Source organism: Juglans microcarpa x Juglans regia, chromosome 8D (genome assembly GCF_004785595.1).
Source record: "Juglans microcarpa x Juglans regia isolate MS1-56 chromosome 8D, Jm3101_v1.0, whole genome shotgun sequence".
Taxonomy (NCBI): domain Eukaryota; kingdom Viridiplantae; phylum Streptophyta; class Magnoliopsida; order Fagales; family Juglandaceae; genus Juglans; species Juglans microcarpa x Juglans regia.
Window position 1 is genome coordinate 16,220,170 of NC_054608.1, and position 72,089 is coordinate 16,292,258.

Consider the following 72,089-nt stretch of genomic DNA (forward strand, 5'->3'; position numbering starts at 1 on the left):
TGAGAGTGTTTCATCTTGAGAAATCTTTAAATTGCATTAATCAAGGTTCTTCCTCAATCACAAAATATTTCAGTGCTTTCAAAACACTTTGGGATGAGTATGTGAGTTAATGTCCATTTCCTACTTGCACATGTGGAAAAATGTCATCTTGTACATTTGATCTCTTTACTTTCTTGCTATAAAGACAACAATCTAATTATGTTTTGAAGTTTCTTGTTAGCTTGAATGATTCGTATGCCTTAGTCAGAAGCCAATTACTTCTTGCTGTCCCATTACCAACTATGGCCAAAGTGTTTTCTCCATTGATTCAAGAAGAGTCAAAGACAGCTTAGCAATTCAGTTTCTAGTGAAACTCATGCACTGATGGTAAAGTAGTTGAACCCAGCAACTTCTTATCGATTCTCAAAAGAAAAATCCAAGAAAGCTTCACTTCATTGCACACATTGTTGATACAATGGACATAGCATTGAAAAATGCTATCAACTTCATGGTTATCCTCCTGGGTGGACTAGATCAAAAGGGAAACGAAATTACTCTGCTCATAATGCCATTTCAGTTGAGGTCTGCAATCAAACCAATAATAAGGAACCAAAGTTTTCTTTAACTACTTAAGAAATTAATAAACTCATAGCTCCTGCCAACAATTCTCAGTCTTCTACAACTGTTAAGCCTTCAACTTATAATCTTGTTACATCTTCAAATTTCTCTGGTAATGTCTCTAGGTGTCCTACTTTATTTACTCAAAAATCCAATTATCATCGGATTCTCGACACTGGTGCAACAGATCATATGATATGTTACCCACTTTTATATTGTTTTCCTCCCAAAGATATCAATACTTCAATATACCTACCTAATGGCCAAACAGTCCCAACCACTCATATTGGCACAATTTTTCTTTCCAGTCAAATTTTCTTATCAAATGTAGTATTTGTACCTTCCTTTTCTGTCAATCTCTTATCTATTTCAAAACTCACTAAATGTTCTAACCTTTGCTTATCTTTTTCTCGTTCTCATCGCCTTTTACAAGACCAATCCTGAAGAAGATGATTGGGATTGCATTTGAGAAATAAAAGGGCTCTACATTTTACAACAAGCTGATTCTAAGGCTTCTTCCTACAACATATCTAAGTCTAGCTTAGCCTCTTCTAAGTCTAACTCAGCCCTTTTGCTTCCGTTGTCTCACAAAATTCTCCAGATATCTGGCATTACAGATTAGGTCATGCATCCCATTCTAGATTGCTTTTGCTCAAGAAGTTAGATCCCTCAATTTCTATCAATTGTCAAAGTGTTTGTGATATATGTCCATTAGCAAAACAAAGAAAGCTACCCTTTGTTGTATCTCATACCAATTCTAATGAAATTTTTGATTTGATACATTGTGATATATGGGGTCCATTTGCAACAGTTACTTATTCAGGTTATAAATTCTTCTTAACAATTGTTGGTATTTTACAAGATATACTTGGGTTTATATGCTTAAAACCAAGTCTGAAGTCTCTTTTATACTCAAGAATTTTTGCAACATGATAAAAATTCAGTTTAACACAACTGTTAAAATAGTAAAGTCTGATAATGGACCAAAACTTTTCATCAATGTTTTTTATCATGAAAATGGAATTTTACACCAAAGAAGTTGTGTAGAAACTCTACAACAAAATGGAGTAGTTGAAAGGAAACATCAACAGTTAATTAGCACAGTTAGAGCTTTAATGTTTCAAGCTAATATCCCCTTATCTTTTTGGACTGACTGTGTGTTAGTTGCTGCCCATATAATAAATAGAATTCCCATCCCACTTCTCAATAATAAAACACCTTATGAAATGTTGTTTAACAAAATACCAAAATTTTCTCATTCAAAGGTTTTTGGCTGCCCTTGTTTTGCATCTACATTGCAACATCACAGACACAAATTCAATCCTAGAGCTACAAAATGTGTCTTCCTTGGATATCCATCTAATATCAAAGATTACAAAGTCATGGATCTCAATAGCAATAAAATTTTCATTTCAAGGAATGTCATATTCCATGAAAATGTTTTCCCATTCAAAGCAGTCCCCACAAATTCTCATATTCATTCTTTTTTGTTTCTTGCTTTAGAGGATTCATATAGTGCAGATTACTCTTCTAAAATCCCAATTGTTAATTCTAACCAGAGTAAATTACCAAATCTGTCCATTGATGACTCTATGCCAAACATTGATCCAAATATCTCCATGACTCATGAATAGTCTAATAATAGCCCAAACAGAAGAAAATCCTCTCGAGTTAGACATAATTTTCTTGCAGGACTACTATTGCAGCAATGTTTCTTCAAATGCAACTCCTCTCACTTCTTCTAATGATGGTTTTAAAGGTAATTCATATCCTATCTCATCCTTCTTATCTTCTAGTAGACTATCTAATTCCCATAGAGTTTTTCTTGCTTCAATTTCAAACTATCCAAAACCTAAATCCTATAAATAGGCTGCACAATTTCCTGAATGGCAAAAAGCTATGAAAAATGAACTTGAGGCTTTTGAGTTAAACAAAACTTAGAACCTTGTTACTCTACCTAAAGTTAAACAAACCATTGGTTATAAATGGGTATTTAGAGTCAAGTATAAAGCTAATGGAAGCATAGAAACGCGCAAGGCTAGATTAGTGGCAAAGAGCTATAATCAACAAAAGGGTTTGGATTTCTTTGATACTTTTTCTCCTGTGGCAAAAGTGACTTCTATTAGACTATTACTTGTTAAGGCTGCAATTACGAACTGGCATCTTCATCAATTGGATGTAAACAATGCATTCTTGCATGGTAATTTACAAGAAGAAGTTTACATGGAGCTGCCCCCTGGAATGCCTAATGCAAAAAATAAGGTTTGTAGACTTTTGGAAAGCCTTTATGTTCTAAAGCAGGCATCTCGAAAATGGTTTGAAAAACTATCCATTGCCCTCATTAGTTATGGTTTTACTTAAGGGAATTCTAATTGCTCTCTTTTTATAAAGAAATCCACAACATCCTGTATGGCATTACTTATATATGTTGATGATGTGATGCTGGCCAGTGATAGCTTACAGGAAATTCAACTCTTAAAAGAGTTTCTACATGATCAATTTACTATAAAATATTTGGGGCAACTAAAATATTTCCTTGGTTTGGAAATAGCAAGATCCAAAGTAGGTATTTTCCTTTACCAAAGGAAGTATGCATTGGATATTCTTCAAGACACGGGAACAATTGGCGCAAAGCCAGCTGCCTTTCCAATGGAGACCAATTTAAAGCTAACAACCACTGATTCTATTTTGTATGAAGATCCATTAGCTCACAGAAGACTCATTGGGAGACTATTACACTTAACACTTAAAAGACCAGACCTTGAACATTCAGTCCAAGTCCTAAGCCAATTCCTTGCTAAGCCTACTATGAGTCATTATCAAGTAGCAGTTAGAGTGTTAAGGTACTTGAAAGCCACTCCAGGTCAGGGGTTGTTTTTCTCAGCATCCTCAGAATTGTAACTCAAGGCATTCTCAAATAGTGATTGGGCAGGGTGCATTGATACAAGGCGAAGCGTCATAGGGTTTGCAGTGTTTTTGGAAAACTCATTGATCTCATGGAAGTCCAAAAAGCAAGAAACTATAAGTTGATTCTCTGCTGAAGCAGAATATTGAGCCCTTGCAACCACAACATGTGAAGTCCAATGGTTGGCTTATGCACTGTAGGATTTACAAATTCACCATTCTCAGCCAACATTGATGAATACTAATAGCAAGTCTGCAATGTTCATAGCCTCCAATCCAGTTCAGCATGAAAGAACCAAACAAATCCAAACTGACTGTCATTTAGTTCGTGAAAAGCTACAGTAAAACCTCATCAAGTTATTCTACATTCCATCTCGACTACAGTTGGCAAACATCCTTACAAGACCACTTGGTTCTTTACCTTTTCACCATACTCTCTGCAAGATGAACATCCTTAATATTCATGTTCATCTTGAGGGGGGTGTTGGCGTATATCATCAAATATAGAAGATGTGGAATTAAAGTCAAAATATGAAAAGGGTAAATTAGAGAATGAACATTGACAATTATTTCTGTTAAAAGTCATCTTTGTTATTCACTTCTCATATCTGTATAAATACATGTAAAGCAATTGTATCAGAATTCAATTCAATAGTTTTAATGAAATATACGATAGTTTTCATTTTCTTCTCTCTATTTTTCTAGCCTTTGTCAAGTTCTTAACTCTGATCAATAAAAAAGCAAAAATATAACCGTTAAGTTTTTAAAAATATGACCATTGAAAAAGTTTGGAAAACATTGTTAGTAAAACATTCGACCATTGGAAAATTAGTTAAAAAATAGAACAATTAAATAAAAGAACACATCCATTAGATAAAAGAACAAAATATTATGGAAAATTTTGAAAAAATAATATTTTATTACTATAGAGAGAATGATAGCTAATCTTATGTAGGGCAGATTCTTATGACTCGTTTATTTTCACAACCATTCACATCTCATCTCATTTAATTATTACAACTTTGAGAATTTCTATACAAAATAAAATAAACGATTCAAAATTTTCAAATCCCAAAACTTAACGATGTGGAAATATTTTTGCTTGGAGATTTGTAAAAGTTGAATTGTTTATTTTGTTTTCTATATAAATTTGAGAAAGCTGTAATGATTAAATGAAATGAGATGAGAATGATTGTAAAAACAAACGACGCCTAGCCAAAATGGAAAAAGTGACATTTTTAGCTAAACTTTGGCTAAGCTAATACTGATGTTGTAACATGGCAACAATTTGAATACTTTTATGATGAAGTTTAAGCTCGATTGCAATGGTGATATATTTATTTTCTCATTGAAATTATGATAAATACGATAACTTGAACAAAGTTGGATGAGACAGAGGTCACTATCTTAAATGTGACTAATTTTGTTAATTGTTATATGGAAAAACATATTTGAAGAGATGTTCTCACTCCCCACTAGGCTGGGCCTAACTCACCCCCGGGAGGCCCAATAGCAAAAGTGTAATCGGCCCAAGGCTAGCACGGGAAGAGGGGCAATGTGGGAAGATGAGACAACACTCACTCCGACACAAATTTGTACATGTAAGCGATAGCAGAGACACGACGCACTAATGGGTCAGATACAGAATGCAGGTTGGGTCACCAACGGGAGCCTTTGTCCTTAATAGAGCGCATAGATGATGGCCACACTCACCAACTTGCCGCAAAGGACGTGGCCTGACTAGCCACACTACATTAAAGCTGACAGCATGTTATCTAATATGGAGGATGGACACCCCCTTACACAGGAAATGGGGGCCCACCTCGACAGGAAGTATAAAAGCCAGATTTCAGGTTAGAATTGGTTCTCGTGTAGTCTTACATATAAAAATTCCCTCTAAGGATAAGAAAATTGACTTAGGCATCGTATGTGTCTCACCGCCCCCCAATCCCTCACATTTCTTGTGTTGTAAGAGCATTTTTTTTTCTTTTTTTTTTTTTTTTTTTTTATAAAAGAGAAGGTAGTCACATGTCCCAATAGTGATCCCTACCCAAATTTATTAATGAGCCCTCACTTGTGGCGAAGGAAAACCATAGTAACAATCATAGTACTTGGCATTTACAAAAAAATTGAAAAATAAAGACAATAAAACCCCAAGTACTCAAAAGAAAAAATATAAAAAAGACCAAACAACAAAACAAATTACACTACCAAATATTATAGTCTAAATTTACAATTAGCACTTTCAAATCTGAGGTAGACCACATGCATCTGTTCTGATGATCCCTTTCAGCAAATGTGGAAGCTCCATTTGACCTACCCACACATGTGAAACACCACTACTTCCTAGATGTGCCAAAAAATGGACAGCCATATTTCCTTTCCGATATATATGACTGACATAAAAATTAATCTCTCCCAATATTCCAACTATTTCTTCCCAAAAATCCTCTAGATACCAAAGAGTACATCTTCCATTCTTAATCCAATTCACTACTAATAAAGAATCCATCTCAATGACAAGATTATTGAACCCCCATTGCTTACAATGTTTAAGACCTGACCATAGAGTCATAACTTCAGCAAGATTATTACTCCCATGCCCATATGACTCAGAGAAAGCATATACCACATACCCGAATTCATTCTTGACTACTCCTCCTGCACCCAACATTCCTGGATTATTACAGCTACTACCATCCACATTCATTTTAAACCACCCTCTATTTGGCTTTTCCCATCTCACTACCTTCAAAACTTCCTTTTTTCTTGCAATAATAGGTAAATTCAAAGAAGTTAACACTTTAAAATCATTATCCACTAAACGAGAAGCCTTATTGACTTTAATACCAACCCAATGAATCCAATACTTAACCCATCTCCATAAAACATGAACCTTTTCTTTCTTATCTTCCATCCTGGCTTTATATCTCCACCTCCATAAATTCCAAGAAATTATCACCGGAACAAATCCGATTAGTATACCAAGTTGTGATGATTTTGATGCTTTCCGAAACCAAGCCTAAACTATTGCTTTCCAAGACCAATTTGGGACAAATGGAATACCCAACATATTTGAACTGGATTTCCAAATGAAAGTCGCAATGTACCCACTATATAGCACATGATCAATCTCCTCTACGACACCTTGTTGACAACACTCACACATGGACACTAAAGGCACTCTCAAATTCCTTATCCGATCATCCACGCTCAGACTTAAGTTCATGGCCTTCCACATAAACACAGAAAACTTTTTAGGAATAGCAACATATCCAGTCCGTCCATTCATATTTATTGTTACTTTCTAGAACAAGACTCCAGGCACTCCTGGATGTAAATGAAACATTCAAATTACCCATCCAGATGAGCATATCTTCTCCTAACCTTTGACCCTTAATTTCATGAGCAATTTTTGCAGCTTTTCCAGACCCTACTAATTGTTCCAAAGAATTCAAATCCCAGCTATTATTCAACATAACCTAATTCACTTTCAAATTCAAATCACCCACAATCGTGCATCTATCCCTCAAAGGACTAGAATTCATCCACTTATCCTTCCAAAAATAAACATTCCCCTCACGAACTCTCCACTTAGAATGCAAGAGAACAAACGGTAATTCCTTAGCTATAGATTTCCAGAATCGGGTTCCTCTTGTTACGTTAATATCCAACGGATGCACACCATGCATTATTTTGCAGAAAAATACTTTTGCCAAATAGAATCAGAGCATAGGAGATTCTAGGCAAATTTAGAATGTAACGACCTTTGAACATCACTTAACTTCCTCAACCCAAGCCCTCCCTCATCCACCGGACTACAAAGCTTCTCCCATTTAATCCACTTATTCTTAGGATTCCCATTAACCGAACCCCAAAAGAAGGTACTCAATATCTTATTAATCCTGGTATACACAATTTTTGGAACATGCAGTACTGAAAGGAGAAGGATTGGCATACTCAACAATACTTGTTTTAAAAGAATCAATCTCGCCCCAGCAGAAAGGAAATTTATTTTCCAACCTTCAATCCTATTACGAATTCTTTGAACAATATCCTGGAAATGTAATGACTTCAATCTTCTTGATACAATTGGAACCCCTAAATACTTAAAAGGAAACACCCCTTCCGAGAACTGAGTGATAGATAAGATATGCCTCCGTCTAGCACTATTAATATGCTTAGAGAAAAAAAAAATGAGATTTGGCATTGTTTACCTGCTGTCCCGACCATGAAGCATAAGTACTCAAAATACCAACTATATCCAAAATAGAAGATTTCCCACCATTCGAAAAAATTATCATATCATCAGTATATAATAAATGTGAAACTATAGGACTATGTCTTGGATGAGAATAACATTTTACTCTTCCTTCTTCATACTTCTTCTTAATCAAATGGGAAAGTACTTCCTCCACTAAAATGAATAAATACGGGGACAAAGGATCACCTTGTCGTAAACCCCTTCCACCCTTAAAGAACCCCTTTGCAGTGCCATTCATTACAATCGAATACCAAGGTGTTGTAACACATTGCCTCAGGAGCTGTAGAATTTTCAGAGAGAAACCAAAACCTTCCAGTACACAAAATAAGAACTCCCAATCAATCGTATCATAGGCTTTAGCAAAGTCAATTTTCATCAATATATTACCTCCTCGGATTTTTTTATTAATATCATGAATAAGCTCCTGAATGAGACTAATATTTTCAAAAATACTTTTACCTGGAAGAAAAGCTCCTTGTTCCTTTGAAATTATTCTGCTAAAAAGCAATGAAAAGCGGTTCACTAGAATCTTAGAGCATATTTTATAAACCACAGAACAAAGACTGATCGGCCTAAAATTCCCAAATGGCGTTGCATTATGAATTTTCGGAAGTAGAACAATATAAGAGGCAGTGTAAAACCTTGGAAGTTTAGTCCCACTGAAAAAATCCGTAATTGCTTCAAATAAATCATCTGTCACTAAAGACCAACAATGTTGATAGAACCCCGAACCAAAGCCATCCGGACCAGGACTACTCTCCTTAGGAATAGAAAAAAGAGCATTTTTTACTTCCTCCATCAAAGGAGAACCACCAAAAATATTATTCTCCTCTTCCGACACTTCACCTGAAATTAAATCAACCAAATTTGGCAATGAACTCGACTAATTTGCCTTTAGAAAATCCTCAAAATATACACAAGCCTCCTCATGAATGGCTTCCGGAGTACTAAGTACACAACCATCAGTCATTTTCATTTCCATTACCACATTATGATTCCTGGATTGTAAAGCTTTAAAGAAAGAAGATGACGTTTCACCCTGTAAAATTTAATCATGCTTACACTGTTGAGCAAGACGAGCTTCCTCCCTTTTTAACCATACATCCAGCTCCATCTTATTTGCTAAAACATCTATTTCAACATCTTCTGAAAACCTCTCTTGCAAACTAGCTTCACCTTCTTGCACTTTCATTTCTAAGTCTTCAATATGTCGGCCAGTCCAACCAAATATCTCCTTGTTCCACGTTTTGAGTACCTGTTTTTGTCGCTTCAATTTTTCTACTAACTTCCACAAACCAGTTCCATAAACTTGTCCGGCCAAGAACTCGACACACAATGCCAAAAATCCACATGCATAGTCCATATAAAATGAAATTTAAATGAAGTAGGACCATACCTGGTAGAAGAATCCAAAAGACCCAAGAGCATGGGAGAGTGATCTGAAGACCTCCTGGGCAGATAGTGATTATGAACCGAAGGAAAAAGCTCCAGGAATTTGAGATTGCATAAAGCTCTATCCAGCTGTGCCCATGAGCGAGCCATCCTGGATTGCCCATTACACCATGAATATTTGTTCCCTAAAAAGGGCATCTCCACCAATCCACCATTATCAATAAACGAACAGAAGTCCTCCATTGCTGTGAGCAACCTCGGACAACCACCATGTCTTTCACTATCATTCTGCATTATATTATCAATAAACGAATAGAAGTCCTCCATTGTCGTGAGCATGCGGCCGGTGTGCGAATCACGTTGTTAATATATATATTTTGCACAACCAAACTACAATTTTTTTTTTCAATTCTTACTCCAAGCTTCCAAAACTTTCAACTTGCATTCAAAACTAGAACCTTTGTATTTTGTATTCTCGATTTAAATCTAACTTTTAAGATTGATGAAAAATTAGATATGCGGAAAAATCTTGGCAATCAAAACGTGATTGTAGATTCAAATTGTTAAAAAGTGATAATTTTGAACTACCTAATTGATGATTTTGTTAGTTGAACAAAATGATGGTACTTTGCAAGTGCAAGATATATGCAGCCCCCACTATATATTACAAGATCTTAAGTGGCCATGTAAATTTTTGTGACGATCGTGGAAAGTGTTGGAAGGTATGCAACTGGATCTATTTACATGCTCCCCAAGAGCATATTAATCCTATTAATGGCAACTAGCGTAGGTGATAACACTGATTAGCCCTATTAATAAGCCACTACTCTGTTTGACTTATGTTAGGAACTAGGGGTGTTCATCCGGGTTCTGACCTAGGAACCCGGGTTTCAAACTCTGGCCGGAACCCGGACCGGATTGGTCCAAGTCAGACCAAGGCCGGAACCCGAGTGGATCCGAGTTTTTGAAACCCGAAAATCCAGGTTCCAGGTACAGATTTTTTTTTTATTATTTAGTAAAAGCCTTTATTTTATTAAAAATATTTGTGTTCTAAAAGCTCAATTAGCGAAATACAAAAAAATTCAGACCGTAATTATTTTTTATTCAAAAGCAATGCCCTAATAGGAACAATGCCCTAAGAACACAATGTATATATATATATATACCAATTTTGATTGAATATCTTGTTTAATTAAGTAATTTACTGTTAGAGATTAAATTAACACAGGCTATTATTAATAACACGGATGGAGTTCCAAGTTACATTGTATGTGATTTAGGTGTGATAACAAGATTAATACACAAAAGATCTAAATCGCTGTTTTCTAGTAACTTGTAGTTAGATTGTCATTAAACTAAAAGTTATACAAGCACTGGAGAGGAGTATCCAACAAATACTCAAGTGCTTTGCTACTCATCATTCTCACACACCATACACCATATTTATTTTTATTTATTTTATTATTCCTAAACTAATTGAATTCTTCTACTCATCATCCATATACCACATATTTGGTAAGAGAAAAAAAATTAAAAAATTATGTATAGTGTGAAGGGTGAGGATAATGAGTAGAATTTTTCAATATTCAAACTAGTTAATATAAATTAAGGGGATGATTGGGTAATAAGATGAGATGAGAATTCTATAAATAGTAGTGAAATTATTTGATTTAAGATGTTTTATTGGGTTTTGAGAAAGGAAATAGAAAAATTGAATAAAAATTTTATAAAGTTAAAATATTGTTAGAATATAATTTTTTAATATATTTTTTTGAAATTTAAAAAAGTTGTATTATTTTTTGTGTTTTGTTTAGAAGTTTGAAAAAATTGTAATGATTAAGTGATGATTAGATAAAAAAAAAGTCAAAGATTTTTCAAATTGAAAAGTGTTTGTGATTGAGTGATATTTGAAAAAAAAAATTATGAGAAATTTTGAGATGAGATGAAATAATCTCACTCCCCTAACAATCCCTAAGAAATAAATAATAACAACTAGGAAATGGCTATAAAAATAGTCTCATGTTTCTTGACATGGAGCCAAGAAGGTGTCATTGCTTTGTTATTTTTAGCGAAATCCCATGTTGGATTTCCGTGAAGTGCGGTCCATGTATAAGAACTCTACAGGAGCAAATGCTCTTGAACACCAAAGCCACGTTGTTGGAAAGAGAAACATGAAACTTCTAACAAAGTGGGAAGCAATGGCATGAGGAGCACAAGAAGCAAAGGCAGTGATTGTCCGTTAGTCAAAATGAAATATTGCCATTAATGCAGGTGGTGGATTGTGGTTAGGGCTGCAAACGAACCAAGTCGAGTCGAATTCAAACTAGGGATCGCCAGCTCAATTAGCATTATATTTGCTCGAACTCGACTCAAGCTCTAAAAGTATTAGAAATTTCTGATCGAACTCGACTCAAGCTCTAAAAGTATTAAGATCAAGCTCGACTTGAACTCGAATACCAAAATAAACGAGTTGATACGTACTCACTCGAGCTCAAGTAAAATCAGAAATAAACTGACCTAAAAAAAATACATTGAGTCGAATCTGTAGGAAGAAAAAGATTTAAGATAAAAAAGTATATGAGAAAAAAATGAACATCAACTCTGATCTGAAGATTTGTAGATCCGTAGGAAAATTAAAAAAAAAAAAAATTCCACCACTCTGATCTTAGCACAATGTCTTCAAATATATGAAAATTTGTTCAGATCTATAGAGAAAAAAATTCAGAAATAGACCAACTTCAAAAAAAATTAATATTCACTATGATTTGTATGTAGAAAACACAAACACAATGGGAGAAAAAAAGAAATAAAACCATTTTAAAAAAAACAAAACCTAAAGGCTAACGAAAACGAAAAAAAAAAATATGGAGAGACCAACTTCAAAAGAAATTTAAATCAACTCCGATCTGTATGTAGAAAACACAAAGAAAACAGAAAAATCAAAGAAATAAAACCATTTAAAAAAAATACAGACCAACAAAAACATAAAAAAAAATGGAGACGAAAGAAAACGCTTATGTTATAGGCAGAGAGAGAGAGAGAAAGATAGAGATAGATGAAAGAGATGAAGTGAGGAGAGGCAACATGACGAGGTCTTCTTGGAGTTGATCCGGTCGAGAGAAGAAGTAACAATTTGTAGTCTAATGGTGAGGCTACGACACTGAGGAGAGAAAACAAAAAAAGAGAGAGAACAAAGAGGAAGACTCTGGAAGGTTAGGCGAGAGAGTTTTGAAGAAAAAAATGGGGGCTTGTGTTACTGTGTTAGGGACTTTATGATATATTTTAATATATATGAATATTGCTAATACTAATTATACTATGACAATCCACACCATTATCGCCTATTTTATAAATAATATACTATTACTATAATATACTATTAGTCTATTACTATATCTTATAGTATTATCAATAATATTATAGTGATATTAATACTATATATAGTTATAGTGATTAATATAACTATATTAGTATTAGTTATATTCATATGGCAATTAAGCTAGACATGAGTAAGGTATATGATTGTGTTGAATGGGGTTTCTTGAGAGCAGTTATGGTTAAAATGGGCTTTAATCAGAGCTGGACCAGGCTGGTGATGGGTTGTGTGTCATCTGTATCTTACTCAATTCTTCTTAATGGTTCCTCCCAAGGCTTCTTCAAACCATCTAGAGGCATTAGACAAGGGGATCCACTATCCCCTTATCTTTTCCTTTTGGTGGTTGAAGTGCTTAGTAACCTTCCCAATCATTCTGAAAGTGCTAGAAGTATACATGGTTATCCTATGGATAAGGGCTAGGCTATCATTAATCACTTATTTTTTGCAGATGACATCTTACTTTTATGTAGAGCAAACGCAGAGGAATGGGCCACTATCAACTCTTTGCTCAATCTCTATGAGGGGCCTCGAGGCAAAAGTTAAACAAAGATAAAACTGCAATTTACTTCAGTGCCAATACTTGACAAGAAACTAGAGAATACATCTTGAGGATTGCTGGTGCAAGAGCTACTACGTGTTAAGAAAGGTATCTTGGTTTACCTGCTTTGGTGGGGAGATCAAGACACAATGCTTTTAAAAGCATCCTAGACAGAGTGAGGAGCAGGGTGAGTAATTGGAAGACTAAGTTCCTCTCTCAGGCAGGGAAGGAGATTCTACTCAAAGCAGTGATTTAAGCACTTCCTACCTACTACATGGGAGTATTTAAATTGTCAAAGACTTTGTTGAACGAAATTAATAGAGTGATGCACCATTTCTGGTGGGCCAATAGGAAAAGGAGAGTAAAGTGCATTGGGTTTCTTGGAGTCATATGGGAATGGCAAAGGATGCAGGAGGAATGGGTTTTAGAGAGTTTGAGAGTTTTAATTTGGCCTTGTTGGCTAAGCAACGCTAGCGTGTAATTCAATTTCCTGAATCTTTGGCTTCCCAAGTTCTCAGGGCCAAATAATTCAGAAGGTCTAACTTTCTTCAGGCTAAATTGGGAGCAAGACCATCATTCATTTGGAGGAGCATTCTGGCTACTAGAAGTCTCATTGTGAAAGGCTCCATGTGGAGAATAGGGAGTGGTCAGGAGGAGAGAATCTAGAAGGGTAGGTGTTTACCTCAACCTTCCACCTTCATGGTCGTCAAGGGCAGGAGATAGATGAGGAGGCAAAGGTTGCTGAACTTATTCATGAGGACACCAAGCAATGGGATAGAGAGAAGATTTTACATATGCTTGGTCCTGCAAATGCTGCTGTTATTCAGAGGAATCTTGTGAGCTCAACTGGTGCTAAAGACAAGCTTATGTGGTTAGGCACTAAGGATGGGGGATTTACAGTGAAAAGTGTATACCACCTTCAAAAGGAACTAACTACAGAGCATAGGGGTCAGTCATCTCGAGGTGATCAAAACTGGACTTGCTGTTGGAAACTTAAGATTCCCAATGCAGTTAAGGTTTTTGTGTGGGGAGCCTGTTTAGAGTCCTTGCCAACCAAGTTGAATCTATTCAAGAAGAAGATTGTAGACTCTCCTCTATGTCCAATATGTTGCAAAGAAGAAAACATAGCTGCTCATGTTTTGTGGAATTGTGCTTCAACCATGGATGTGTGGAGCCAAGGGCCCATGGTGTTTCAAAAAAGCTCTGTGAGGGTATGGAGGTTTATGGAGATGTTTGAATGTTTAAAGGCCCAATGTGAGTTACAAACCATGGAGTTATTTGCAATGACTGTGAGGGGAATTTGGCAAAGAAGAAATAAGCTAGTGTTTGAAGGCTCCTTCTTGCATCCTACTTTACTAGCCCAGACTGCTGCTCACCAACTTGCAGATTTTAAGGCTGCCCAAATGGCTCCTAAGTCAGCTACTCGAATGCATCCAAATCTTGCTGTGACATGGACTCCACCTCCTGCTGGAGTAATTAAGATAAATTGGGATGCTGCATTGTGGGAAGCTCATGATAGATTGGGAATTGGATTGGCAGCTCGGGATCATGAATGTAGTATTTTAGCTTCTAGGATGGTGGCTAAGGCTGGCTGGGGCAATAGGAGTCTTCCAAGCTGCCATTTTTGCTTCTAAATTGAACTTGGCATCAGTGATCTTTGAAGGTGACTCTCTTCAAATTGTCCAAGGCCTTAATCTTCACAAAGAGAGATAGGATAGTGTGGGACTAGTGCTGTCAGATACAAGAATTTTTTTATCTTGTTTTGAGCATTGGCATATTAATTTTGTTAAGAGAAGTGGCAATGAAAATGCCCACTGTCTTGCTAAGAAAGCCTTAGAGCTTCATGAGGAATCATCTGATTTGGTCATTAGACCCAATTGTAATGTGTTTCCTCCTTTGTCTTAGAGATGAATAAAACAATACGCTTTCAAAAAAAAAAAGTTATATTAGTATTAGTATTAGTATTAGTTTTAGTTATTATTAATACTATATACTATACTAACAGTGATATTAATACTATATATAGTTATAATGATTAGTATAACTATATTAGTATTAGTTATAGTGATTTAACGTAACTATATTAGTATAAGTTATAGGGATTTAGTATAGGTATAAGTTATAACTATACTCTATATTAGTATTAGTATAAATATTAGTATTAGTTATAGATCTAACTATACCAACAATACAAGAAAGCGCTCTCTCTTGAACCTGTCTTTCTCTAAACTCTCGTTACAGATCTGACTCGAGGGGGTGGGAGCTTCGGCTCCTTTCTCCCTCCCTCCCTCTCTCCCCACCCCCATCCCCTCTCTGTAGTGCTCCATTCTTGTGTTTTGTAGGCTAAATAAGGGAGAATTGCAGATCTGGAGCTTCCGGTGACCATAGACCAATACGCGCCTTTTCATGGCATTGCCCAGCCATTGATGTTCAAGACCACCGAAGGCGGCCCCAAACGGAGTGGCGAGTTGCTCGCACGCGAGGCCTAAAGTTATCGGAGATGTTCGGCGAGTGGCTATCTCGAGCCACCGGGAGGCCCTCTGTCGTCGCCACTGGGTTTGTGAGATCGGAACCACCGAGATAGGTCGACGGTTTTCCTCCCAAAGTGGTGCATGTACTGCACGAGCCACAGCGGCCTCTTGGAGCACTATCCTTTTCTATTTTCACAGTGGTTTTTCCGTTGTATTTTATTTCGTGTCCTGTCTTTCCTTTTTAAAAAAAAAAATCCAAAAATTTTGTCCCTTTGGACCTTGGTCCGAATGGTGTGATCTCCCCTCTCCACTTAGGCAGTGTATGGGGTTGGTGCACTCTACTCCGCGTGGTTGGGGTATGGGTTTTATCACCTCGTTATTGTTACTCTATCAAGGACAGAGATGTGCATGACGGATCTCTTAGACTTAGGTCTTTAGAGATCTGTCGTTTGAACTAGACCATATCAGCCACGAAAGTGTGCTGGGAAGCTATTAACGTTTGTAACTAACTTGTTTTAAGTCAAATTTGTATGTCCTCTATTATGAATGAATTGTGATCCCTTATTATAAAAAAAAAAAAAAAAAAAGTTATAGTGATTAGCATAACTATATATTAGTATTTGCTATAATAATTTTAATTTAGTATAACTATATAATATTATTAGTATAAACACTATACTAATACTATTATACTAATACTATTTGCTCAAATTTCAACTAAAGAATGAATGATCCTGTTGGGTGCATTGATAAATGAATAAGGCCAATTGCGCTAGAACAAGTTAAATATACTTTCTGTTAATGCCGTTCCCGAGACAGTAAGTTGAACGGTTTAAATATCTAAGTTTAGACTTATCGTTCTTGTAATCTATACTTTAAAAATATATATATATAGTTGTGACTTGATTCTTATCAATCGTTGTATTATAGTTATAAACATTATACAAATCGTGTATATAATATGTGTTGTAAATAGGAAAAAAACTCTAAAAATGTAGATAAATTTTTGTCTGTGTATAATTACAAATTTGAAACATAGTAAAATTGGTCAACCAGGCAGCCCTTACTAGTATCAGCCAATATGAAAGAGTAAAACCAGAAAAATAAAAAGGAAGATTAAAATATTAAAGATGTGTTGTGCATATAAAGAAACATTACCCAATTAAATCCACAAGTTATAAAATTAAGTATAAATCATGCTATCAACCAATTTAAGCCACAATTTGGACTTATTTCTCCTAACCATTTGTCCATCTAAAACTAATAATAATGTCATGAAATAATTTAAATGTATTGGTTCTAGATGTATAAAATATGCAATAATTCACCTCAATCACTTAATATATTACTATTGTAAAGTAACAAAATATGTTACTTATACATAAAGTAACAAAATATATTACTTATACAAAGTATAAAAAATAATACATATAACATATAAAATATATACAATAAAATAATATATGTAATAATATATATAGAAATATTATGAGTATTGTGACGAGCCCATAACGAATCGAATCAAGTTTATACGAATTTTGTTCATGACCCTACACTGATTCGAGTCGAGATTACACGAGTTTAGCTTGTTTAATATTCGAACCAATATTGGTGATCGCGAATAACTCGTTTATCAAATGAACTGAATCCCTGTTTGTTTGCTGCCCTAGTTGTGATGCCAGGAGGTTGCTAGCAAGGTGCATGAGCTGCGGACAATGGTGAATGGGGGTGCATATCCAAGCTTCATAACTCCTAAAAATAAGGTAAAAAAAAAAAAGGAAAAACATATGGAAAGGTCATATCTAAGAGTAGAGAGGACGGAGAGGTAGTTAGAGGGTTGAAAAAGAAATAGAACTACGCGGAATATGGGTGCATGGGCACTTGGGGACTCAAGCAAATTGGAGAACTACGACGCATTAATGATACTACTAACTGAGCAATACACAACATTAATGGTAACATCACAGAGGCATGACATGTTTGAAGGACTCTAACAAAAGGAACAGTAAAAAGGACATGGGCTCCATAGGGGTAGGCACGATCTGTCCCTCCCAAAACTCCCTGTATAAATAGCAATTTCAGGTATGGAAAAGCAATTTGGTCTCTAGACTCTCTCATTATTTTCAAACTTTCAAAATACTTTATTGACTTTGGCATCGGAGACTCCCGGCCCCAAGGCCGCCCTCCCCCAGCTACTTTCTTCTTCATTTTCGCAGGCCCAATTTTGAAGACCTGAGTTATTGGAACCTGGTCCAAAGACGTACGAAATACAACATTAACTGTGACGCCTCCAAATTCCGCTTGGGATCGGATAGACATTTGAAGCGTCGAGACATGCAACACAAAGTTACTTGTCCCGTTTATGACATATAAGATGCAATGTTTCTAACATGCATATAACATTATATAATATTCATAGTGAATAATTTTTTTTTTAGCAATACTATGCACCAAACTGAAATATCTCAAATACTTAAAGCGTAATCCATTCATACTTAACAAAATCAACATCCATGATTACACTACGAGTCTCAGGAGACTATAATCTCAAAACATGAGAGATCAGACTTCATATTTACATTACCATAATACACTATTGAGCCAGTTCGCCGAGTTACTCGACGAGGCTAGAATATTGTCCAAAAACTAACTATGGCAGCTGCAAGTTCCGCGTCGCGTCTGCGACATCTAGTCAACCTCTTCCAGTCTACAAATATCCACTCCCTACTCTGATCCTGACACATCGCCTACCATTCAAGGGGAATCGTAGTTAAGATTACCACGGTGAGATTTGATTACAAATCTCAGTAAGTTAACAGGAAACTTTCACACAGGTTAATGATGCATGCATGGCAATAAAGGCATGAATGCACAAATCAAATCAATAGTAAACATAACATAACCTGACATATCATGGCATGAAATAATAAGCATAACGTGACTTGACATAATATGGCATGAGCTGATATAATTTGAACTGAAACTGAAACTTAGCTTGACGTGACATAAACTTAAAACTTGACATAAACGTAAACTTGAACATAACATAACATGAAACATGACTTGAACGTGAATTATATGAACTTGAAATCTTATTTAATAAACTTAATTAATAAAGTGACCATACGGATGTTACACGGGTTCCCCTGAGCCATGTGTCCCTGCCGATTACTACATCACAACACAGGTGTCTAAACCAATTGTGAGTTCGTTAATACGTACTCCACAGTTGATGTGGCCCCACGTATTCTACGTGTCGCAATCGCTATGTCTCACGTAGTGTATGCTCCTTAATTATTGTGGCCCCACACTTCATGCTTCACAGTTATTGTGGCCCTATGAATTGTTTGTGCCACACTTGTTGTGGACACACATAACATAAAGTGTGGTTCCATCGGCGTTAGTGCCTGGCACGCTCCGATGACCAGCTAGTTAGGCCCCATTCGCAACCTATTCATTATACTTTGTCAACTTAGAAAATTTCACAACTATTTAGACACTCCAGCGTGAATCCACTGTGATATTATCCTATCCTAGTGCTTAGGATCATGATTGACATGAATAACTTAACAAGATTGTTCTTGAGAAACACAAACTATATTCGAGACGGGATGACATGAATACGAAAAGATAGAAGTCATGACATAGCATAACGTGACATAAATATAAGACAACAGTCATGACATACTTTGGGATATAAATAGAACAGACAATATTTCATAACATGGCATAACATGTAACAGAAAACACTTCATAATATGACATAACATGTGGTAGTAAATATTAAGTGACATGACATACATATAACATACGGCATACATAATGTGACATACTTGAAATAGATAGTAACATGAGACAGAATATATTAAATAACAGATAAGTATTTTGTGATAGAATAATTCGTATAATAGATAAACATGTGATGACGTGGCATGGCACGACATATATGATAATATACGTACATAAACTGTAGTTCCCTTACCCATCACACAAACACAGTAAACTGATAGGAAGTTAAGAGCTAACTTACCTCAATACGTTCTACGAGAATAAAGCGCAAAACATGAGGAAATTTAAGATAGTTTTCTAAAAGTTAGAAATTAATTTACTAACAATTAGAAATGTGAAAATAGATAACTTAGAGTAAAATTACTATTTTACCCTCTACATGTGGAAAAATGACCATTTTATCCCTAAATTAAGAATTTCACATCCTAACTACAAAAAATTACCAAAATCTACATTCCTTATGTAAATTTTGTTCTAGACTCAAATATCAATTCAAAAAAATTTAAAACCATTCACAACTATGAAAAACTCACTATTGCCGAAACATACATAGGTCATGTCTCTTGATTTTGGTTGCAATTCTTTCAAATTTCAAAACTCATGATTAACCCAAAATTTTTCTTCTAATATACTCATAACATATTCCTAAGAATAATAATGTTTTGAATCATGAACAAAAGTCATCAAAATCACTAAAACCATACTTGAACTTTTTGGTTTTTCTTCCAAGTTCAAAACAGATTTTTGTTTCTAACTTGTTTTAATCAACCCCTTGATCCATGACTTATAAAGTATGATCTTCAAACCAAAACATCACATGGTTTAAAAAGGTGTCCTAAAATAGGTCCAAGCTTCAAACTGAAGATCACATGGTTAAACATCAACCAAAACATAAATTTAGCCAAGAACATCATTACTTTGGCCTAATCGAAAATCTCCTTGTATAAAATTGCATATCTTCGAAACTATCATCAAATATCTTCAAAATAAAATTCTAACATGTATATGATAGGCTTAGTATCCTCAAATAAAAATATCAAAGTCATTGGAATAAGATTAAACCATAAAAGATTTAAACTTTCTCAAAATAGAAACTATTTTTCCTCTTCCAGTTTCTAAGTTTCTAGATCTAAGCAAATCTTTCACCAAAACTTTTAATAATGCAACAAATACTCAACCAATAATCATATACACATGTTAAGAGTACTCCATAAAAATTTCGGACCAAGATCTATTAATTAGCTTGGTCAAAAACTCCAAAATTTAACACACTTTCTAGTTTATAGGCTAGAATGACCTTTCTAGGGTTTAAATAACTTCTTATAGATAAAATGATCTCCAAATGGAACAAATATAGTATCCAAATAAACTAGACACAAAAAGGAACAACTTTTATAAAGGAAACTTTGTGATAAAACACTTGAAAAAGCTTCAAATTCAGCATGCAAAAGTGATACTAAAAACTGCCTGAGAGTGTCTTTTGTGTTCTATCAAGGAAAAGTGTAAAGGAGGGTTGCTTTCCATGGGAAGTGAACTGGAGAGCCTCTTACACAAGTTATGTAAAGTGATAGGACTAAAAGAAAGTTTGAGTGTTGGCCTTTTCTTCTCATTACAATAAACAAAAATCAGTCCAAGTTCTTTTCTCAAGGTGGAGTGTAAAAGTGAAAGAGTGAGGTGGCCTTTTAGCTTTGTACTTCAAGAACCTTCTAGGCCCTTCTTTGTAAAGATCTGGCCAGCCAAGTCAATAGAGATTTGTAAAAACTTGTGGGGTTTTCACGAGGTTCCTAAAGTCAATAGAGATTCCACTAGTGAATTTATAGTGAGCTGTTACATTAACAGTGCCGCAGTCTGTGGGATCCTTATAGATCTTGCGTGTACTTTATATGCCTGCGACAATCCATTCTAGACAACTTGAAAGCTCACCAATAGTGCTGACAAACATGGAAGCTCACCAATAAGCTAACAAAACTCCCAGGATTGGAGGAGGAGACGCCACGGAAGAGAGGCAAGAAGATACCCAGGAAGGGGAGCCTTCGAGTGATGGGGTGAACACAGTATGCCCTACGGTTGATGATTGCACTTTACCACTACCACCCGTCTGTGCCCTAACTGAAGGCAAAATTCGAGACGAGCAAAGACTTAGAAAGGTGGAACAAAACCAGCCATTGGAACCAAACTCGAATCGACTAGAAGCCACTGTAAGGATTTGTAGCGAGATGATGCCTGAGGTACGGAGCGCCATGCAGCAACTCCTCACCAAACACCAGGACGTATTCGCTTGGAGCCATGAGGACATGTCTGGAATAGCCCCCGAAGTCATACAACACAACCTTAGCATAGAACCAAAGGCCAAAGGGGTGAGGTAGAAACGTCGAAGTGTTAGTGCAGAAAAGAACGTCACCATAGCTGAGGAAGTGGACTGCATGTTAGTCGCCGGATTCATCTGAGAAGCCCAATGTCCAGAATGGATGTCCAATGTAGTGCTTGTGAAAAAGCCGAGCGGCAAATGGAGAATGTGTGTCGACTTCACTGACCTCGACAAAGCCTATCTGAAGGACAACTTCCCACTTCTCCATATCGATCTGATCTTCGACTCCATAGTGGGCCATTGTATGCTCAACTTCATGGATGCTTACTCTGAGTATAACCAGATTCGCACAAACCCGGAGGTCGAGGAGAATACCTCATTCATCACCGACCGAAGTCTGTATTGTTACACGACAATGTCTTTTGGGTTCAGGAACCCGGGGGCCACCTGCCAACAGCTGGTCAACCGTATGTTAAAAAATTAGGTGGGAAGAAACAAGTCTACTTCGACGACGTGTTGGTTAAGAGTGGGACTCCGAAACAACACTTGAACGATCTGAGGGAGGGTTTCATAATACTAAGGCAATACTAGATGAAGTTGAACCCGATGAAGTGCACCTTTGATATCGAATCATGGAAGTTTCTAGGATTCATGGTGTTAAAACGTGAAGGTGGAAGCCATCCTCAACATGGCCCCACCCTGAAGCATAAACGAGATGCAAAGACTTGTTGGATGAGTGGTGGCTCTCAACAGGTTCATGTCAAAATCCACTGACAAGTGCCTGTCTTTCTTCAAGGTTCTACGAAAGACACAAACATGGGACGACAAGTGCAACCTGGCATTCAAGGCCCTTAAGAAGTACCTCACAAGCCTACCGCTTCTTAGCCAAACCAGGTGTGGGGAAACACTGACCCTGTACTTGTCGATCTCCCCCCAGGCAGTCTCTTTGGCATTGGTGTAAAAAGAGGATGGAGTCCAGAGGCCAGTCTACTACACCAGCCAAGCATATTGTGGGGTTGAAGCCAAGTACCCCCGTATAAAGCAACTCACCTTCGCGCTAGTGGTAACCACACGCAAGCTACGCCTGTATTTCCAAGCTCATCCAGTAAGGGTCCTCACAGAGACCCCTCTGAAAAAGATCCTGCAAAGGCCAGACGCTTCAGGCCGGCTCATGAACTGGGCAATAGAGCTAAGAGACTTTGACATTGACTACACGTGGCAGAATACCATCAAGGGGCAAGTTCTGGCAGACTTCGTGACTTAATTTACTGGTTTCCCAGCGAAGAGTGAATATGCACCTCCCATGAAGACCTGTCAAGTTTTCGTGAATGACTCGTCTTGGTGGGCTGGAGGGGGATTGTGGGTGCATATCGTTACTTTCAAGGGAGAAGAGTACAATTATGCCATAAAGTTGGCATTCAAGACCATGAACAACGAGACAGAGTATGAAGCATTACTTTTAGGATAAGCAGTAGCCCAGTCTCTGGGTGCCACAAAAGTTGAAGTGTGAGCCAACTCGAGGTGGTGGTCAATCAAGTACGAGCTGAGTTCGCTGTGAAGAGCAAAAAATTGAAAAAAAATACTTCGCACTAGTAGAAGTTGTGCTCCCCCACTTCAAGTACTTCTAGATTTAGAAGGTGCCGCAGGCGAAAAACCAAAAAGTGGATAAGCTGGCACGTGCGGCATTTGGGCAAGAAGACTCCCCCTTGCTAGAGCAGGTGGTGATCCGATCAGTCAAAGTACCCAACGTAGGGATCGAGGTGATGGAGATACAGCCTGAAGCCCCAGATTGGGCGAGGGACATCCTCAAGTACTTGGACGCCAATGAGGTGTGACAGGCAAGAAGCCAAAAAGCTTAGGAACTGAGTGGCCACTAGACGGCTCTCTTAAGGTGCATCTCCTCTTAAGAAGCCTAATATGTGTTGGCAAAAATAGATGAAGGGATCTACGACAGTCACTCAGGTGGAAAGGTCCTAGCCGAAAAGGTGATGAGGGCGGGGTATTATTGGCCCTGTGCCTTGTGAGATGTCGAGGAGTATGTGCGGAAATGCCAGAATTGCCAAGAGTACACCAAAGTTCCCCACTGCCCACCTAAAGAATTGATGTCGATCACCTCACATTGGCCTTTTGCCTAGTGGGGAATTTATATGGTCGGCCCACTACCCCTGACAAGAGAGGAGTAAAATTCTTGGAAGTAGCTATGGATTACTTCACCAAGGGTTAAGGATGAGGCCCTAGCAACCATCCCGACGAACAACATCATGCAGTTTCTATGGAAGATGGTGGTTTTCAGGTCTGGCATCTCACGCACTATCATATAGGTCAATGAGAGACAGTTTGATTCCGATCACTAACGTAACTAGTGCCGAGAGCTGGGGATTGAGTTTTGGTACTCGTCTCCTGGCCATCCCTAGTCTGATAGGCAAGTGGAGGCGACTAACAAGACGTTGATGGGAATGCTCAAGGAACAATTGGACGACAGGAATGGCACAGGGCAGAGGAACTTCTCTGTGTCCTGTGGGTTTAGTGGGTCACAGTAAAGGCACCAATAGGGGAAACTCATTTCACCCTCACTTATGGCCATGAGGCGATGCCGCCAGTGAAAATTAGGATCCCTACCTACAGAGTTTAGCACTTCAAGCAAGACTCCAAGAAATAAGAACAACAACGCAAGACGAGGTAAAGCTGGTCCCCTGATGGGAAGGCCCCTACTTGGTCACAACCACCAATTGCCCGAGCTCCTACAGACTCTAGGACTCCCAAGGAAATGAGTTGCCGCACCCCTGGAATGCCGATCATCTACGAAAATTTTATTGCTGAAATTAGCTTAATTATTGTAAATTTATGTTTTCATGCATGCGCTACAAATCCTAATAGGAGAGGTGTTGTGTTTCAATGCCGAGTTTTAGGAACGTAACAAAATCTCCATCAATGTAATTTCCATTAACAAGATCTTCATCGACTGTTTACCTCCCTGCAGGATACCAAAGGGACAAGTCACATCAGAGGCTGCTCTATCCCTCCTGTGGAGAATTGCAGGTCGGCCCTCAGCCACCTAAAGACAAAAATTACTTTCCTCGTGAGCATCAATAGGCGGCAGCGGGAGTGGGTCCAGTTACAGACTGCTTGAACAACGTACCTCCCGCAGGGCCAAAAGGGCTGATTGAGCCAAAGGCCACCTTGTCCCTCCCACAATGGAGAGTGGATCCAACCCTAAGGCTACTCCTCCTCCGTCACAAAAAAGTGTGAGATCAGTGCCAGTTTGACCTAAATATGCCCTTTCCTAGGATGTCAACGATGGGAGTGAGTCTAGTCCCAAACTGCCCTAACAGCCTACCTCCCCATGAAGGATGATAAGTGAGGAAGAGGCTCAACCTCCTCGTTCGGGAGAGCGGGACCTGCCCCTCCAGTAGCTCAAAAAGCTTACCTTGACCCCCATCGTGGTAAAGGAGCAGACCAGCCACATTACTGTCCGAATTACCTCTCCTGCGAGATACCGGAGAGAAAGATGGGCCAAAAGGTTGCCTTATCGCTTCTAATGTGGAATGCGGGTCCAGTTCTCAACTACCTGAAGGGAAAGGCTTACTTTCCTCGTAAGCATTAATAGGTGAACTCCCCGAACAACCTACCACCTCGCGGACCAGAGAGATGGGTCGAGCCAGAGGCCATATTGTCTCCAACGGCAGAGAGCATGACCAACCCAACGGCTACCCGAATAACTTACTCCGACCTCTGCTACAACAAAGAGTGGGTCAGAGCCAGCCTTACTCAAAACTTACCCTTCCTTGATGTCTCAACAAGCGAGAGCAGGTCCAGTAACAGATTGCCCGAACAACCTACCTTCCACGGGGAACAAAAGGATGGGTTGAGCCAAAGGCCACATTGTCCTCCCCAAGATGGAGAGTAGGTATGCTCAAACACTTACCCCTACCCCCATCTCGACGAAGGAGCAGACCAACCAAACCGCTGCCCGAATGACCTCCTCGAGGGAGCAAAGGAGCAGTTTGGCTTAAGGCATTCCGACTTCTCCCCGACAGAGTGCGGGTAGTCCTCAACTACTCTAGGACGAAGACTTACCTTCTTTGTAAGCATCAACAGGTGAAAATGAGTCTAGTTACAGATTGCCCAAACAACCTACCTCCCACGGGGAACAAAAGGATGGGTTGAGCCAAAGGTCACCTTGTCCCTCCCATGACGGAGAGTGGGTCTAGCCCCGAGGTTGCCTTAAAACTTACCCCGGCCCCCATCGAGACAAAGTTGCGAACCAGCCACATCATTGTCCGAATTACCTCCTTGGAGAGGTGCAAGAAACTGTTGGAGGGGGTAAAGACAGGAGGGCGAGATGATGATAGGAGGGCAATCTTGGAGCGTGAGAAAAGGCGTTGCATGCTAGAGTGTGTGAAGATGAGGGCTGGAAGTGAGGTTGAACTTTGGAAGAGGAGGTTTGGAACTGGAACCTCAAACAACAGAGAAGAGCAAGACCCATCAGAGGAGTAAAATGAATTGCAGTCGAGGAGAATCAACCATCAGCAGGTGGGATTACGTCCGGCAGAGTTAACCCCAAGGGCTATCGGAATTAGATCCCACCCAAGGAGAGCAACCTATTCCATGGAAACTTCGTCTGGGGGAAGCTCCCACACAGTTAGAGCCCTCAAATTGCATCTAGGATTCTTGAGGATATGAGTCGTCCTCCTTTCCAAGCCTTCAGTGTAACCAAAATGCCAGGCATCATTCCGAACACCATAGACATACGAAAACTCCTCTCGCAGACCCTAGATGGTAGAGTCACGGGCCTCCAAAGCACACCTTGCTTCAACCTGATCGGTCTCCAAGTCCCTCCTTTGTATCCTCTCGGACTCTATGGCTTTTATCTTGTCCGTCAGAGACTGGGAAAGCTTCTTGAACTCCCCTAATAGCCACTTGTACTACAGAGCATCAGACCCTCGCTGCTTACACAGCTCCAAGTTCTCGGCCGACAGTCGCTCAAGCTCTTGCTAACAGTTGTCGAGTGATCTTTGTAGCCCATCCCTCGCCTCAGATGCAAGCGCCACCTCGGGACAAAGAGGCAAGCCTCATCCTGAGACTTTGACAAGTCAACAAGGGCCTCCTCAACCCCTTCCTTCTTATTTCGCTCCTCCCCTCTACAACATAAAGCTAGCTAGGCGAGCGAGCGAAGTGCTTTATTCTCGCTCGCCACCTCCTCTTAGCCATCCACAATGAATGCTGCCAAACGCTCCAAGCCCTATCATAAAAGTATGGGTCAAAATGAAAGAAGGAAACAAACAAGAGGTGGTGTAGGGAGCTTACAAGCAAAGAACTTACGCCAGTAAAGAGCCTCTTGAGCCTGCTATCTACCTTGCGGATGAGGTCAGTGCGACTCTTCACAGTCGCTGACCGAAAGTCCTTAGGGACCTCATCAACAGCCTCCTCATTCACACCAAGAACCGTAGACACCGTAAATACCTCAGCCACATGAACACCGGCCACCACCTCCTCTGCCTGAACAGCAACCCCTGCCAGTTCATCACCAACTGAAGTGACCTCGACCTCAGGAAAGCAAAGTAGTGGGGGCTGTTAATCTCCATTTTAGTGCATACAAAACTAGATCCTGAAACCCAATATTAAAAAGCCAAAGCTCAAAGAAAGAAAAATATCGAGGAAATATTTATCTAATGAAAAATGCTACTTACGGATGATCATTTTTCCTTCACAATTACAAACGACAGCTCTTCTCATCCTTTCTCAACATACAACGCTTTCTTCTTCTCCTCCAATGCATCCTCCTCCTCCTCCTCCAGCATCTCCTTCTCCCATCTCCAGACCCTACATCCTTCACATTCACAATACGCTTGGGTTTGATTTTCATAAGGGATATTAAGAGGGAATTTAAAGTACAAATAAATATACACAATTTGGGTGTTAGAGAATATAAGTATTGTGCTGGTATGTCCTCTAGACCACTTGTATAGCATACTTGAGGGATTAAGGTGCAAAGAATCATCTAAGAAAAGGGCATGCTTGGAAGGATCATACTTCTCTCCATCACCCCACAATGTGTACACTTCCTTGCCTTGAACAACATTGTCCCCTATGAGTGGTTCTACCTCTAGCATGTGCAGAGGAATCACCAAATTTATCACAATACATATAACTATAGTCACCACGAGGTTCCATCCAATGATGAATAGACCACCCACCATCTGTTTGAGGACTTGCTTTCCTTCGATAATTCCTCCATAGAAGAAATGAGGATGGCAAAGTGTCAGGCAACCAGCTCTACTATAGTGTGTACTTCTATGAAGCTCATAAATCGAATACCACAATCGAAAATCCATTCTATGCAACCGGAGCTATAAAGATCAGAGAGAGAGAGAGAGTTTAGATCTGGCGGATTTTTTTCCCGTGAAAAAGACAATTAGATAAGCATGGGGGAGAGAGAAGCAATGGGGGATGGGTGTTTGGCCTAGCCAAATCGTGACGTGGCTCTCCCAAACAAGGTGTGTGGTGTGCTAACTATGGGTGAACCACTTCCATTTCTCTTATCTAATTTATGAAAAATTTGTTGAGTGTTTTAAATTTATAGGTGGAGCTGTTTATTTATAGAAAATAAAAGGACACTTTAATTCACAAGAACATAAAACCAACACAAATTAAGATGGGTGGACAATAACACATCTTGAAACTAATGATTGGAAAAAAAAAATGAAACTTGAAAATTTTGAGGAGAAGACGGCTGAAAATGATCAAAAGAATAGATCTGCACCGAGTGGCCGCTTCGAAAAGCTAATATAAGGGGGAGAGAGGAGAGAGGGGAAAGAGTCAAGACAGAGAAGCGTTGGCTTCTTCATATGATCCTGTTGTCGTTTTACTTGGGGGTGGAGGAGCTAATTAGGAGAGGGGGAGCAGTCTTAGGGATGTGTATGTGCCGGAAGTGCCCTAGAATGTGTCGCCCCTTCTTCACAAAAGTACAAATATCATTCTAATTTTCTCTCTACATATATGATGATCTGTTCGGTAAAAATGCCGTTTGATATAATATTGTATGTTAAAAATTTCTATTTATGGATGAAACTCAAATCATTCATCAAAAGTGTGCTGTTTTATATATATTATGAACGTACCTTCATGCTGTTGACATGTTATAGTTTCATTTGCTTACAAATCAAACTTTACATGGAATATCAACAGTGTAGATGGCACGTTATTCACACCGGCTTGTAAATATAATTTTCCGTTACTCTATGCTGGCAGCTGGTTGGCTCCCATAATTTTCATCCTATGTATCAAACTGTTTTAGTGCAAAACAAAAAAAAAAGTTTAATTTGGTGCCGAATGGTCACTAGGGATCATAGACTAACGTCAATTAATATGCATCATCTTGCATCGGCCTCCCCAAAACCAATGTAAGTTGATCAAAGAATAGGCTCATGTATAGCTCACTCATAACAAAATCCGCCATAAATGTCGTTTGCGACAGGAAAATAAAAAAGCAGACGAAAAACATCAGACTTCAATTGACATAACCGCTCTTTGCTTCCTCGTGAAAACCATGAAATTTGGAGGCATTTCGAAGCAGAAGAAGGCCACACATGTATCCGGGCCTCCCCAAATATCAGCAGGGAATTCCTTGTCAAAGCAGGGAAAGCTCAACACCACTCACTCAGGTGGCTGCTGTAGGGGTCTTAACGACTGCATGATTATGGGGTCTGCGGTCTCAACTCACCAATCTTCTAGCAAGCACCACCAGTACAGCCAGGAGTCAATTTCCAAATTGGTGCAGCAGGTAATTAATTAGGAGCATAGCAATCAATGAAATTTAGATTTGATAGAGTTTCTACTTGAATCTTAGAATTAGAGATGGACACATGAAATGAACCTTATAATATTAATTAATATTTAATATTTATATTAAATGCCCTTCCCCTCTAGGCTTTAGGAACTCATGTAGGAGATCTGAATAGGTTCTCCCTACTTGTCTATTAGGAGCAAATAATTCATGTAACGTCCCAATGAAAGGTCCAAGGCACATGACCTATATTCTAAACGTACTAGTCAATGATACAATTAGAGTCCCATTGGGACCTTATAAAGAGCAATAATTTCTACTTCCCAAGCAATGTGGGATCACATACACCATATACCCTTATACTTATCATATGGGGTATCGATCACAATTCCAAACTATTCTTGACAATGTACCCCACAAGTAGCTTTACTCCCAGTTTGTATTTCTTAATGTAAATCTTGTTACATATAATTAATGTGCTTTTTGGCATGTAAAGATAGCCGATCTGGAAAGGGAGGTCCAAAACCAGAAAGAGCACAAGCTCTTGTACGCAAAAAGAACGGAAAGAACACAAGAATATTTAAGGTACTGTCTCCAGATAGCACAAGACAATGGATTCCTACACCTCATCATTAACGACAAAGATGATCAACAGCAAGGTATTCTTTCCTCCGATGTTGCTACTAGTCCCTTAGTGCCAGCTCTTGTGCGGCAAAACTCCGACTTGGCATCCATCATTGATAAAGCCAAGTTAAATGGATGCTACATCGATCCACTTGAGGTCAGTTTCTATCATGGATACTTCCAATAAAACACACATTTTAAGTATTTTACAGAAACTGATAAACCAGAAATGGTCACCCAAATGACCGAACTTAATTTTAGGCATTGGGAACAGAACATTAGACCCTTTTTATACGCTAAATACTTTCTTGATTAACAAATAATATGGTAACAGCTTGAGTTGCAAGAAAAGCTAGGCCACGGAAGCACTGCAGATATTTACAGAGGAACATTGCGGGGAGTAGATGTTGCAGTGAAGTGCATATACCCTGATTACTTCCACTCAAATGCGAATGGGGTATCGTTTTTTGCTCAAGAAGTCGACACCTTATCGAGGCAGCGCCATCCATATGTGCTGCATCTAATGGGTGCGTGCCTAGAGCCCCCTAATCATGGGTGGGTAGTGACAGAGTTACTGGGCATGACGCTCAAGGACTGGCTGCATGGACCGGGAAAGAGACAGAAAGAGAGGATGGTGCCACTTCCCCCAATCCAAGAGAGGCTGTCTCGGGCACTGGAGATATCTCAAGCAATGCAGTATCTGCATGAACAAAAGCCTAGGGTTATTCATCGCGATTTGAAGCCTAGCAACATTTTCTTGGATGACTCCAAACACGTGAGGGTGGCGGATTTTGGTCATGCCCGGTTCTTGAGTGATAAAGAGATGGCTCTCACTGGTGAAACAGGCAAGAACTATTATATATGTTTGGCACCTTATTAATTGTACTTGGAAGCCTTGGAAAAATATCATGAATCAGCTTTCACACTATTAACCTGATCTGTAAAAGAAGTTTAAAGATCAATTTTAATTTTTTTGTTAATCTAACATGTCAGATGCATTGGAGAGTATAACCTCCACATTGAGTTATAACTAGAATGCTTTTTTATACGCATTAAAGGATAACATTAACCTACTAGCTTTTGTCTATGGTTATCTTCAGTCTTTATTTTCTCCAAAATTAGGTCAACATTTATATTACATATAACCCTATTCTAGCTAGTAGTATTACACAAGAAAACTGCTTATTTGTGACTAGTTATTTCTAGCAAAAATGATTATTTCTTTCCAAAATGAGTCTGTTTTTATCGCAAATAGTCGTTATCGTCGCAAATAATCTGTCACAAATGCTTATTTTTCTTATTATATATATAAATATATTTATATATATATATATAGTATATATTCTTTCCCTTCTAACTGGCTACCCAAAAAAAATTCTTTTAATTTTCAGGAACACTTGTGTACATGGCACCAGAAGTGATCCGATGCGAGCCCTATGATGAAAAATGTGATGTATACAGCTTTGGTATCATTCTCAATGAGATTATTACTGGAGAGTATCCATACATTGAGACAGATTACAGTCCTGTACAGGTAAACCAACTAATGATTTTCAATCTAGACATGAAAATAATTTATGCCATATTATATAACAAGAGAACTTCATCATGTTATTGTGAAAGAGAGATCAAGAGTTGAAATAGGATTTGACCAAAGTAATCATGTTTCTAATTTAAATTTTTAATTGTTGATTCTGCGTTTTATAGATTGCCATGGAAGTTGGAGAGGGTAGGCTAAGGCCAAAGCTTCCCAAGGAAGATGAGAAACTTGGAGGGCTCATTGATCTCATTTGCCTTTCATCTGATAAGGATGCTAATAATAGACCATCCTTCAGGACAATCACTTGCAAGCTGAGGAACATTCGAAAGGGTAGTATTGGAGAAACTGTTTAATTTGTTATAACTTAATTGTAAGCTTTTCATCAGCTAATTTTAGCATTCTAGGCAATCCTTAATTAGGTGATTTTGAAGGTTGTGAGAACTCAAAAAACATTTCGAGAATTGAAGACTGAGTTGAAAGAACTGATTAAATAAGTTGATTCCTCTTATCTAGTAAGTCAAAATAATAAATACTTTTTTTTCTTAAGTTTTTTTCATGTTTTGCAATTATACTGACTATATGTTAATTAATAATTTAATTATTATTTGCAGACTATCTTTTTTTGCCAACCTAATTGTAAGGGGATTCCCCCCCACCCCCAACCCCCCTAGGCCCGGCCAGTGACGAAAAGCCACAAATCCGGCCCACTAGGAGAATCCTCTGAACATGACCTGTAGGAGGGGCGGTGCAGTAGGGATGTGACTCATTGATCTGACGTCCCTCGGGTAGTGTCCAGTCATCGAGTGTCTGCTCATATGGTAGGCATAACATACAGAGAGCCGTTGATCTACTAATAGAGAAAGCATGAACAAACTAGGAGAAAGGCAGACTAAGAGGAAAAGGTTGGAGAACCACACCGCATTAATGGCTCAGTCACCCAAACGGCACGCCGCATTAATGGCTCAGTCACCCAAACGGCACGCCACATTAATGACACCGTCGTAGACCCACCCCACATTAATGGGGCCATCGCAGAGCCACACCACATTTAAAGGTTCTAACAAAATGAACAGTATGAGGAACCCGAACCTCATAATAGCAGGCATGATCTGCTCTTCAAACCTATAGTATAAATAGCTGATCCCAGGTACGAGGAAACTTTCTCTGATCCCTAGATTTTCTTACTTATTTACTACACTCCAAGAACATTTATTTACTTCGGTATCGGAGGCTCCTCGGCCCCAAGGCCACCATCTCCAAGCAATGTTATATTCTTCTCTGTGTAGGGCCAGTTGTAGAAGATCTGAGTTGTTGGAACTTGGTCCAAGGGTGTGCGAAACATGACGTTAACACTAATAATATTTTGGAGGAGAGAGAAATAACTCAAAATATTCAACAGATGGAGAATAGTAACCCTCCAAATATGTAAATTTACTGTAGCTTGTAAGGAAAAAAAATGCATTTGCTGTGATACCCTATATGATAAGAATAAAAATATTAGAATCTATCACGACAGATCTCTTCTAGTCGCAGTACTATGGACCGCTCTAAACCACCATCACATAGCCCAATCACCCCACTCCCGCCCGACAGTTTCTCCTCCCCATTCGTTCTCCCCCACATCTCCACATCTCCATGTCCAGCAAGCACCCAACAAACATGGCAACACGCCACAACCACAGTTCCAAGGTTTCTCTCCAGCAAGCATTCTCTCCCTCAGCCACAACAAGGCCACCTGCATCCTTCAAAAACCGCTACCACCCCCACACACAACACCATGAATCAGTGTCTGCAGCCACGAGAAGCATCACATGGAAGCACCACCCTTGTGGGAACAACCAAACCATGAGCCCAAACCCTCGCCGTGTGTCGTGGCTTTGCACCCACCACTACCAACTAACCTTGAGTCTGAGCAGTTAATCTCTCCCTCTCACCGTCCCTATTTGAGCCCTCACTCATGCAAGTCTTGAGCGAAGTCCACCCACGCCATGAACCACCATAAAAACTGCCTAAGTGCATGGCTGAACCAATGCACAAAAAACCTATGTTTCCCGACACCGAAATAGAGCACAATCCCTTTCCACCCACATGACTGAGAAGCCAACACCATGGCCACCGTGGGTTGTCCACGATCGTTCACCAGCAACCACACCCAAAGACAGTCACGACACCATTGAAGACCAACGCTGCCCAGTTGCATTCTGAACCCAATCGGTCTCTTTTAACTTTCAACTCTTGCACTTAACATTGTTGCATTAGAGAAGCCAACGAGTTGCCTTCCACATCGTTGCAACCACGCCAACATCCCTAAGGAGGACGACCAGATACCCCTATTTTATATCACTGAAACAGAGGGGCCATGTCAGACCAGTGCAGCTCAAGCATGAGGTTGCATGTAGAAGTGGCCACACGTGGGGCTAACCACCATGCCTAGCCCTCCACCCCTCTCAGTTCCCCTCTCACGTTAGTTCTTTCTCCCTCTCTTTCTCGGTTGTTCTCCCTCTGTCTCCTTTATGTTATCTCTGTCTCTCTCATCGCTATATCCCTCCCTTTTTATAGTGCCCTGCCGCCACTCCTAGCTATGCTGCTGTTGACATCCACCCAGTGCTGCTCTGATCCATTATCACGAGTTTCCCTCACAGTGAGTTTGATTCCATCGCACGATGTTATGGTTTTAATTTTAGAAATAGTTTTTGCAAAGTTCAACTTGCCCATGCATTTTATACTTATTTCCTAAAATGCCCTGCCTTTAGGTGGGTTTTATATTAAGTCTAAATTTTTGTTATTTGAAGGGATTTAGTTTTTAAATTTATAACTTATACAAAAAATAAATAAAGATTTTTGAAGTATATTATTGGTAACAATATATTTTTAAAATATGAATTTTAGAAGCACATAGTAAGTGCAAAATTTTATTTTGAACCCTTTAAAGAGAAACTAATTATGTGATACCACATATGATAAGGATAAGGGTAGGTAGTGAATGGGATCCCACATTGCTTGGGAAGGAAAAAGTTATTGCTCTTTATTAAGTTCCAATGGAGCTACAATTGTATCATTGACTAGTCCTTTTGGAGTATAGGCTATGTGGTTTGGGCCTTTCATTGATGCGTTACAAATGGTATCAAAGCCTATCATAACAAAAAATGCAGGACTTGAGTCATGCCAACTACAATAGACAGGCCCGACAAGGACGTCAGAAATTTAAGGGAGTAGCTTGTGAGATCCTATATGATAAGGATAAGAGTAGGTGGTGTATGGGATCCCACATTGCTTGAGAATGAGAAGTTATTGCTCTTTATAAGGTTTCAATAGTGCTCCAATTGTATCATTGACTAGTCCTTTTAGAGTATAGGCATGTGATTTGGGCCTTCTATTGAGACATTACGAATGAAGTCTATTTTTTATTAAATAAAATTTTACTTTCCTATTGACCCTCCTTGCAAAACAAGGATGGCGCATCTTGCAAGAGAAGTCATCTCTACTGCATAAGTTATATAAGGCAAAATATTTCCCTCATGGCAATTTCCTAGAGGCAGGTTTAGGCCAACAACCTTCTTATGCATGGAGAGGGATATAGGAGGCAAAGGACAAGCTGAAAAATGGGTGTATTTGAAGAGTGGGCAATGGAAGATCCATTAAAAAATGGCATGACTACTAGATACTAGGGTTCAATCCATCCAGTCACTGCCTATTGGAATCTGAACATTGTAATGTGGAAGACAGTTTCCCTCCTCATCAATCAACATATCAAATGGTGGGATTTGGAGAAGCTCAGTAGGCTTTTCCAACCACAAGTTGCAGCTGGTCTGGGGAGGTACAAAGGATGGAAAATTCAATGTGAGGAGTGCATGCAGATTGTTTTAGGAGAAGGGCAAAGGAAATGAGGAAGGGGAGAGCTCCAATGTGAGACAATAGAAAGGAGTGTGGTAGGCAATATGGAGGCCGCAGGTTCCCCTCCGAGTTAAGATCTTTGGTTGGAGAGCCCACCCATGAGGACCAACCTGAAGCAGAGAAGGGTGTTAACTGATGATCTCTACCAGCTCTGCCAGCAGGAACCTAAAGATGCTTCACATGATCTAGTCTTATGTCCTCAATTAGAAGGCTGCTGGGATAAGTCTCCAATGTTTCCCCATGTGAATGTAACAGAGAGAAACAGAAGCTCCAAAGATATCCTGCACTATATATGTGAAGAGGGTAGAAAGGCAGAATTAGAGACTATTGTAATGATGTCCTGGAGATTCTGGTATAGGAGGAATCAGATGGTACATGAGGGGAAGCTCATGCTACCAGAACAAGCAATGGAACATGCACTCTCTGTGTTAAAGTTACATCAGAAAGGGAAACATAAGTCAGAACAGGGTGTCAAACTGCTTGTTGGGTGGGAAAAGACACCCACAGGTGTGTTGAAGCTCAACATTGATGGGGCCATATTCAAAGATCAACACAGGGTAGGAGTTGGTTTAATCCTTCGAGATGCAGCTGGGGATGTCATCTTGGTTGCGAGCAAAAAAGAGAATGATGTTAATGATCCAGCTGAAGTTGAACTTCTTGCTATGCTGAGAGGCCTGGAACTTTGTCTCCCCTTAGTTATTGAGGAACTTATCCTTGAGGATGACTCCCTAATGATGGTTACACAACTGGAGGAGGTGGAGGAACCCTGGTCTTTGTTAGGGAATATTATAATGGAAACAAAACAACTTATGGCCAAATTCAGTTGCTGCACTATCCAACATGTTGGGTGGGTAGGTAATGAAGCTACCCACAATCTAGCTAGACATGCTTGGCATGTAGATGATATTGTAACTTGGTGGGACTCTTGTCCAGACGTCATCCAACAGGTTGTATGCCACACAAATCTGTGTAACACTTTGGTTATTTTTAATGAAGTTTCTTTCCTTATCAAAAATAAAAAAAAAAATTACTTTCTTTTTTTAATCAATCTTGTTATAATTATGTTAAGAGAGTTTTTAAACTAGAGATGAATTTTATGTGGCATAGTTGTAATTACTAAAAAATATTAGTATGCATTTTTAGAAATAATTTAGAGTTTAATAGTCAGAGAAATTAAGTGGATATTGAGGAATTTGGGAAGTGATGATATTTTCGGGTTATGAGAATTTTGGATTTTAAGAAATTAAAATAAGTTAATTTTAACATTTTAGATTAAGTATTGAAATACGTGTTCGATGGAAAATTTACAAAGATTATGTGACTATTTTGATAGGTGACGATTAATATTTGGAAAATTTTTGAAAACCTAAAAAGTCTATGTAAGCGGGGTTTCTATGCTAGATTTGCATGAACATGAAAATGAACTTAGGTTGGTTTGTAAAATGTGCATGTTATGTTTTAAAAGAAAATATAAAACAACATCAGTTATGTGCTCTAGATTAACTCATGAAATCTATATAAAAAAGAAAAATGCCTTTCGACATGAATAGTGTATAGATGAGCAATATTTGATATGTTTTTTAAATGTGCAAAAGAGCGAATATGAAATCTGAGAATTTGTGTACATGTTATAAGAAAATATTTTGGATTTGTTTTTTATTATATGAAAATGATATGAATATGTTCAGTACATGGTTTGATATGATATGCATCTAAAACATCTTTGACATGACTTTTTAATTCTGTTCTGATGCTGGTTCTAATATGATGATCTGATTCTATCATATGGTTGGTACCAACATTTTTTATATGATATGAGTGCACCTACTTTGGAAACAAAGTGGTTTTTCTGGTGTTCTTTCCTATGTGCACACTTGGGGCTCCGAGAATGAATAAGGGAAAGTTTCACAATATGATACTGCTTGGTTTGGTACCACTCTATAGGGACAGACACAATCTGTCCCCTCCCCAGACCAAGTTATAAATAGCAACTCTCAAGTACGAGAAACTCTTTCTGATCCCTAAACTCTCTCACTTATTTACAAACTTCCAAACGAATTTACTAACTTTGGCATTGGAGACTCCCCGACCCCAAGGCTCCCTCTCCCACTTGCCTTCTTCTCTATTTTTGCAGGCCCAAATCATGAAGATCTGGGTTGCTAGAACTTGACTCAAAGACATACGAAACATGATGTTAACAACTCTCGTTGGATTATGCAAATCCAATTGGGTGTTTGGCTATTAGAGTATCAAAATGTGTTGCATTGGATTATGCAAACGTAAAAAAGGGATGACATATACCATAGGAGCAATTGGATTAATTATTGATGTGTTTTTTAGAAGATCATACTCCTATCATAGTTTCTTATTTTTGTTGTTTTGATAGATCAAAATTATTTTTAATGATGTTGAGTTGGTGACCATGTTAGCTAAATTATACTTCATTTTTTTTTTTTTTGGAAATTGTTATATGATGTTAGTGAATAATTTGGATCTTGACTGGGTTCGTATGTATTTTCTGCTTATAATATTAGACACTCTCTTTAGTAATTTTCAAGCTTATATTCTCTTTTATAGTTTTATAAATTCGTTTTCCTGGAATTTTTTTGTATTTGTGGTGATACAGAATTCACCACAAATATATATTTTTAGCTACAAATAACTATTTGCGGCAAATTTTGTGCTAACTCTTTGATCCTTTTGCGGCGACTATTATGAACATACTCAACAACAAATTTTGTCGCAAATATTTTTCTTATACTGCAAAACTTTTTGCTGTGAAAAATAACACATTTGACAAAAGTTGTTTTCGGAGGTTCAACTACGATATAAACTGTGGCAAAGTACTTTTAATAACCAAGTGCATGTACAGGCCAATCAAGATATAAATTATTAATATGGTAAGCAAGTATTGCATGCATCTAACAATTTTCTGCGCGTTGGTCACCTAATTTTCTACTTTTGTCTATATATAGATGTCTCTTAATTGTTTATTTAAATGACCTCTTATATACCGGTTCACACTACAACAAATAAGGTCTTTTGGAATGAAAAGTTTCGTCCCAAAAGACTGGATGTTCATCCCAAAATATATTTTGAGATGAAAAAAAAGTGTCACAAGGTTGTCTAAATAAAATTGTTCAAAAAGATATTTTGAAACGAAAATCACAAATTCGTTCTAAAAAATATCTTATGGGACAAAATTTAGCTGGACCATTCGATCACGGTCGAAAGGAATTTTTTTTTGGGACAATTGAAATTCGTCTTAGAAAGTCGTTCGAACCGCCAAAAAAACATTCGAACAATATGTCTGTTCGAACGGGTACTTCATGGCCGGTCGATCGATACTAGTCCGTTTGACCAAAAACACATGAAGAAACGTTCAAACAAACAAATTGATGATCGAACGTAAATTAAGCCGTCCAAACGTGTTTGGGACAGAAAGAGTGAATTGCATGTTCGAATGTGTTCGAATGGGGCACAACTTTTTTTACCGTTTGAACTCTTAACTTGTGAGGTTCAAACGGTTGTGTCTGATGTATATATGTTTGAACGTTTGATGATCGTTTGAACAGTTACTATTTTCATAGAGAATACTAATTAAAACCAAATAGATATTTATATTTTAAAAATACATTACAAATTGTTCAATATAAATAAAACTAATATAATAAGTCAGAACTAAATAAATAAAATAGTAATAATACTAATAATGTTATTAGTACATAATTGTTCAATATGCAAACCACGAAAATCAATTACTTGGAGGCTTAAATTGTTGTATAAGTATATGCATTTGGAGTTGCATCTCTCTTTATTAATCTTACATTTAGAGTTGCATCTCACTATGTTGATCTTCTTCTTGTTTTATGCACATCTTCATGTTTACTTGTTTCATCAATTGAGTCTCTAACTCATGTTGTTTTGCAATCAATTCTTCAATTCTAGAATTTTTATTCTCTAACGCAATGGTAGTAGTACTTGACGTTGATGAAGAGCCTGAAGGCATTACACAGTGACCCAAACCCTTCAAATATTCTGAACGTTGATCCAGAACTTGTGTAAAAATTTCAACATCACTTATTGACGAATTTTGATCTGATGCAGCTTCAACACAAAGGGCAAACATTTTATCATACACATAACATATAAAATTAATATTGACACAATAATTTAAATATGTTTAATTAAAACAAATTATAATACTTATATAATTCTCATGAGCATCGGGATGAGTCCACTCTCCATTACTATTAGGATATGATGCATCATATAATTTTGTCAGATCATAATTAATGTTTGACTCTTTCTACAAGGGACATTGTTAAGATGTAAAGTCAATATTAAAAACAAACTATATAGAATAAAAAAAAAACAAAAAACAAAAAGAGTACATTACCAATTCAGAGAGAGACGATGAAAGATCTTGAGCCTATATAATGATGAATCTTCAACTTCGATCTATTTGTTTTGTTTATAGAATTTCGCTTCTGCATAGAAGATGTAAAAAATAGTAAGTAAAAATTACAAATAGGACACATAAAGAATTCATTTAATTTACCTTATATGATGGATCATCAAACAAGTCGCAAAGTTTATCCCAATTTTCAAGTCGGACATCCTGAAAAGGTTGCTGGCGTGCATCTTCCTTGTTCTCGTACTTCTTGTAATGCTCGTGACACATCGCCTTATACTTGCAAAATGCATTACACATCAGCTCATCGATAGTCTTACGCTCCTCTCTCCGACCAAAATTTAGTTTGAAGTCATCTTTGAAAAAGTATATACATAAAGATATTATCATTTAGAATATTAGATAATATCAATATAAATTTATTGTTTAAATATTACGTAACAATTTTTTTTATAAGCTCTTTCACATCTTGCGGGACTTTCTGCCATGAACTCGTAGCCAAAGGTGCAAAAGTCTGTGTAAGAACATCCACATGCGATGCAAGCCAAGCTGCTTATTGTTCCTCGCCTCCGGTTTGTTTGTCAGGAATGTTAACCTTAATCTTACCCCTTTTACGATATTTCTCTAACGTCATGCCTCTAGTAGTGCCTCGTCCATGACGAGATTATACTGTTATCTCTATAAAATAATATTTAGTTATTTATCTCATATCAATTATCAATTATATTAATTGAAAAAATGAGTATTAGCTATTTACCTTGTTCCATAGAATCAATATCTAATAGTGAGTCAGACGGAGAGCTAGGAATAGGTGAAGATGGGATGCAAACTTCCTTCCTCTTTGGTGGCATAATTGCTAGATATTGTATAATGTGAACACAAAATCGGTCAATCATCTGTATCAGTTTCATTTGTAGATTCGCTCTCATTATCATCATCATCATCTGTAGATACTTCAGATGACTCAACACTTTGATCAATTGTCGCCTCAACTATTTCAACCTCAATATTTTTCCTAAATAATGGGATCATTTCATACTGGCTCAAATCCATAAATAAGTTAAAGGCAGGTTGACTCTCTTGGTATGCTTCTTGAGTAGAGGGATCATCATCTTTTTCATCTTGTCCCTTCACCTCCGGGATAACGTCATAAATATTTTTAGGAGAAAAATTTTGTACTACTTGCCATTGATTTCCTAACTCAGGATCGTCTAAATAGAATACTTGAGATGCTTAGAAAGCCAAAATAAAATGATCATCTTCATACCATTTTTTTGATGTATTAATACTCAGAAAATATTCATCATGGCTTTTTCCCCTTCGAGGATTGGTTAAATCTCACAAATCACACTTAAATATATAAACCACAAGCTCACCCATGTATCTCATTCCAATTATATTTACAATAACTCCATAGAAATCAACGTTGTCTCCATCATGACTCCCTTCTACAAGGACACCACTATTTTGTGTTTTCCTATAAAGTTCTCATCAATTGTGTGATAGCTACTTCCTCAAGAAATATATGCAGAATATCGAGCAACGCATCTCGAGGGACCACGTGCCAGTGCATATAGTTCATCTAATATATCGTTCGGATTACTCGTATGCATTTGTACAACATACATATTAAATAAAGCATAAACGTTCAACCGTTAACAATCCAATCTATTTTTTAAGTTAGTGCAAAACCGCATCTGTATTAATTTCATTACCCGTTATTCGAACCATTTCAGGAACTTCTGTTCATGTCTCTGGTCTATATCATTCACTCCCAATTCTTTGAGCATGTTAATATGATTACTGAAATTAAAAATTATCAACAATAAGTATATTCGTATAATTGTTGAATAAATAAATTCAATGATTAATTAACAATTGATTTGAACTTATTTCAAGTGGTTCTCTATCTTAGGGCAATTGTTTAGCACGTACTATTGAGCTTTCTCGAACTCCCTTCCACATAAATCATAACCATGTTGAGCACCAAATGGACGTACTTGTTGGAAAAATACAGAAAACCCATTCCGTTGTCTTGCTTGGTCAACATCAAAGTTTCTTTCCGACCGATCGAACCTTATGTCAAAGCCATAAAAGTATTTGGAACATAATGCATGCAACTCATCATCAATATATGTTTCTGCAATTGATCCTTCTGGACGAGCCTTGTTACCCACTGTAATTTTCAACTTTCCAAAAAACCGTTCATTGGGATACATCCATCGATACTGGACTGGTCCTGCAAGTTGAGCCCAACGTGGCAAATGAACAGCTAAGTGAACCATGATGTCGAAGAATGACAATATTATAGCAATTTCTCGTTCCATACGATCCAAATCTTTTACATTCAATATTCTAGCACAAAAATCTTTAAAAAATGCACCCAAATCAATTAACACAACCCGTAAATCTCTCGTTAAGAACCCACGGATACCAACAGGCAAGATACGTTGTAAAAATACATGACAATCATTGCCTGTTAGTCCAATAATTTTCCAGTCATTTGTTCGCAAATACCTTGTTAGATTCGAGGCATACCCGTCCAATAATTTAATCTTCTGCAACCGCTCACAAAATGTAACACTTTCATTCCTTGAAAATGTATACCACCCAATTGGCATATAGACAGATGAACCATTTTGTTGCAAATGCATTTCAAGTTTGATTCTCAATCGCTTTAGATCTTTCTGTGAGTTTATATTATCCTTCGTTATACCTTCAATTGACATCAATGTTCATAACACGAACTCGCATATATTTTTCTCAATATGCATAACATCGAAATTATGCCGCAATTTTAACGTCGACCAGTAGAGGAGTTCAAAAAATATACTCCTCTTTGACCAATTCAACTCATTCACACTTCGTTTTCTCTTCTATTAGTTTTTACCAAAATCAATACTTCTGACATCCACAAACTGTACAATAACATTTTCGCCTAACAAGAATGGTGGAGGTTGCCCCCTTTCAAAAGTGCCATCAAACATACTACCATTTCAATGCCATCTATGGTCATCAGGTAAAAATCGACGATGACCCATGAACTATAGTTTCCTCTCATACGTAAGCCATTCAGATATGGTATGTTTGTTGCAAGTCGGACATGTCAAGTTCCCCTTAGTGCTCCAACCTGTCAAGTTTCCATAAGCGGAAAAATCATTTATTGTTCATAACACCACATCATGCATCTTGAACAACTTGTCTGTTGATGAATCAAATGTTAAGACCTCATTCTCCCACAAATTTTTCAATTATGCTATCAGTGGCTGTAAATGTATGTCTATATCATTTTTCGGTGATCTCAGACTTGGAATGAGCAAACTCATCATAAAATATGAATCTTTCATACACTTCCACGATGGTAGATTGTACGACATAAGCACAACTGACCAAATACTATGATTAGTACTCATGTTCCCAAACGGATTAAATCCATTTGTTGCTAACCCAAGTTGAACATTACGAGGTTCTTCAACAAACCATGGGTGTTCCAAGTCAAATTCCTTCCAAACTTGAGAGTCTATTAGATGTGACAAAACAATATCATTCACGACTCTAGATGATGAGTGTCATGTCATGTCATGTCCACAGCCATTAAACATGACATAAATAACCGTTGTAATCTAGGTATCAATGGAAAGTGATGTTGACCTTCGTGGCATATTCTACTTCTCTGTTGTCTATCTTGATTCATGACAAATGGGACACTCATTCAACTGCTCATTCTCTCACCAAAATAATACACAATCATTCTTACATACATGCATTACATTGTAATCAAACCAGAGTCCTCTTTTCAACTATTTTGCTTTGTAGAAATTGCGGGGTAAAATATTGTCTGAAGGAAGTGCCTCTTTAAACAGCTCGAGCAACAATATCTTAAAACTATTCGAATGGTTAAATATAGCGTTCGAACGGTTATGCAAATATAAGATATCGCGGGAGAAGGCATTTCAACACCGTCGTCCCCAACCGTTTGAAAACGAGAGAAAACATTTGAACGACCATCAATTGCCACTGTCTACAACCGTAATCACCACCCACCTCGATCACTATTCCACCTAAAGTAAAGGTATGCTTTTTATAAGTTATTTTACCGTTTAATTTTAGAGTTTTTTTGTTTTATTGGTTTTCTCTAGAAAAATTATATTTTGCCATCAATAGTACTGTAAAATACCACAAATCCACCGTAAGATGTTTAGAAATGAAGAGTAGTATGTGTTTTGTCAAAGAAACCCACTGAATCGATGTATTTTTAAGTGTTTTCATGGCTGCTGAGTTGACACAACCATGGGCGAGCTCGATCTGTTTTCCATTCAAATGTGTTCGAACGGGTTTAACCTGTCCGATCAAACACTTTTTTGATATTCGAAAGGTTTGAACCAAACAAGATGTTTTCCATTCGACCACATTTTTGTCCATTCAAACATTATAATGTTTGTTCGACCACTACAAATTCCGTTCAAACCAATTATTTTATATTAACCTATTAAATTATTTTCATCATTTTATTAAATTGTTCTATCAATTAATTTATTAAATTACTATTAGTATATAATTTTGTGAATCTTTTCTCATATTAGATTTTATCACTAATGTTGAATATATATTTTATTTTTTAAATTTCAAGTTCATAATAATGTCTTATAGGGGCGGTAAACCTAGTAGATTAGGCGAACCTTCCATCCAAATAGTTCGAGAGCGGACTTTTTTCTTTAGCTGCAGGTAAAACTGTCAGATTTTGTGACTCTTATATGGGAGGGTCATTCCCTCCCATCAGTATTTAACGGTCGTGGTTGGGCACCAATCCTAGATCAGGGAGAAGAAGGAACAAAGCTTATTTCCTATATTGACATTGTTGCTGAGTTCTATAAAGAGCTTAGTGGTGCCAGCCCAGACGATGGAGGGGCAAAAAGGATATGCGTCCGAGGAGCTCCTATTATATTTTTAGCAGACGGACTCGCTCAATATCTCAGTATTCCTAGACTGGTCAATGCCTATCCGAACTAGCTGCCTAGAGAGTCTAATCCTTCAGGTGATACAGAGACCGCTCAAGATGAGGGACCAGTCTACATAGATGAGGTCGATACACTCACTGATCATGAGGTCAAAGACCTAATTGTTGGTCCAGATGCTCAAGTGTACGATGGGACGAAGAACATTAGGCAGACAAATTTATCTTCTTTCTTCAAGATCGTGAATTTGATAATCGCCAATACTATTGACCCTCGGCAACACAAGACCGAGGTTGGCATGCATCGAGCGAAATTTATGATACGGGTCACTCATGGCATTCCGATCAACCTCGTGGGGTATATATTTGAGAGGATCCGATCAGAAGCTCGGTACATTACGAAAGATATACTATCATTTGAGATCTCGATCACTCGATTTTTGCTACAATCCGAGGTCATGCCAGAATTTACCGAGTGTGCACAGGAGTCGATGGGACCGATCAACAACACCACCCTGTTACGAAGCACAGGACACTCGAAATTTCATTTTTGTAGACCTGTTCCTGATAGGGCTAATATTCAGAAAGATGCACAATTGGGAGATCTTAGAGTATCGGCTGGTGAGGCATCTATATAGGCCAAGGCATCACACACATCTTCTCATGAGGAGATGGCTGACATACTGCATGCTGAGATCGGCATACACACATCAGAGGTGATCGATGCAGTGCATACTGCCATGTCTGAGTTGTGTACAGAGATTGCTGCTAGCATCTTTGAGTTACGTACAAAGATTAATGCTAGCATCTCTGAGTTACGTACAGAGATTCATGCCAGTAATGCAACTTAGGTCACGCTCAGTACTCAACTGACACAGGTAGAGAGATGATTAGTTGCAGTCAAGGATGTGTGAGGAGACCTCGCATCATAGTAGTTTCTCCTTTTATTTATATATTTTTTGTTATAGATATGGATAATATATATGGTGTTTTGATAATTTACTTTAGTTATAAATTAAATATTTTTTGTCTTTTATGGATTAATTATTGATTTATATTATGTTATGTATGGTTGATAATATTTATTTAACTAAAATTCTTATTTAACATAAAAGAAATCATTAAAATATTTTTAAATTAATTATTTAAAATTAATTTATGAATTCGTAAATATGATATATATATTTTTTATATTTTGAGTTACGTACCGAGATTAATATTGTACGTTTGAATTTGAGACGATCTAATTCATCACAGAAGATCTTGTTCGAACGGATATTTATCCGGTCGAATGATTTTGAAAAGTCATCAATTTGTTGAGACAAAATTTAAATTTCCATCAGACTTTAAGACATCAATTTCCATCAGGATTTGATACCTCATGTATAAGACTACACTTAATAATTCAAACCTACTCCTAATAATTCAAACCTATATTCTGGTATGGTTTCTTAGTGACATGTGGGTTTACTCAGAGACATAATTGCTCTGATACCATGCTATACGGCTCCCCCAGCCCCCGCTTGGGATTGGACGGTGACTGAAACGCCGGGACATGCAACACAAGGCTACATACCCATCTTACATGATAGATAAGATGCAATGCACCTATGTTTACTAGCGGTATGCAATAAATCACAGCGGAATAAGTCATTTAAATGTTGTACCAAAATAACGATAGCACCCTAACTTCTTCATTCATAGCTTTAAATCACACTTCTTAGTAATGGAATATCAAGCCCTTTGTTTACACTTAACATAAAAAATATTCTACAAAGGCCTTAACAAAGAAATCATTAAAGCATCTTTCTAATCTCAGCTATCTCCAAGTAGATCAAGACTAAATCCGTTCTTTCTTCGAGTTAAGCACATCCTTAGCCTTGATCATCACCATGATTTGCTACTCCTGGTCCTACTAAGGGTTCTACCATTCTGAGTTGGGAATGGTAGTGGAAACTAAATATCAGCAAGTAAACACGCAACATATAATAGTTAACACAAGCATATAAGAGGTATATCATGAAATGCGTGCATGGACATGTATTTGACTTATGCATTGACTAGAACTTGACTTGTGCACTTGATCATTTTCAAAAGACTTGTAATAGAGACTTTAGCTTTTCAGAAAAACTTCTTAACTTTCTTATTCACGTTGATCTTAATCAGAACTTGTCTTATCAGAACATATCATAAGATTTGAATCAAGTAATCCTGATCATATCACGAGATTTTCATCAAGTGATCTTTATCATATCACAAGATTTTAATCAAGTGGTTCTTATCTTATGAGTTCTTATCCTTGTTCAGAGGTTGGATACAACACAGTTCCCCTTAGCACCGCATGTTCCTACTTAGTTACCGCATCATCAACGGTCCGTACACGTGATGAATATGTCATAAACAAAAATTCATATTAACTCAACCTTTCTTCGTCAGGTTACATGCCTTTTGCACCCATTAGTGTTAAGCGCTTCCTTGCTCCAGCATCCTTTGAAAAAAATCCATTCGAGGCTCATCGACGGTACTTTGTCGACCCAGGGATTACCACTCCATTCTTAAGCACTCTAGAGTAGACAAAGGAGTTCCACTAGGACATTTCCCCGTCCTAGCACTTGGGGTCGTGATAAAACTTATAAACTTTTTTCTTTGAGAACAGTTTCTTTGACAATACTTTTCTCCAAATGCATGTGACATGAGACTTATAACATGTGTACTTATACTTGACATATGACATATGAAATGCTGTGCATAAAATAACCAAGCATAACATGTTCATTTCATAGCATGATAACATAAACCATATGTGATATCAAAACACATACATGGAATCATGAGAATTTGCTTAGGTCGAAACTCATAGGCACAAAAACTTGAAGATTCATCATTTAAACATGTTCCAAACCTCAAGCATATAATATAGAAATCAAGACATAGTGAAACAAAACATGAAATCATAGGTTTTTAACCAAGGTTCGAAACTTCCAAGACATGTTCAATCTGAAACATCATGTTGCATAAACCATCAACCTTAATCAAGTGAAAATTGAAACTTATAGGAGTATTTCATGGCATTTTCATCACAAATCCAAAACATATAATTCCTTCCATGGCATTTTCATGGCAGTTACTCAAGATCATATTAGCATATTCAAACAAACAATCAAGAGATAGCAAACAAAGCAATCGAAACCATGAAAGGATTTACATAAATATATACAAGCATTAACCAAGAGTAAGTTGAGTGTATACTTACAAAAATCTACGAAATGAAACAAATAGCAAGCTATACATCGAAATATAACTCATTAGAATAAGGGTTCCAAAACTCTAATCTGTATTCTTGAGTGTGTGAGGGTTTCTAGGGTTATCACTAAGGTTTAAGAAGTCCCAAATCAATCGGCTTCTAGGGTTTTGAATCAAGAAACCCTTTAACTTCCTTGTATCTTTGACTAATCTCAAATAAGTGTGAAAATACATGAGTGTGGCCAAATGTGTAGAGGATTTGTTCTTTCAAACTTTCAGTTTTCTACACTTCTAGAAAACCTAATTCGTTTCCCATGAGCAAGTGTGGAAATTGTGTGTGTTTCACCATATTCGAACTCCCTTGAGGTTCAAATCTCATCTTAAGTTGAATATGTGATATATGTGTGTAGAAACAAAAGGAAAATGAGTTCTTATTGTGGTTCCTCCTTATAAATGCCGAAATCCCTCTCTTGAAACAAGCCTCCCTTGTTTGGTATGAAGGAATGTGTGAGAAAGTGGAGGAATCTCTAAGTGGTCGTGTAAGAGAGTGTGGAGAGAATGAGAGCATGTAAAATCCAAGAATGACAAAAGAGAAAATCCCTTGGGCATGTGACTTCTCTCCCTTTATATAGAGTTCTCCAACAAAATCCCATTGGTTGCTAGTGACCCATTACATGAAGGACAAGTGGTGTCTATTCTGATGCATGTAGGACAAGTGGTGCATTCTCTGATGCATGTAGGATAAGTGGCACCTTCTCTGATACATGTGGGACAAGTGGCGCCTTTTGCTAGGCTATAGGGAACACAAAAGTATTCTTGAAAAGAATAATCTTGTCAAGTGGCGTGGCTCCTTGGAATTCAAAATATCCCTCATCCTTGCTTTTCCTAGGAAATCTAAGAATATCCTTGCATGGACGCATGTGCCAAAGTCCCACCTTTGTCTCTCCTTGAAAAATCCAAAAGATCCTCTACATGAGTGACATGTGGCATGGCATCTTGTCAAAATTCGAAATCCTAAGAGGCTCATTGGATATGCTCCCCCATATGGTCCAGATTCAATGAATCTCTAGGGCAAAATTGAAATTCGATAAATCCTAACTCTAGGCTTGAACCTTGTAGACTTGTGCATACTTTCCAAGTGGCAAAAAGCATGTAGGATGTGGGTGCATGTTCCCCATGCTTCCTTCCCTTTCCCCCATGCGCCTCTTCCTTTTCCCATGTGTCTTTTCCTTTTCTCATGTGTCTTTTCCTTTTCCCATGCATGTCCCTTACTCTTCCCTATGCAAGAAGCTTCTTCTTCCTATGTATGTTTCCAAGGTGGCTCTTCCACTTCCTTATGCTTCTCAAGAACTCCAAGCATGACATGTGGCAATGTGGTGGCCGTAACCCTAGGGGTACAAGGGTAATTTTTGTGCATTGTCTCTTCCACTCCCTTTTAGAACCTTTTCCCCTACTTTTGCACGAAAATGGCAAGATGTCAGAAATTAACCTTGAGAGGGCATGTGGCTTAGGGATCCGAAAATCTCTTGGTGTTCCAATGTGAATCTTTTAGAACATCTCACATTTGTCTTCTCTATGCAAAATCCTCTTGGAACTCTTCACTAAGGACAAGTGGCATGAGGTGGAGGTGCTTGGGAGGGTGATTGGCGTGCACAACTCCTTGAAACTCACAAAAATCTTGTTGGTGCTTGTGTAGTCCATTGGGGATCCCGAAACCATGTCCCCTCATTTTTTTCTCATCCACTTTTACATCCAGGTTCAATGTACCAAGATGTAAGGTGTGCATATGAGACATGTGGCATGTGGGTAGGTGAAATGGGCATGTGCCCTAGGTGTGTGCCAAACCCTACATCCTCCTCCATCTCCTTAGCTTCTTCTAGAAATCTTCAAGCATGTTTGCCAAGTGGCACCAATGTGCTAACCTAGGTGCTTCTTTCTTAGGTTCCACTTCCCTATGCAAGATTTTGCCCTTTTCCGAGACAAAACTCTTCACCTTTCATATGCATGCATGACACTTGGCCAACTCTTCTAGAAAGCCAAATCCTCTGTTGCTTCTTCCACTTTTTCTTCTAGAAATCCAATGCATGCTTGACAAGTGTCATCCTTGTCTTTCCCCAAAGTTCCAAATGAGAAGTGATTTACCTAAAATGACCAAAAACTCTTTCTTGAAGCCAAGTGGCACCATCTCCTTGCATAGAGGGTAAACTTGAGCCTTTCAAAACCAAAGTCCTTAATGGGCCGAATTTCTATGGGTCTTTTCTTCTATTTTTCTCTTGCGAACTTTTTAACTTTAAACTCCAAAATCCAATCCAACAAAAATAGAAATTGGCATAAAGAATTCTTTCAACACTAAGCCAATAACCCAAATAAATAAATAAATAGATAAATAATATCCACAAGAATTACGAAAGGAATCTTAGCGAAAATCCAAGACATCACATTTTAGCAGTTTATTATAAATGAGCCTCGTGTGTTTAAAAATGAGAGTGGCTGTTCAGAGTGCTTCCACCCTATCCAATGTCTCTTTAGTGGTTTTAGGGAGAAAATTATATATTTAGTTTTTCTGAGAAGTAAGGAAGATAGATAATAATCTCAAGAATTCATTTCGAGTGTTATCACTTAAGCATATTAGGTTTAGATGCTTACTTGAAAACTTAGATTGCCAAAGATCACCATCGACCTACTTCATCAGTTTATGAAACTGAGAGAGAATAGAATGGATAAAGAAGCATGTTCAAAAGTTGAGCTTGCTAATGATTATTGTACGCATGGATACCCTCTCTTTAGTTGTTCAGTTTTTATCAGTTTATTGTCTATTTCTTATTATCATTTTACATTATTGACACTAGAAACTAGATTATTCTTAATGCTGAGTTGTCAATGTCAATGCATAAATTCGCACAACATGCCGGAAAGGAGGAAAGAATCATCCCAGCACACGATGACGATTTGGGTGTCGATACGGTATTCTTCGCATTCATCCATGACAGTAAATGATAGATAAACAAGTAAAAGATAAATAGAGAGACACAGAGATTTACGTGGTTCAGCATAAAAGCCTACGTCCATAGATTGTTCAGGGGCGAAATCCACTTCACTAGGTGTTTTTAAAATCTCTCATGGCTTAACGTATCTCTCCATACAAAAGAGGAATTTAGAATTTCGGAAGGTTGAAGATGATGCCTCCCTTTAGAGAGATCTTTTGGAGTCACTGTGCATGGTGGAGTTTGTGCCTTGAGAAATTGTCAAGAGTCTCTAAATTTGTAGAGATCTTCTCCTTATATAGAGATCTATTTCCTTCGTTGGAGTGATTGAGTCCTACTTGCCTTATGAAATGCTTTCCTTTTAAGAGTCTGAGTCAACTTGTCTTATCTCTGGCTAAATTCTTAGCTCTATCGTTAGACTAGATTATTATCTTTATCTCTTCCCTTACTATTAGCAATAGGTTTTTAATAGGTTGGATTGTGACGTCCCTAAACTCCACTTAGGATTTGAAAAAGTTTGAAATGTCAGAATATGCAACACAAGGTCACATACCCTTGGCAATGACAGTTAAGGATGCAGTGCAATAGCATTCATCTAATAATATGCAGTATTTGAAGTGGATAATTTCTTTTTTGAAGAATACACAATGTACCAGAATGTTATATCCCCAAACATAAACACATTTCCATAATATTCACATATCTAAAAGTTATAACATTCGTCCAACAATTATGTTATCAAAACATGTAATGGAGACAACACTCCATAAGTATTGACATAACTACAACTACTGAACTAAATACCAAGCCGCTCACACAACTTGGCAATAAGTCCCAAAATGGAATCCAAAAGTTGGAGCACCAGCTCCATAAGCTCCTCAAGCATCCTTTGCGGCCTACTCAACCTCGTCCAACTGGTTGAGTCCTGATCCCTAGTCTCCTGACATGTCATCTACCATTCTAGAAGGAATGATAGTTGGGATTATCAAGTGAGATTTAGAAAATCTCAGCAAGTGTAGTTCCTAAACATCCAACAGTATGGAAAGGCATGCATGATAGTAATATGACATGTATGCATCATGACATGAAATTGGACATGCGTGGCATAACTTAAAAATAACATGGTTATACATGAACATAACATGACATGACTTGAATATATCATGATTTGACATGAACATGACCTCACTTGACATGAACATGACCTTGTTCCATACACATGTTTGTTTACGTGAGCTATGGATGCTCCACAACTCCCCAATGGTCGTGTGCTCCTATCGATACCGCATCACATCACATGTATCTGCGCCACCTGTGAGTATGTAATGATAATTCAACTTGTAAATGTGAAATATGGTGCCACCGGCATTGGGTGCCTGACTTCACTCCATAAACTAGTTATTTAGGTCTCATTCGAAGCCTACTTACTGTACTTCATCAACCTAGAGGATTTCACAGAGGAGTTCCACTAGGATAACTCCTCATCCTAGCACTTGGAGTCTTGTTAAAATAAAAGACTCATGCATGAGTTAAAAACATTTCATGACATACTATGAAAATTCCCTATTGGTTGATGTGATGGTCCGAGTTTCATCTAGGCTTGGCCCTTAGAATTGTTCTAGGTTGCCATGGTATTTTAGGAGTCTTAGAAGCAGTTGATGTAGTGATTTAAGCCCAAGAGAAGAGTGGCTCTAGTTACCTTAGAATTTCAGCCTTACTTGGGAATTTAGGTCCAATGGTTTAGGCCCATGATCCAATTCTAAATTTGTTAAGTATTATGTGACCCAAGAATTTTTTTGCTTTGAACCTAGTCTTGAAAGTGGGCTAAGGGGGAAAAGAGGTGTAGGAAAGCACCGAAATGGGCTTACACGCCTAGCCCATTGCTTTTGGTCCAGAAATCAAGTTCCAAGGTATGTTTCTTGGAAAGGGGAGCCTAGGGAAGTGAAATGGTATCTTTCTAGAAGCTTTGCATAGGAAATTGGAAGGAGGCCTTTGGGATTTCAAATTTTGCTAAGTCTTTGCCATATGTCAAACATGCACCAAGGTTCTAGAAGACTTTTGGAATGAGACTTTTATCAAGGACAAGTTTGCCCCTAGGGTTTTCGGCTAGCATGCCCCAGACATTTCATTTGCTTGCCACTTATCACTTAGTGTGTCATGGACCAATGAAATGTGAAGGGTCACCTAGGGAATAAGCATGGGGAAGATGAAACAACACCTTGGGAATGGAAAGTGAGAGGGGCGGCTAATGGTAGGGCACACGCCTATGCCACTTGTCCTCCATGCCAAGAGCCTTTTGTTGGGAATAGCAAAGGTTATGCACGGTTTTTCTAAGTTACCCCTTGAGAAAATGTGGACTTGTTAAAGGAAAGGAAGGGCATAAGAGGGAATGTGATTTTCTGCCAAGGAGGGAAGCCCACATGCCACCTCCTAGATTTGTCACTTCCCAATGCAATCTAGTGGAGAACTCCAAGAGGTTTTCAGTTTTTGAGAGAGGAAGAGGAAGGAACCTTGCCACTTGTCTTACATGCAAAGGTTTTGATTCAAACAAAGAGGGAAGTGAAGGGTCACTATATAAAGAGAAGCGTACATGCCTAGGAGGCTTTTCCTTGCCATTTTTCGAATTCTTGCATTTGTTTCCACTCTCTCCACTCAATTCTCTCAAGTTCTTTTGAAAGTTCTCTCTCATTCTCTTGTGTTTTCTCACCAACCAAATAAGAAAGATCCTTGCAAGAGAAGGATTTCGGCACTACCTCAAGGATTTGCAAGGTAAGATTCGGTTTTCCTAAGTCTAGTTCACACACAAATCTTTTCTCAATCCGAAAATGAGATTCAAGTTTCATTCGACTTTGAGAAACGATAGAACACACACTTCCTACCATTTTCTTGGAAAATAACCTAGGGTTTTTAAGAGAAACCCTTGAGACCAAATAGTGATGGGGGAATTTATCCTCCATGTTTAGACCATCTCATGTATTCTTGGCTACCTTAGGTTTTGTTCTACCTCATGTGTGAAATTAAGAGGGTTTTAACCTAATAACCCTAGAAGCCGAATGGTTTAAAGCCAAATGATGCCCTAGAAACACACACACACACTTAAGAACATGAGTTAGGGTTTTAGATGTTTTTTCTAATATGATATTTCTAGATTTACAGCTTGCTAGTATTCTATTACGAGGATTTTGTAAGTATACACTCAACCTACTCTTGGTTAACACTTGTATATGATTATGTAAATCATTTCATTTCCATGTTTGTTTTGTTGGTCATTTCTTGTTTGATTATTTGATTATGTTAAAATGATATTGTATCAATTTATGGAAGGAATTTCATGTTTGAAATTTGTGATGAAAATACCATGAAATACTTGTATATGTTTTGGTTTTCATATGTTCAAGATTGATGGATTATGTGCTATGATGTTTCGGCCATAACATGTGTTGTATGTTTTGGATCTTAGTTAAATGTCATGATTTCATGCTTTGTTTTATCATGCTTTGATTCCTATGTTATATGCTTGAAGATTGGAACATGTTTAAGTGATGAATCTCATGATTTTTACCCTTAAGTGTTTCGGCCTAAGCATGTTCCCATGGTTTCATGAATGTGCTTGGATGTTTCATGTGTTTTATGTGATCATGCTATGAAATGAACATATAATGCTTGGTTGTTTCATGCACGACATTTTATATGTCATATGTCAATTATAAGTAACCATGTCAAGTCTCATGTTACATGCATTTTGGGAAGAAATTTTTTCAAAGAAATGTTTTCAAAGAAGTATTTTCAAAAGAGTCTTCAAAGAAATTTTTTTCAAAGAAAACATTTTATCACGACTCGAAGTGCTAGGACGGGAGAATGTCCTAGTGGAACTCCTTTGTCCACTCTGGAGTGCTTAAGAATGGAGTGGTAACCCCTGAGTTGATGAAGAATAGTCGACGAGTCTCGAATGGATTCCTTTTAAAGAATGCCGGAGCGAGGAAGCACCTAACGCTAGTGGGTGCATAAGGCATTAAACACGACGAAGTAAGGTCGAGTTAATATGATTCTCTGTATATGACATATTCATCACGGTGTACGGACAGTTGATGGTGCGGTAACTAGCAGGAACACGTGGTGCAAGGAGGGGAGCTGTGTTGTGTCCACCCTCTGAACAAGTATAAGAGCTCATATGATAAGGATCACTCGATGAAAATCTTGTGATACGTTCTGATAAGGCAAGTTCTAAATAAGATCACGTGAATAAGAAAAAGTTAAGAAGTTTTTATGAAAAGTTTAAGTCTCTGTTACAAGTATTTTGTAAGTGGTCAAGTGCATAAGTCAAGTTTTGGGTATGGCATAAGTTAAGTACATGTCCATGCACGCATATCATGATATACTTTTTGTATACTTGTATTAACTGTGGTATGTTGTGTGATTACTTATTAAGATTTCTCGAAATCTCATTATGGTAGTTTCCACTACCATTCCCCAATTTGAATGGTAGAAGTTGTAACAGGTACCCTAGATACCCAGGAAACATGAACCAGGACGGTTCTCTGATAGAAGACAACTTTACTATTCAGGCTTGTCAAGACTACACTGCAGATGTACTAATTCACATGGCTAAGTTACTCAGGGAGATCTTACATAGTATTAGTGAGACAGAGATTGACACTACGATTTATCAACCCTCTAAGAACTTGAAGTTTTGGTGGAACATGGACTAGTTGTCTACATACTTAGAGCGAGCCTCTAAGGCTTTAGCTGACGTAAAGGCAATAGCAAAGGATTTAGGTCTGTTACCGCCTAAGCCTCGGCAATCCCCTAGGGTCTTTTGGTGTCTATCTCCCGATGGGACGATGGTTATGAAGAGTACGGGAGTATAAGTGTTTTTTGCAGAGAGAGAGAGAGGGCAACAACATTTCTAGCCATCTTTTGTGGACTTATGTTTCTTTTATGGGATTCTTGTGTTTTGAGAACTTTAAAATTATGCTTCATGCTTTTGGGATATTTTGCCTTGAAGGCCTATGTTTATGTTTTGGGGACAATGTTTTGGGTTATGATATTAGTTTGTGGTACCATGTGCTTTGCAATTGCTAATCGCGTTGCTTAGTTATCCGACTTTTTTTAATTTTTTCGCTACATCGTTATTGCATACTGCTAGTGTACTTAGGTGCATAGCATATTATCTGTTATGTACGAGAGGTGTGTAGCCTTGTGTTACATGTCCCGGTGTCTCAGTCACTGTCCAATCCCAAACGAGGGTTGGGGGCGCCACAGTTGATTCATGTACAAGCTTTTAAATCAAGCTTTTGTTGCTACTTGGCCACCTAACACTCTACCATACTTAAACCGAAAATGAAAACTCTAAAAAATCATCTCCTTAGTCATAAAATCATGTTAAAACACTAAACCATACATTTCCTAAAAACTTGAAATCATCACATTAAGGCAAATTTCAAAACATCAAGATTAGATCAAAATGAACCAATTCTTGATGTTATTGGTCTAACACCTTTATATCAACTCCTAGGACTCCAAAAGTCCATAAATAATTTTCCTAACATGTTCATCATTCAAACCTAAGCGCTAGCATGCTTGACTAATCAACCAAAGTTCACAAAATTCACATAGAACACTTAGTTTGTATGAAAAATGAGAAATTGAGCATGCATGCTTTTAGACTTAAAACAAAGTGACTAGATCCTTGATTTTCATGCAATAACTCTTGAAAGATTGCAACCATATAGCTCACATTCTAGATCTAACTAGATCTAGCATATCATAGCAAAATTTCATCCAACATGCTTAAAATAAAACCATAAACTTGCATATAATTATGTTAACACTTCATCATATCAAGATCTACCGACCATTTCATAAAAAACTCCCCAAAACTACCAAAGTTCATCACAAACACTAAAACTGTCAACACCGAACCTTTCAATCAAAAGCTCTAACTTTCATCCATCAAAACTCCAAGAAAAATTAACCAATGCTAACCCAAGTAATCTAGACTCAATATTAAACAAAATATAAGAGGATTGAGCCATACAAAATCACTTACAAAAGTTTGGAAATGCAAGAACGCAAAGCTGTCAGATTTCTCTCAAGCTATCTCTCTTGATTTGCTCTTAGAAAAATGGATGAAATGTGATAAGTGTGGGAGGAAAATGGGAAGGGCTTGAGGGTATATATTAAGGGCTGACATGGGTGGGTGAGTGAATAACTAATGGACGTGAGTTTGACTTGTGATATGAGAAGAGAAAGGGCAAAAGTGTGCAGCTGAAATTCTACTGCTGCTAATCAAGTGGGTGATGCTGCTCTTGAGTGAGTAAGTGGCCATATATGGCACTATTTGGGGCAGCACATGATGGGGCATGGAAGCCAAGGTATGGCCTTGTAAGGGTGGAGAAGGTTGTTGAAGAAGCTTAAGCAAAAGGTGGTTCGGTGGGACTAAAATAGGCTGACCGAATGGGGTTTCATGTGAGGTTTCAATGGGGTTTCAGTTAGGTTTTGGTTCAAATGCAACTATTCTTGGTCAAGTCTAATTACCAAGATGTAAGAAAGTGGTTAAGGGTGTAAGAATGTGTAATTGAGTGGTTGGTTGCATGAAGAAGTGACTAAACCAAGTGAATAAACACTTAGTTACAAAGCAAGCATGTTTAGGGTTTGGAAACCATTTAGGGTTTCAGTTACCTTAAAGGGTTTTGAGGTTTTGGTTGGCCTTCAAGCATTTGGAATTTCATTAGGATTGAAACCCTCTTTTGGATGACCAAATAGTGTTTGGTTTGATAGAATAGTGATTGGTGTACGAGAGCATGATAACCAGCTTGATTCATACTCCATCTCTTACACACTTTGTTCTCCTCTTAACATCCTACATGGTGATTTGACAATTGTTTAAATCAAATGCCACGTGGCGCTCTCCCAAAAGGTTACTATTCATCCAAAAAATTAGAAACTTTTTATTGCACCCTGAAATCCTAAGTATTCATTAGAGTATAATGGTGCAATTCATTTCATACAATTATGCACCTAAGTGCCTTAATTAAATAGAAAGACAATTTCAACACCATAGTGAATCGGGATCTAACTATGCTAACAGACTAAAACCTAATCGATCTCTTAATTGATTTCACGACATTTCTAAGGTCTAAATAAGTTCGTCTATCGAATTTGTTTTGGATCGTTACATCATTTCCTCCTAAAAAGAAGATTTCGTCTTAAAAATCTGAGTGTGCATACAAAATATAACTAACTACTACAACAAAGTAATGGAGATAGTCATAAGGGCTTTTGCCTGTCACTAGCTGTAGAATTGATGGGCAATGCAGATGGAGGTATGTTGGGATCCACTGGTGTGTTATCCTAGGGTAGGTAGCAGAGTGCGTCATCGTCAGTCAAAAATCATGTTGACAAAATGTGCCAGGTCAATTGGTTGCACAACCTCCTCATCATCGTCACTGTCGAGTATATGCCCCTACATAAGCAAACGTCCTCAATGTGTCGATGACATCGATGATCCTAATGTCTTGGGCCTAGGAATGGCAGCATGGCTAGACTCTGCCTCATCAAGCAGCCTCCTAGTGTGGAGACTGTCTCTATCAACCCATGTAGAAAGGTGGCAAGGTGGAAATCACTCCTCATGGGAAAAGGCCCTCCACTTGTAACCCTTCCCGTGTGTGACACCCCCAAATTTTGCTTGGGATTTGACAGAACTTGAAGTGTTGTGATATGCAACACAAGGTTACCTACACCCGTTCATGACAATTAAGGATGCAATGCACCTAGCATACATATAGCAATATGCAATATTCACAGTGGATTATTTTTTTTTTCTTTTAGCAATACTATGTACAAAAAGTAATATATTCCAAAACATAAACATGCTTCATAAAATTCACCTGATAGCTAGTATCCAAAAGGTTATAGTACTTATCCAATAAGTTTGTAACATAAAGAGTATTGGAGATACCGCTCCATAACTACAATCAGGAAATAAACTCCTTCACCGTGTAAGAAAATGGGAGTACTTTGGTAGCTCCTACACCTTCACCATGAGTATCCTTTTGTATTACAGTAGATTATACTCCTTCACCGTAGTACTAGACAGCGCATATGCCTTGATCGCAGTACTAGGTAGATTGTATATTCCTTGACCGTATTATATATTAACTAATAACATGAACTTGAATTAAACGTAAAACAACATTGCACGAAGTTTTCGAGACACACTTTGTACTCGAGATATGACGTGATATTAAGCAAAATAACAGATGGCCTGACATAACATAACGTGACATGTATGTGATATGAATGACATGATACAACATGATACAAACAAACATTTCGTGACATGGCATAACATGTAATAGATAAACATTTTATGTCATGGCATAACATGTAACAGACAAACATTTCATAACATGGCATAATATATAACAGACAAATATTTTGTGACATGGCATAACCTATAACAAATAACATTACGTGACATGACATAATGTGTAACAAATAACATTACGTGACATGACATAACGTGTAACAAATGACATTACATAACATGGCATAACATATAACAAATAACATTATGTGACAAGTATATTGTATAACAGATAAATATTGCATGACAGAATATATTATGAGACAGATACTTGTGTCTTGACAAAATATAACATGCGTAACAGACATACATGATGTAGCATGACATATAGGATAACATAAGTACATAAATAGTAGTTCTCTTACCAACATACATACATAGTAATATGACAATAAGTTAGAAGCTAACTTACTGTGATCGTCGTGTTTTACGAGGAAAAACATGAAACACAAGAAACTATAAGTAGGAGTTCTAAATGTTAGTAACTTTATCACTAATAACTTGGTAACATGAAAAATCCTAATTTAGAGTAAAATTATCATTTTACCCACTACATGTGGAAAAAAGATCATATTACCCCTAACTTAAGGATTTCACATCCTAACTCCAAAAATCACTAACAAGTACATTTCTCATGTAAATTTTGTCCTAAATTCAAATATCAACTTAGAAAAAATTAAAATCAAACACAACTATGAAAAATACCATAGGGTCGAAACTTCCAAATGACATTTCTCTTTGATTTTTGTTGCAGTTTTATCCAACTTTAACACTCGTACTTAAACCAAAATATTGCAACATAGATCTTCACATCCTATACTTAGAAGTATGCTTAACACAGCCAAAGAAAATCCACTTCACATAATCACAAAACTTTTTAGTAAAAAGATCCAAACTTTTTAACTAAAATACAAACTCTTGAATCTTAAGTTCTTAACCTTTTTCAAAACATCTCCAAGAACTTCCAAAATTTTAAAAATTTCTTATAACATGCTCATACCACATTGCTAAGAACTAACATACTTTGAATCAACATATAAAAGTCACCAAAAATCTCAAAATCTCAATTGCAATACTCGGCTCCAATACTTAGTCAAAAACAAAATTTTTTCTCAATTTTGATTTGATCAAACATTTGCTCCGAGACATACCATGATGAAATCTTCAAACCAACAACATCATATGGTTGAAAAATATGTCCCAAAGTAGATCCATGCATTAAACTTAAAATCGTATGGCTAAAACTAAACCAAAATATGGATCTAGCCGAAAACATCAAACTTTTGATCTAATTGAGTATTCTCTTGTATAAAAATCATATCTTCACAAATCAACACCTAAGATCTTCAAACCAACATCTTAACATGTATAACTAAGGTTTAGAATCATCAAATAAAAATATCAAAGTCGTTAGAGTAAAATTAAACTACAAAAGATCCAAACTTTCTTACAACAGAAACTGATTTTCTCCTTTCAGTTTCTAAGTTTCTATATCTGAGAAAATCATTCATCAAAAGCTTTAGTCATGCAACAAATCTTCAACCAACATTATATGGTAATGAACTCCAAGATGGTAATGAAGTTGTGTTAGGACCATCTCATGACAACAATATGGTAATGAACACCACCTTTGGCTTCAAATGGTTGAAAATGAGCCTGACCCTGACTGGAAACTGGATTTGATATTGATGTTTATAGCAATGGCTCTACACGCCATAGAGTGGATGAGAGAAATGATTTGACTTACTTTGTTTATGAAACTTTGATGCAATGTAAGGCGAATCCATCTCCCTCTTTATGTTTGAACTTATGCCTTACTATGTGGACCTCTTTTAAGTACGACAATATCTATCTATGGTTAATTCAGTCTATTGGTATGTTTAGTTCATTCTAGCATAAAATTTTTAAGAGTCGCCTTTTCCGCTGCAATTTTTGCATATTACTAATTGCATACTCGGATGCATTACATATTATCTGTCATGAACGGGGGTATGTAACCATGTGTTGCATGTCCCGACACTCCATATCTCCTTACATCCCAACGGGAGGTTGGGGGCAATCACAAACCACGTCCAGACGTCCAAACAAATTTGATGGGAGAATTCCCATCAGCTCCCCCTCCACCAGAAGTCCACCTATCTACACTCTTTGTACAAGGAAGCCAAATTTTTCTCATGACGAAACAAAGTTTTCATCGACACCTTCTGACCCACTGGCCATTTCTGTTGCCGCCAGCATATCCCTCACCCACCAGCAGGCTTAGCATGTGTCTTCATGGCAGGCACACCACAAGCATTGAAAGCAGGTGGGAAAACCACCCACCGGTTGTACACCCAAAGGAAGCGACATGGGGGCACAACCATCTACTAGCCCGATAGGAGAGGCGACAGAGACCACCAAAGAGAGTTTATTGATTGAGCTGAGTTATTGCATATTTTATACATTTAGAACCGATATATTTTATTTATTTCATTACATTATTATTAGTTTTAGATGAAAAAATGGTTAAGATGCATAAATCCTAGTTGTGATTTAAATTGGTTAATAGTATGATTTATGCTTAATTTTATAACTTGTGATTTAATTGGATAATGTTCATTCACATGAACAACATATTTTTTTTTATTCTATTCTTCTTTTTTATTTTATTTTTTTCTGATTACTATTTTATTTTTTTTATTTTTTTCTTTCCAAATAAAAGAAATGAAAAGTAGAGAAAGTCAAAAAGAGAAGTCTTTTGGCATGGGAAGGACTCACACGGACAAACCAAAGAAAAAGAAAGAAAACTCACGCACGCACGCTGAAAGGGGCAAAAGAGGATCAGGCGGAAAATTCTAACTTTGGCATGTGGGACCCAGCTTTTGTTTTGTCTTTTTCATTTTGCCTGGGGAGACGGACGAGCCACGACTTCTTCTTAGTATTAATTTTTTTATATACGGATGCAAACGAAAAGGGATACAAGGCACACAGCATCGCACGCAATTGAAGAGCTCCTCCAGGGTCCAACTGCCGCTGCCCAGCCTCCTCCATTGCTACCACCTTCATCTCCATTCATTTGGCTTGCTCTTTTCAATCTCTACTATTTATTTAATTTTATTTTAAATTTTGTGATGTATTTTTGAGATATTTGGCTTAGATCTTTGGGCATTTTATTTGCTATTTATTAACTTCGTGTTATTTATTTTTCTCGCTTCTTTAAGCTTTTATTTGACAGTGATTACAATTGCTATGGATTGGTTTTGAGAATTTGTGATTTGAATACAAGGATGAACTCTAGAATCTTGATTTTAGGGCTTTTCAATTCTCAGTTCATATTTTGTCAATTACTTTCTAATCTAGTTTAATTCTTACCTTAGTTTTATTAATCTCTTAATTCCATTGCTATTAGATTGATTAAAACTTAATTAGGACTTGAATAATTTTAGTTTTATTATTTAATTTTCAGATTAATTAAGATTGTTTAGTTTAGTTTATTCTTTGATTGTTAATTTTAATTTGTTAGTCTTTTACATTTCATTTCGACACTCAAAAATTCAAAAATATGAATCTAGTCCATGACTAGTGCCCTTTTCATTCATGTTGCACTCTTTCATTCATTGCACATACCACTACTTTTATTTTCTCTTTGTGAATATTTTCACAATTTTAAACGAGTTTGATTTTAAGTAACTTTCCTTGAGGAGACGATTTAGGAATTTATTCCTAATTATTATGCGACACCCTCCTGTACTTGGGATAGCCTTTGTGCTGCTCATTTTTTAGTAAGTCAAGTTTTTGGTACCGTTGCCGGAGATAGTTGCTTGACATAAATTTAGACACGTTATTTTTTTTATTTATTTTTCATCTCAAATGTTTCTTTTACTATTTGATCTCTGATTACATATTTCACTTATCACTTACTACTCAGTCACTTGAACCTTACTTTGCTGGGTCCCACATGCCAAAGTTTGAATTTTCCGCCTGATCCTCTTTTGCCCCTTTCAGCGTGCGTGTGTGAGTTTTCTTTTTTATATTTGCTTTGTCTGTGTGAGTCCTTCCCATGCCAAAAGACTACTCTTTTTGACTTTCTCTATTTTTCATTTCTTTTTTTTTGGAAAGAAAAATAAATAAATAAAATAAAATAGAAATCAGAAAAAAATAAAATAAAAAAGAAGAATAGAATATAAAAAAAAATATGTTGTGCATGTGAATAAACATTATCCAATTAAATCATAAGTTATAAATTAAGCATAAATCATACTATTAACCAATTTAAATCACAACTCGGATTTATGCATCTTAACCATTTTTCATCTAAAACTAATAATAATGTAATGAAATAAATAAAATATATTGGTTCTAAATGTATAAAATATGTAATAATTCAGCTCAATCACACCCTCCCAACTAGCATTTTGCTAATTCTTGAGCAAAATAGTAAAAATTAATTGAGATGAATATTGCATAAAGATCGATATCTAAACAGAAACAATCAAATACAATTCTGAATTCTCACAAAAGTGACATATTACTACTCAACTCCCAGGGCCTATACTCGCCAAGACTATCTCAACAATATTTCACATAGAATTGAGGCAAATGTCTCAGAACTCAAATGTGTGTATGGAGCTAAACTAGCTATGTGTTCCTCATTACTAGCCATGATTTGTCATAAGATTTTTTAACCTTAACATTAATCATTGCTGATTCTAACTACCTCAAAGCCCAAGTGACTAGCAGTTTTCACGCCAGCTCTGTTTTTAAAGGTTGAACACTCAACCTCCATAGTCTTGGGTAACTGTTTCTAGCCCTTTGCTTAGGAAATCTCATTAAGCTGCCTGTATCCCTTTTTTTTTATTCTTTTCAAATCTCTTTTCTTTTTCTTTTCTTTTTCTTTTCTTTTCTTTTCCTTTTCTTTTTTTTTTTCTTTCTCTTTTTTTTTTTTTAAAGCATGGCTCGGTAGTCCTGTAGTTTACTTCTCCTGTGTTAAATCAGTGAACAGTAAATAAGGAACATTACAAGTGTAAGCATGTGCAAAATGTTCTTCAAAATTTGTCATTCGTTCTACAAAAACTCACCAAGTCTCATCTCAATGAGTATTGCATCCCGGTGTTTCAAGCCACACATCAACAAAATATGATGCATCAAAAATCATGCTCTATGCTTAAGCTTGAAAATAAATCTTCACAAAATGATTCCGCTCAACTACTCCACCACTAAGATGCTCAGATTTCACAAAATACTAGAAATAGAGTGTGTGTCAATCATATGTGTATCAATACACATCACATTAATGCAGTATTTTTTTTTTAAATCTGTGAACACATTTATGTCACAATTGTGATTCCAAAAAGACAAAAAAAAAAATAGCAGACAAGAGCCTGGCATGCCAAATATAGCTCACCACCATCCCACTACAAGCGTATTAGGTGCCGAGCCCACCAGCAGGGAGCTCAGAAACCACCAATGGTGTTTTCTATCATTCCCCGCAGCTCTCCTCTGGTTTTCATTACACACCAGGTGAACGAAAAGAGGTGGCAGGCAATCATGCCTGTCGTGTGAGCCCTTAGGTTCATGGAGATGTGCACCCATCACGTTACTATGCATGCCTTAAAGTGTGCATGGTCTCACGTATACAATGCACGTCTCACGTGCACAATGCAAGCTACTGATCCCAAATTTTTTTGTAACAGTATTATCTAAAATAATAATAAAAAATAATGATAGATGAAAAGTTGAGAGGAATCTTATCTGTCCATTCAGAGATACTTCAGAAGCTAGGGAATCCTTATACTCCCCTTTCTAGTACAGAGAATGATAAATCGAGATCCCAGAGACTGCACCAACTATTAATACATAAATTCGCTCAACAAGATGGAATGGAGGAAAAAGTCATCCCTAGCCCAAGGTGACAATTCGACATCAATACGGTATTCTTCGCATTCATCCATGAAAGTAAATATAAATAAACAAATAAAAGATAAATATAGAGATACAGAGATTTACATGGTTTGGCATAAAAGCCTATGACGGGTTGTTTGACAGTGAAATTGACTATAATAGACGATTTTACAATTTTTCATGGGTTCACGTATCTCTCAATACAATGGAGGAATTTAAGATTTTGGGAGGTTGAAGATGATGCGTCCCTTGAGAGATATCCCTTTGGAGTCACTATGCATGGTGGAGTCTATGCCTTGAGAAGTCATCGGAGTCTTTCTAGATTTATAGAGATCTCCTCCTTATATAGAGATCTATTTTCTTTGTTGGAGTGATTGAGTCCTACTTGCCTTATGAAGCCCTTTCCTTTCAGGAGTCTAGGTCAACTTGTTTTATCTCTGGCTAAATTCTTGGCTCTATCTCTGGGCTAGATTATTGTTTCATCTCTTCCCTTACTATTAGCAATAGGTTCTCAATGGGTTGGATCTGGTCAACATTATCCCCAACGGTTAAACTTGCCAATTTGTTTTCCCTAATAATTGTGATGAGTGACAACTTCCAGTTTATAGAATTGACCAATGTGTTGTTAAAAAAGGAACGACGTATTATTCTTTAAACTCTCACTTAGTGGAAGATTGGGAAGAATTCAACTCAACTCCGTTAGTGGGTTTGAAGACATTTTTCGTCATGATAGGGAACCTATGGTCGATTGGAGAAATCCCACATTACCCCTATTTCCAACTACACCACCACCAACTACACTAGTTTCTTTTGGCTAATCTTCCCCCACACCCTCATGTATTATTGTCATCTGAGACCATGGTCCAGGGAGTACACATTATAAGTCAATTGGAAGAATTTATGGCTTCAAACAAGAAAGTATTTGGGTTGAGAAATATATCTTGGTTTTTAAAGTTGTGGGGATTAAAATATTTTAATGTTAAGTAAAAAGATAATGTGAACCACCGTCATGATTCAATGTGTTGGTTCGATAGTCAAAGTTTTAAATGAAAATGTGTCATAGTGACTTGAACCAGTACATGCCTCTTTGGGATATGAGCCTTAAGCACTGGGCCACCAAATGAGGAGTTGTACCCTTTGGTGAATTAGAAACATGTCCTTTCATTGTCTATAAATAGTGAGCCCTACCCATGAATTTAAATACTCTAAATTTAGAGGAACACTTCCTCCTTTATTTTGCCTTTCTTTGTTTGGGTTTTGACTATTTTATATCGGGTTTGAGGATCTTCTTTTATGTGCATCGAAAAAGAGACTAACAGGAACCGATGTTGTTATATCTTGGGAGTAAACTGTTAAAAAGTCTAGTGCATGTTAAGATTTAGAGGTGGCAGAATCTGCTCTAAGGAAAGCGTCTATCACAACGTGCCTCAACACCTGATTCTCTCATTCTAAATTGATTTTGTTATTTAATTTATTTTCTAGTTTACAAAGCGTATGCATAGATATCTCTTATATCCATATTATTTTCTGGAGTTATACTATTAATTGATTGGTTAGCATCATCACTTCTAACAAACCTATTGCACCCGAAAAATTTGGAGTCACTTTTAAGCATTAGTAAGAAAATATGAAAATCTTTCTTACAATGCTTGGATTATATTTTGTTATTGAAAATGATCATCCTTCTGATGATTTATATGAACCGCATGTACTGTTGATTTGCAAACCTACACAGAAAAATATAATTTGTGTATATGTAGGATTTTAAATCATTTAAGTGATGAAAAATTCTATTTAACAAGCCAACACTACACACCTACTTTTATTTTTTATCTTTAATTTTTTTCTCAGCAAGTGTGTGATGCAGGGCTGTTGAGTAGAAGAACTCTCAAGTGATACATTTTTTTATGTTCACCTATACATGAAATCTGTCTAAGAGATTTGGAATGCTCTTGATAAGAAATATAATATACAAGATGTTGGAATAGATAAGTACACCTCAAACCAATTTCTTGGCTTTAATATCAATGACTCCAAATACGTGATAGAGCAGGCCCATGAGTTAAATATCATTTCCATGAATTGGGCCAAAGGGGAATAGGTATTACCAAGCATCTCCAAATTGCTTGTACAATAGACAATTTGCCTCCTTCTTGTAAAGCTTTGGGCATATCTCTCAAACATAAGATTAAAGATATGACCATGAAAACCTTGATCTCCACCATTAGGATCTAAGAACAACACTAGAAAAATGATCCTATCGCACTGTTGGTTTCTAAGTTCCAGTCTAAGGCAAATATTATTGAAGATCAAAGAATACATAGAAACTCATTACACTAAAAGTCTAAATTCAATAAGGATAAAATTAATTATGGGTACAATAAAGATGATAAAAGACCCATTTATTTTAGCTGTCACAAACCTATTCACTTAGCTAAAAATTGTTGCTACAAGAAGTGGGTAGGCTACACATTGTTATTTCAATCCAATAAAATTATTGTAACTAAATATGGGTCATATGTGCGGAAAGGTTATGTGAGTGATGGTTTCATTGTAATAAATTTCCAAAACAATCTACTAGACAAATTTGATTCTAGAAATAAATCTTCATTTTCCGCATGTTCCTCTTTAATATGACATGTTAGATTAGGCCATTTTAATTCTCATAATATTAAAAGAATGATGGATTTAGAGATTATTCCTAAAATTCTTGTTGATTTGGATGAAAAATGCATAATATGTGTTCAATCAAAAAAACCTTGAAAATAATTTAAATATGTTGTAAGAAGTTTGTGATTACTTGAAATAATTCATAGTGATGGTTGTTACTTAAATGGTGTCTCTTCTAAAGGTGGTAATAAATACACCATTACTTTTATAGATGATATGTCCAGATTTTGTTATATTTACTTGATGAAACAAAAAATGAATCTTTTAATAAATTTTTCATCTATAAAACTGAAGTTGAAAACGAACTGGAGAAAAAAATTAAGATTATTAGGTCAGATAGAGGAGGATACTCATCTAATTAGTTGGTTCAATATTGTGAGGAGAATTCTAAATTCTCTTCAATCCATTGGTGTTCTTGAAAGAATAAATAAAACCTCGGTAGATATGGTCAAATGTATTGTGAGGACCATGCCGAACCAAGGGAAGGAATCCCCTCACGCAGGCGAAATGCAGGTCAAAAGGAGGCAATCAAGCGAGCATCGTGCAACCAAGGACATAGTAGCGTGGGCAGCATGTTGTGGGAAGCTTGGACGAAACGAGCAGCACAAAGGGAATAAGGGCGGCTAAGGAGGTTCACTCTACACCAAGTGAGTAAAGGACATGCTAACCGTACACAGGGTGAGCAAGGAGCAAAGACAAGCCCAGTGCAAAGTGGAAAGCAGTCTAAGATAATTGGGAAAAGCTCATATGGCAGCAAGGAACGTACCAGGGCCATGCTCCATCAATGACGACAATAGGAGCATGCTTGGGGAAGAAGGAATATAGACTTCTAGGTCATATGTCTAACCTCATAAGTAAGGCCTAATGCCACATGGGTGACTCTAATAAGAAGAAGGACTACGGGCTTGGTCCCAAGGTAAGTTGCAAAGACGTGCGCGCCTTATCCCATCAATCCACTTAGTCTCTACCATTTCTTAGTCTAGAAGACACATGGACAACCAAGACTCAAGATCGCCCTTTTCTTCAGTCAAAGGTCAGGATCTATCTTTTCTTTCTTCTTCTATTTGAGGACTTCAAGAAGGCCGAGAGCTTAGAGTTTTTATCAACAAGGAGATCAATGATTCCAACTTAACCCTTAGCATTTAGTTGTTGTCTAGGTAGGTTCACTCCTACGACTATGCTAGTAATGCGAAGCATATGTCTGTAAGTATGTGCAGGATCTCATATTCTAATTCTCATCTCTTTCTCTCATGAAAGTGCATATTTTCTCACTATGATTATTGATTATTTCGAAGTGATGTGATTTCAAAGTGCTCTGTACTCATGAGATCGGGTTGAGAATTCATGTACCAATCCTAGAGCACGTTGCCACATGTTTCATATGGGTAAAGGGATTTCCCGTGATGATTGGGGTGGGACGTTTCCTTATGGTTCTACATGATAATGCAGAGAAAGAGTCCCCATGTTGATCTGTTAGAGCGTTCCTTGTAATGTTTTGGTGGAGGTATTTCATGTATTAGCCAAGTAGAGAAATTCCCCACATCGGATGGGTGGAGTAATTCCCCGTTCTCTTTTGGTGAATGTATTTCGCGTGTTGACTGAGTGGAGAGATTCTTCGTGCCGAATGGGTGGAGTGATTCCCATACTTGGTGATAAATATGATGACTCTTGACTATGTTATTTTGCTCAGAGGGTGATTCATTGTCATACTTATAATATATGCTACATGAAACTCGTACATTCATATTCATCACCATTATCATGCATTGTTAGTGTAATTATGGATTTTACCTTACTGAGGTTTCGTTACAATCCTACTACGGTTTTTCCTCTTAGAGTTGTAGACTTTGTTGCAGATGTAGCTCAGGAAGGTTACCCAGAGGCAGAAGGACCAGTCCAGCCTGAGAAGTAGTCACGGTGGTCTGTCCCCATATAATTTATTATCATTGTAATTTGAAGATGTTCATTTTACTTAGGCGAGAAACAATTTATGGTATTATATATTTGATGTGGGCGATGAACTAATAATGGTATGTAATTATATTAGGGATGAAGGAATAGTGACTTATGGATATTTCTATTAAATACAGTATTGTACAACTCTCTGGTACTATTAGTATAAGGATTTGTTTGGGAAATTAGAATATCGCAGAATTCTTTGATCTGTCGTGAAATGGTCTGAGTTAAGATATTTTATTGGGTTTTAGGATAGAAGAGAGAGAAAATTGAATCAAAAATATTAGGGGTGATAAACGGTCAGTTCAGACCAACCGGACCGGACCGAGATTGAGACCGGTCGATCTCAGTCCACGTTTTAGAGAACTGAAAATTTTCTATCCTGTCCACGGTCTAAGGTTTTTTCGGACCGGAGCAACCAAATGAAAAATAAAAATAAAAAAATATTTTATATATATTATTTATATAATAATTGTACAATTAACAATATAAAATTTTAAATATGTTATTACTACTTGTTAATATTCTATGAATTAACAATATTTTATATATATCTTCATCTAACCTATCACTATTAACAATATAAAATTTTAAATATGTTATTAACACTTGTTAATATTCTATAAATTAGCTAATATATGATATCAATTAGTTAATTCTATAGTAATTATATAAATTAATAATGTAATTTTCATCTAATTTATTATCATTGACCATATAAAATATTTTTTTATTGAATTTGTTACATAATCCACATTAATAAGTCACTTAGTTTAATTTAATATTTTAAATAATTTATATTTTATTATTTGATTTAAAAAAAGAAGAAAATAGGCCAGACTGAAGGGACCAACTGGACCGATAGCTACTGGTCCGGTCCGGTCCCTATAAGTGTTCGGTCCGGTCCGGTCCGGAAAAATGATGGACCGAAAATGTTTGGTCCATCGTCAGACCGGACCGAACCGGACCTGACCAACCAATTTGCACCCCTACAAAATATTATAGAGTTAAAATTTGTCTGAATATTATTTTCTAATATTATTTTTTATTTAAAATATATAAAATTATATTATTTTTTGTGTTATGTTTGGAAATTTGAGAGAGTTATATTGGATTTTGTGTTTAAATAATGATAAGTTTTTCTTCTTTGAGTCTAGTTTCTATGGGTACCTTTTTTGTTTTATTTCATGGTCATTTGATTGGCAAAAAGTTATTTTAACCATAAAATGGTCATTCTAGGTGATAAACTGGATAGTATGTTATATTTTGGAATTTTTGACCAAGCTAATGGACAAATTTTGGTCCAAAATTCTTATGGAGTGTACTTACCATGTGTATATGAATTGTTTTTAAGGATTCGTTGTATGTTATAAGCTTTGGATGAAAGATTTTCTTAGATCTAGAAAGTTAGAAAGTGGAAGGAGTAAAACAATTTCTATTTTATGAAAGCTTGGATCTTTTGTGGTTTAATCTTACTCCAATGAATTTGATATTTTTATTTGATGATCATGAGTTTTTGTTCTACATGTAAGGATGTTGGTTTGAAGCTTTTAGGTGTTTATGGTAAAGATACAATTTTCATGAATGAGGATACTCGGTTAAGTAAAACAAGTGAGGTTTTTGGATAGATCCATGTTTTGGTTTAATTTTGGCCATGTGATTTTAAGTTTAATGTTTGGATCTACTTTAGGACATATTTTTAGACCATATGATGTTGATATTTTGTGATTCATATCATGGTATGTCTCGGATCAAGTGGTTCGATCAAAACCAAAGTTGAGAAAATTTTGTTTTGATGAAGTGTTGAAGCTAAGTGCTTCGAGTTGGATTTTTGTGACTTTTGGTTACTTGATGATTCAAAGCATGTTAGTTCTTAAGAGTGTGTTATGAACATTTTGGAAGAGATTTTATGAACGTTTGGAGTTTTTTGAGATGTTTTAGAAAGAGACAAAACTTTGAGATTCAAGTGTTATGTTTTTAGTTAAAGTTTGAAACTTTTTGTTAAAAAGATTTGTGTTTTTATGAAGTGGGATTTTGTTGCTTGTTTTAGTATGCTCTTAAGCATAGGATGTGATGATCTCTGTTACAATATTTTGGTTTAAAGCATAAGTTATGAGGTTGGATAGAATTGCGACAC

General features: G+C 37.1%; 1 pseudogene; it reads left to right on the plus strand.

Annotated features, from left to right (window-relative positions):
* The first annotated feature begins 29,188 nt into the window (after positions 1 to 29,188).
* Positions 29,189 to 31,942, plus strand: LOC121242241 (annotated as a pseudogene).
* Positions 31,943 to 72,089: the final 40,147 nt, after the last annotated feature.